At 36.5% G+C, this 53,531-nt stretch overlaps 1 protein-coding gene across 3 annotated transcripts; it reads left to right on the top strand.

Moving 5' to 3' along the window:
- Window positions 1-17,146: 17,146 nt before the first annotated feature.
- Window positions 17,147-50,467, top strand: LOC129078659 (desmocollin-2-like). Of its 3 annotated transcripts, XM_054583496.1 has the most exons (17): window positions 17,147-17,558; window positions 24,475-24,559; window positions 25,440-25,639; window positions 26,568-26,687; window positions 28,775-28,930; window positions 30,226-30,370; window positions 31,530-31,693; window positions 37,220-37,354; window positions 37,598-37,783; window positions 39,729-39,985; window positions 40,110-40,252; window positions 44,166-44,393; window positions 46,078-46,314; window positions 46,689-46,813; window positions 48,096-48,386; window positions 48,908-48,953; window positions 49,041-49,178. In XM_054583496.1, exons 1-17 carry the CDS (start codon window positions 17,490-17,492, stop codon window positions 49,055-49,057), a joined length of 2,604 nt encoding a protein of 867 aa, XP_054439471.1. In that variant the 5' UTR covers window positions 17,147-17,489; the 3' UTR covers window positions 49,058-49,178. The 3 variants fall into 3 exon arrangements, with proteins under 3 accessions (XP_054439471.1, XP_054439470.1, XP_054439469.1); XM_054583495.1 differs by lacking the exon at window positions 48,908-48,953 and having other exon boundaries at window positions 26,577-26,687; window positions 49,041-50,467; XM_054583494.1 differs by lacking the exon at window positions 48,908-48,953 and having other exon boundaries at window positions 49,041-50,467.
- The last annotated feature ends 3,064 nt before the right edge of the window (window positions 50,468-53,531 follow it).

The raw sequence follows: 53,531 nt of genomic DNA, 5'->3' as shown, positions 1-53,531 counted from the left end.
GTTAGTTATAAAAGTGTTGTACTAGCTGAAAATAATCAATTAGGCTATGTAATCAAACAAACAATGTATATTATTAGGTTTGCCCCAAAATTTGTTTTTCTGTAAGACGGCACTTGTAATGTTTAGATGTCTTTAACTTCATTTGAAATAATTTTGTTAAATTGTATTGTGAGAGCTGTCATATCAGCAGGCATTAAAAAAAGAACATGAAAATTCGATGGAAGAAAATAAGCAACATTATTAGCATATTATGCTTTATTATTTCAAGAAAGGTAAAAAATGCAACTGAAACACAAAAAAAGATTTGTACAGTGTCTAGAGAAGATGCTGTGACTGATAGAACATGTCAAAAGTGGTTTGTGAAGTTTTGTGCTGGAGATTTCTCACAGGACAATGCCAAATGGTCAGATGGACCAGTAGAAGTTGATAGTGATCAAATCGAGACATTGATTGAGAAAAATCAATGTATTACCACATTACATTGTTCTCAAAATATCCAAATCTATTAAGTTAATTGTGGACATGAAATATGTCTTTTATTTTACAGAAAAAAATAAGGGGACTTTTTGGCTAACCAAATACTTGATGTCTCTTGGTCTCATTTATCTGCATTTCTAATGTATCTAAAGAAACATTGCATTTGACCCAGACAGTGCATTTGTCTTCCTACTTATGTCAGGAAAAGAAAATTGAACTACAGCAGGAGAATTACCAAGAATAGATAGACTTTTGTACTCTATGTAAGGCCCAATAAATTAAGCAGAAATACTTTTTAAAACTTTTTTGAAAGAATAGTGTTGCATAAAAAAATAAAAACCACATGACCTCAAATTTGTATTAACAATAAGACAATAACCATTTTCAAATATATAGACTAATTTATGTATGTAAGAAGCATTATGAAAATAAATGTGTCAAGTAAATTCATAATACACATTTCACATGAAGTTATTAAAAAATCTCTATTTCTTAAAGTAAGTCTTCTGAGTAATAGGAATAAAATGCCCTTTGATAAAACCAATCTGCAGAGTTAGGTGATATTTATTTCATAGCTTTAGAGGAAAAAGAACAATTAAAAAGAAGTGTGACCTGAGAATATACAAGATTTCACACTTTTTAAAATTTAGCTGTCAGTGTTCAACAATTAATATCTATAATTACAGAGTGTTTTTATTTGCTCATGTTTAGGGACTCTTTAATACAATAACATGGAATTACTAATATTTAAAAAGAAACTTCAAGGTTTCTTTTGAGATACACAGGGTTTCACCTGGATTTCACACTAAAAAATTCACGTAGAATTATCATCTGCCAGGCATAGTTCAAGAAAAACTAAGAGGACCCCTCTATTCTAAAGTGGAAATAAAGAATTTCCTTGGTTTGGCTTTGCCTCTATTAAAATATGTGTATATATAGAAAGTTTAGGAATTAAAAGGGGAAGCTCATTTATATAAAACTTGAAGTCCAAATTCACAAAGATATTTTGTCCATAATAGGTATTCTATAAGAGGGATAGAAATTCCACTGTACCCTATCCCACACTATTTCTAACCTCTTTGAGATCCATACTAAAATTCTAATCTGAATTTCAGTGTTTCCTGAAGTGTGATTACTGGACCAGCAGCAGCAGCAGCAGCAGCACCTGGTAACTTGTTGGAAATGCTAGTTCTTGGGGTCTGACCCACCCCCCAGATCCACAAACTAGGAAACCCTGAGGATGAAGTTCTCCAGTTTCCAAGGTCCTATCGAGTTCACTTCAATACCACAAGCTCTTTGCTACTCAGTATTATTCATATCACCTGAGAGCTTATGAGGACAGTGAATTCAGGCCCCATCTCAGACTTACTGAATCAGAACCTACATTTCATCAAGATTGCACATGAAACTTTGATAAGCACTGTTTAGAGAGGATCCCTTGAGAGGAGCCTGCAAATCTGTGTTTGTCAACACAATTAGCCAATTAGAGTTATGACACAGGTAGCCTCAGGCAGCAGATCTATGACCACCGTATAGTAAGAAAATTTGTTCCAGTTCACCCGATGACCCAAATTCAAGACCACCTTGCCTCTCACCACCCACAAAACAGTCTGTTTTCTTATGTATATGGATATTGACTCTCTGAATTTTGTAGGTAACAGTGCCATATATTGGAGGGTATACAATGACACATAAGGTGACCAAGTTTAAGTAAATGTCATGTTCATTGCCACACAGTAAATTTGTTTTGCTAAACCATAATTACGAAAAAAAAAAGCACATGTTGGCATTAATTATTTTTGGTCAGGCCTATCCAACACATTTGTCAAATTATGTTTAAAAACCAATCTAAATAAAAACCCTTATAGTTTAAGCAACACACAGCATCCTGAGGTTTAGGTGTCTTGATGTATCCTTTCTTACTGAGGCAGTTTATCACCATGTACGTTTTTAAAGTTTTATTTTCCTGGGTAGCTACACTTTGAGTATCAGCTGTCACTTTAAGTGTCATAGGTGTGGCTAAGAACCTGTCAGAACCAGTTGGGTTATGTTCAGTAACCATATTCTTTTATGATTATTTCTTTTTGTTTCATATTGGAAAACCAGGTAGAAGAAAATTAAGACAAATTTTCAGGATTGTTTTAATTTAATATTAATTGATATTGAATATATATCAATGTAAGTATATAATATAAATAATTATTAACTATAGTATTAACTGTTAATATTATATGTTAATTTGATATTGATGCTTTAATATTAAATATATTTAAAGTTAACTATTAAGAGATCACTTACCACTGACAAAAACATGTCCCTTGGTGTTTGTGTAGGTTGTGTCAGAGACCACAACCAACTACTTCCAATGATCCCTAACCTAGTTTTTCTTAGAGGTGGAGCTCTGGTTTTACTCAGAGTGGCTGTGTGCCTAGCTAAAAGACCATTATTTCCCAACCACCTTGACCTAAGTGCAAGTTCTGGTTGGTGAGAAGCAAGTGAAGTGCTGTGGATAAGATCTATGAGAAGGTGTCTTAAAGAAGCTAATTCAGCTGACAGGTGTTTTTTTTTTTTTAATCTTGTTTTATTTGCTTCCCCTAATTAAATGTCTTGATATCTGGAACACAGATATGATGTCTGGCTCTCAAGCAACCATATAGAGATGCTTCAGAATAGAAGCCATGAGCCATTTGTTAAGAACGGTGGAACATAAAGATAGAAGGAGGCTGGATCCCTGATGACTTTGTGGAGCCTCCTGTACTCTGACTTCTGCCTCTAGAGTTGTTCACCTGAGTTAATAAAACTTTGTGTGCTAAAGCAATGAAATTTTAGGTGTTTTGTTAAATGTATTGAATTTATTCTGATATAAGGAGTGAAGAGATATTGGATAGAAATAATTGATTTATGTAAATCATGGATCAATAAACTTAATCTGCCTTAGGAACTCCTTTTCTTTTGGCTATGATTTCAAAAATGATTAGCCTTGAAGATATTTCAATGGTCTCAAAACAACCTTAAGGCAAAATGAAGTATTAATTATTTCATGAATATCAAAAATGGTACACCTTTTCTGGGTCATTTGAAAATACTCTCTTCTATTGTCTCCAAAGTCAGAAGCCTGGTCTAGGAGTAAAGAGACCTGTTAACCTATTGCACAATCTTTAAGAAGTCAGTGAATCTCATTTATTAATATTTCAATCCCTTTAACTATTCAAACAGTTTGATTTGCTGGTTTTATCAGCCTAATTATGATGTTTTTCAATGCAAGGATGATGTTCTATTTATCATTGCATTCTTTCTTATACCTATGCATGATGAGGTTTGTTTATTTGTTTATCTGCTTATTTGTTTCAGTATATATACATAGTGTTTAATATTTAATCAGTGCATTATATTAAAAATTTAAATAAAACCATCTTCCTTAATTTACTATACTACTTCCAGTACCTTGGTTCTCTGTTCCTATGAAATGTGTGAATAAAGAGTGTTCGCTAGCCTTGGCTGGTGTGGTTCAGTGGACTGTGTGCCCGTCTGAGAGTCAAAAGGTTGCTGGTTTTATTCCCAGTCAGGGCACATGCCTTGGGTTGCGGGCCAGGTTCCCTGGTTGGGTGCACAAGGCAACTGATCAATGTATCTCTCACACATTTATGTTTCTCTTCCTCTCTTTCTCCTTCTCTTCCCTTCTCTCTAAAAAGTAAATAAATAAAATCTTTAAAAATATATTGTGTTGCCTTAAGCCTGAAAGATTCCATATCTGGTTGCATTCTAATAACCTGAAGCATATTCTAACTTTTCAGTTAATTAATATATAAGGAAATAAAAATAAATAAAATCTGTTTTCCTATTAATCCGATAAATTTCTATTGTGATCTATAACTTTTCTTATGCCAATTCAAATAGACTTCAAAATGAGTAAAGGTGAGTTTAACAAACACAGGAAGTTGCAGAAGTTTCACTATAAGACAAAGAAAATTTAATGTTTTTTTTTCTGTATGACAAATGGTAACTACATGGACTGATAGACTAAGCTGGAATTCTGCTCTTCCACATTAGAGGCTCTATAAAAAGTTCTTTTAAAACATGATCTCAGTGACCTGTTAACAGAAATAAAGTGGCTTAAGCAACGCCTGAGTTTATTTCAACTAATATAAAACAATGTCAGAGTCTTGGTCTTGAGTGGAGGCTTCTAAATGTCACCCGTGTCCTAGGAGTCTTCACTTTTTTCTGCTCAACCTTCCTTTGTACACATATCTTCACAATCACAAGATGGCTAATGCAACTGCAGCCGTCACAAGAAAAATAAAAAGAGGAGAGGAGATTTTCTTCTTAGGAAGTTCTCTCCAACAACTGCTGCCTACATACCTGTGGGAGAACTTAGTCAAATGTCCATCACTATCTACAAGAGAGAGTGAAAAATGTGGTTTTTCAGCTGAACGAGGTCAGGGCACTATAACTAATGAAGATGTTTAATGATACCATGTGGTAATTGGAGGGCAAATAGGCAGGAGGAATACTCTTTCTTATTCTTAGCCAATGTTACCTTGCTCCTGGTCAAAATAATCATTACTGTTGTTTTCTGCGGGTAGATTTAGGGGAAGAAAAGAGACTTTTTTTGTACTCAGCTTTCTAAAAAGAAGAATAATTTTAAAAGTCTGCTCTTATTAACCAACCTGGCATTTATTTTCTGTGCCCTGCAGACACTGGAGTTGGTGGCTAATTGCACTGCATGAATTTTCCATTTAAAACCAATTATGTTGCCATTTAACATACAAAGTAACTTGTTTCCTCATTATGTTCATTATTGTTTTTTCTCCACTCCCCACATTGGAGTGTAAACTACACAAGAGCAAGAATCTTTGTGCTTAGAACGTGCCTGGCAATGGAGGGAACACAGTAAATGTTGAAGAAATTATTGAGCACCTATTATGTGCAGTCATTACAGAATGCTTTCACAAATGTTATCTCATTAAAAATAATAATAATAACATCCTTCCAAGCCTAGGTGCCATTACTCCCATTTACTAATAAGAAAACAGACTGAGAGAGCTTGGCTGAATTAAACAGGATCAGACTGCCAGGTTTTCATAGAGTCAGGATTTAAATGTAAGTCTGACCAATGATTACTCTCTGGACACTTCTCTTGAAATGGTCTTTCATAATACAATGGAACAAGATGTTTATAGCTTCTTAATCCTAAAAGAAAAATATGCTTTCTATTAAGTTGTGTTAAATATATTATACATATGTAAATGTAAACAATGTAAAATTTGATCTTCAGCTGGTAAATTTCTGTGGGAAAGAGGAAGACACAGCACAGTCTCACACCAAGCTCTTCTCATCAGAATCAGTGGGTTCAGTAGATGGATTGCTTCCATTTGAAGTTACCCTAACTATCCATACACTGATAATAAACAAGTTTGGATGTCCCTTTTGAACTCCACATTCATATTTACTAATTATTTCCAGCTTGATAGCTCCCAGAAATCTCAAATTCAGTACCTCCAAAAGCAAATTATTTAACTCCTTCACAAGCCAGCACTTTCTTCCTGCCTCTATTTTTGTTACTAATAGTGTTACCCACTATTTTTTCAAACATATTTCAAACCCAGACTTTTGCAATTATCTGAGTATGCAAAGAATAGAAAATTAATACATTCCAGAAGAGACAGATTTATGAATCAAATAGTGACAACATTTTGGGCAGATAACAAATAACAGAGGCACACATCGAAGTCTGCGTGCACACAGAAGACTTGAGGTGTTTTCCCTTCATGCGACCCTTAGGGAAGGCTCCCGGAGCACGTGGAAGGAGGCATTCTGGTTGAAATGGAAGTAAGGATTCTCAAAGTAAACAAAAACAAAACAAAACAAACAAAAAACAAGAACTAAGAGAGTTCCAAGAAACACAATTTGAAAACCATTGTTATGTAGGATGGGTTGGCGGGGTTGGAAAGCTGGAAGACCAATGAAGCTGGTCCTGATGAGAATTGAAGAATCAAACACAGCAGTGAGCCCGGAGACTGATGATGTGACATGAGGCAAAGAGAGGGTGTCTACGATGAGTAGGGGGATCGTGAAACCCATCTACGAGATAATGGCTTCAGTTCGGGACATTTTGAACTGAGGTACTTGTGGGAGCTCATTTAGGATAGGGACCCCTTTTTATTTAGCTTCCGATCTAAGTAACTGGTGGTATAAATAGTTTTTATTTCTGTATGAATATTTAAAGCATCATTTTTCCCCTCTAGTCAATGAGGACAGATTAGGCATTACCCCTATACCTCTTTCCTTCCGTCCCTTCCTATCTCCTTCACTCCTCACTTGTTATGAAAATCAAGTTAATCGGTGATATGCTAGTGAGGGTAACTTCTGAGAGAAATAAAATGAATATGAGAAAGAAAGATGTGAATTATATCTCAATTAGTTTTTTAAAAAATATGTGAAGAAAAGAATAGCTCAGAGAAATGAGGAAATGGTTTATTTTATGTGGTGACGGTTGCTGAGAAATAGAAAGTGAGAAGTAGGAAAAACATATGTTTAAATTTCCAGCAAGCAGCAGCAAATGGTTTGAAGGATATTAAGAAGGTTAGCCATGGGAAGAGAAGATTTTAAAGATGGTTGCTGTGTATTAAGAATATCCATTGAAAAGTTCAGAAAAGATTTGAAGTGCTTAGACAGAATTTTGTTTTACTGACAGTGTTTCCTAGAAAGCCCACTCTATATAGAGACTCAGTCTGCGGTTGGGGTAGGCTAGAAACACTAACACAGCAGCTGGCTGGGTAAACGGAGAATGATTGGACTTTTTTCAGTTTTATTGAGGTATAATTGACAAATGAAATTTATATATATATAAAGTATAAAATGTGATGATTAAGTATATGAATACTTTATGAAATGAGTACCCAAATCAGGTGAATTAACACATTCATCAAATTCATATAGCTGCCTTTGTGTGTGAGAATGTTACCTCTACTCTCTTGGTAAATTTCAAGTACACAGCACAGAATATTATTGAGTATAGTCATCATGCTGTACATTAGATTTCTAGAGCTTCTTTGTCTTAGAACTAAAGGTTTGTACACTTTGACTGGCATTTTCCCATCTCCCCCCACCACCCTAGTCTCTGGTAACCACATTTTAATATTCATCAGGATATGTCTCTGTATCTATAGCCCTACCGACTTCCCTACCGCCTCTTAGTTGGCTTCTTTAAAACGGAATTCATCCCTGCTATTGCTTTCTCTGGAGCAAGCTACATAGGATTGTCTACATAAAATGCAGCTTAATTGCAAGTCAGTGCTTGTAATTAAGAATTACAGGGTTTTTTATTTTCAAATTGAGCCTCATGTTTATGACCACTGTTTATTAATGATTTTCATGTGCTTTCTGTAACTAGAAATTACATTAAAAATCTCATGCTTCATTTTTAATTGTCCTGAAAGGTAGCAGTCTCTCTATGGGGTTCCTTCTCAGAGGACCTAGTGTGAATTTCTGTTTTGCTTATAGCCAATGTTTTACATATGAGTATCTCAAAGTCACCACCTAATTGGCTAATATTTAGTCTATGGATTCTATTCAGCAAATATTTACTGAGGGTCTACATTGTGACAGCCATGGTCATAAACACTAAAAGTAGAGAAAAGCATAAAACCTCATGAAAATTACATTTTAATAGAGAGACAGAATGAGGAAGGAAAATAGGTGAAATATGAGAGATGGAAAGAAGGTAGGATGGAGTAGCTTATGGTTGACCAATGCTCACACCAACTGAAAGACCTGGATAAAATACAGAATTTATCTTTTTTGGGCTATTATAAAATTGGGGAATCAATAAGAACTAGGGAGGCTAATAGTCCAGAAAAGTGAGCACCAGAGAAAAGCAAGTTTATCTTCTGTAAGAAAACTTCACACTTTTCCCAGGGAGCATTTGAAGACACGGGACACAGGCTGGCTGCTGAGAATCCAGGCTGAGCCAAAGCAGGAGGCCTCTTCTTGGGAAGAGAGAAAGCGATGGACCTTTTAGCATATGTGTAGAGCTGGAGAGACAAAATTAGAGACTTGAGGGATTTTACTTACTTCTGGTTGTCCCTTCAAGACATTTGTTGAATCTTAAACTTTCATGGGGCAAGAAGTAACAAAATCAAAACTCTGGGATAAATAGAAAGGCCTTTCCACCGCCTCCTGGTGCAGAAAACAAAGGCCTGTTAGGAAAAGAGCCAAGATAAACTCACTGGTGTCTAAGTTAAAAACCTTCTATAGAAAGTAAATCAGGTGACTGACATTTTAATTAGGGTGCTCAGGAAAGGCCTCACTGAAGAGACACAAGAGTCAAAACCTGAAGGCGGTGAGAGAGCACACTGTTCATCTGAAGAAAGAGCATCCCATGTAGAAGTGGAAGGTCTTGCGAGGAGCGTGGCCAGCGTGTTCAAGGAAGACCAAAGGGCGCACTGTGGCTGTGCAGAGTGTGTGAGGGGCGGAGAGTAAGAGTGAGGATCAGAGAGACGCAGGGGGAGTGTGTGAGGCTCTGGGGACCAGGGGAAGTACTTTGGATTTGATCTAAATGAGATGTGAAGCATCTGAAGGAGTAGTTTAAAATATACTTTTGGAATAATTCTGGAGGAGTTTGGGTAGACAAATGCCATGCTCCAAGTTATTTATTACCAGGGACAATATGGCTTCTGGGTTGAAAACAGACTAAAGTAAGCAGTGTTTGCAGCAGGAAGAGATTAGGAGGCTTTTTTTTTTTTTTTTTTTTTTTTTTTTTTGGTAACTCAGTGAGAGATGACAGTGGGTTGAACTGAATGAAGATGGGGTGAAAAGGAAGTGGATTCCAGGTATCTTTTAAAGGAGAAGTTTACAGGATCCACTGACAGATGGGATTTAAAGCATAAAAGAAAAAGAAGAGCCAGCGAAGTCTCAAGATATTTTCGCCTAAACAATTGGAAGGATGAAGTTGCCCTTAATTGAAAGGGAAAGGACTGTGGGGTAGGTTTTTTAAAGGAGCCGATCAGGAGCTCACAACTGGAAAGACTAATTTTGCAATGCCTGCTAGACACATAAGCTAAGATTCCATAAAGACAGTTGGAGCCTGGAGTTCAAAAGAGATACCTGGGATAGAGCTTTAGATTTGCCAGTCATGAGCATGGAAATAGTGCATAAAGTCAGAAAGCTGGAAGAGATCAACAAGGGAGTGAGGGGAAGATAGGACCAGAAGTAAGATCCAACAACTGAATCCTGGGGCAGTATACTAGTTAGAGGTAATGGAGAAGAAGAGGAATTGATTGATGAGGCTTAGGAGGAAAAAAATGAGATCAATTGAAGAATGTGTTTCAAGGATAGTGTACCAACTCTCTGCAATTAAGACAGTAAGATGGAGAGAAATAGCCCTTAGATTTAGCAATATGAACATCTCTGCAACCTTTCTAAGAATACTTTTGATGAAGTGGTAAGAGAGAAAACCTTACTAGAAGGCATGCGGGAGCTAATGAGGAAAGAAACTGAAGACAGTACATATAGAATAGCTTTTCCCAGAATTTTTTTCTGCAAAGGAGAGCAGAGAAACTGGGTGTCATATTTGGAGAGAGAAATAGGATATAAGGAGGTAGCAATTTCTGGTGGGTTTTTTTTTTTTTTAAGTTTAGTTTAGTTTATATACTGTTGGGAAAGAGAGATATGGATGAAATCATGATACAGGAAAGAAGGAGCAGAATGCTGGAACATTGCCCTTGAGTAGGAGATGAGAATGAATGCCCAAGTGGAGCAATTGACCTTGGCCATAAATAGAGGCAGTTCTTCCGTAGTAGCAAAGAAAAGACCATAAACATGGTAAGGATGAAGGCAGATGGGTCGATGTGGGGAAGCTTGTAAAAGTTTTCCGTGATAATTTCTATTTTCTCCTTAATATGGAAAGCCAAGTCAGTAATGGAAGGTGAGGATAGAGCAGGATGAACAGGAAGTTTGAGCAGATATAAGGAAGTATGAAAATATTGCCAAGGAGAATGGAGGTGTGAATGGACTTGGCAAATGGAGTGTGACTACAAGGCAGTACCAAAATCTGTTGAAGATGTTGATCATGATCTTAAAGTGAAACTTCTGATCTTGGACATGAGTGTATCTCTAGGCACATTCAACTGTAAGTGTGTAGCAGCTGGGAAGGTGGTGAGTTAGATTTAATCAAGGAATAACTGACAAGGAGAAACGGCTTCCTAATTTTGTCAGTCTAACAAGTGTAAAGGGATATTTTATGATTTTAGTATACACATCTGTGATTCCTTAAAACGTACTATTTGGGCTTTGAGATTCCTCTGTTGTGCAATGCCTGCTCATACTCTTTACGCAATTTTTTTTTTCTGTTGAGTTTCCTGTCATGTTCTTACTGATATATAGGAGTTTATTATTGTTATAGATATTATTCCCTTGGCAGTTTAGTAATATCTGAACTATTCTTCCAATCTTTCATCTGTCTACTAGCTTTATTCATTTTGTCCTTTGTTGATTAGAAAGCCTGAATTCTATGTAACCAAATGTATCTTTTTATTCCTTTATGGCTTATGCTTTTGGGGTTTTATTTAAAAAAATTTCTGTCTACCCCTGGAGCACATAGATGATATTCTATATTGTCTTTATATCTTTGTCATCACACGAAAGCTTAACCCATCTGCACTTTGGATACGGTATTAAGTAGGAGTCCAGTTTTATTTTTATTTTTTTAATAATAAGTCAGTTTTCCCAATGCCACTGCTAAATAATTTCTTCTTTTCTCAGTGGTGCCATCAATTTTATTAGGTGTCAAGTTTCCATTTATTCAATGGTTTCTCTCTGGGTTTTAAATGAAAATCCATTAGCTTATTTTTCCATTCTTGTGCAAAATCCACACTTGAAATTCTGGGTAGTCCCATCTCATATTTTAACAGATATACAAATACATGCCCATCATATTTGAGATCACATTGGAACTTCAACCTTGTCAAATTTGACCTAAGACCTCATTATATTAGTCATTAAGAATAACATTAAAAATAGAAGAAGAAAAGCAAAGAATTACTTGCCCCCACAGTGTTCAGGAGTCATTTATTCATTTATTCATTTGCTCACTCATTCAACAAATACTTATTAGATGTTTACACTGTGCCAGGATGCATGATGAGTAGTTCTTGGGAGACAAGAGCGGATGAAAAAGAATGAGTCACTGGGGTCATGAAAAGGTACAGTCCTTGGTGAGAAACAAATACTAATCAAATAATTACTTAAACAAATTTAACATTATAATTGTGACAAGTGCTCTAATGGAGAGGAAGCTTTTTAATGAAGAGTTGACCTTATTAGAGAGGATCTGACCTGGTAGAGAGAAAATAAAAGTTGACATTTCTAGGATGGGAGAGAGTTAATCAGAACAGAGGGACGGAAGAAAACTCCAGGCAGAGGAAAGGGCAGGTACCTAAAGCAACTATGACAGGAGCCTGGAGAGTGCAAAGGTCTGAAAAAAATACAGACATGTTTTTGTGGAGCAACATTTAGAAGTCGGCTAGCAAGAATGCCTAGACACAACCAGCAAGGGAAGAAGAAAACAAGAGGTATTGCTGTCAAAGGAGCCAAGAACAAACACATTCTAGATGAGGTTATCTCACAAAAAAGTGGGTTTCTTGCCTCCAGGTCCATTTAAGGAGGTAACATTTCATGATCTATGAAAATGTAGTAACACATGTTGTTTATATTGGTAGTCGTTTTTCATCCTTTACAGAATGCTGCTTGTATTTCATTTTGTACTTAACTTCAGATTAATCTTTTCTTTTCTTTTAGAAAGGAGTCAGTATTATGTAAATCTCAAATAGAGAGTACTTGTCCTTCTGAATTTTTCAATACTTCCTTAGGTGATACCCTTGAGCTACCCTCTCTTGTTCACCACATATTCCCAATGCCGCGAACAATGCCTAAGACATAATAGGTGCTCATACATGCTTGTTGAGTTAGTTAATTAGTAAAGAAAACAAGAGAAATATTTGTAGTTTTAAGGATATATTCATTCATAGCATTCCTGAGAGACTTACATGAACAACATCTATCAAAGTTAGACCTGACCTTGTGAACCATCTCTGGTCATGTTCTGCACAATTGCCTAAGAATTCATTCACTGGCTTGCTTTTTTTTTGAGGGTCTAAGTAAAAAGTACTATAATAAAAATTGATTTATAGTTTATTTCCCATACTATTCCTTATGAATTTCAAATATGTACTTTGAAAGTAATGGGAATTGATTTAGTATACTATGTTTTATTGAGGTCAACTTTGAAAAGAGAACTTCAAAGAAACGACAGCATTAAAAATAAATATTTTATGTATTCATCAAGGCAGAAGTTAAATGTTTTCTCTCATTATAAAAGGATTCTTTTTTTTAAAAAAAAGTCCAAGTTTTCAGAAAGCACACAACTAACACCAACTGTGGCATCTCATCTTAGTGTTATATAGTTGATCTGTTCGCCAGACAAGGCCTGAGGGTTGTGTTCAGGGGAAGGGGATTGAAGGATTTGAATGTGGTCAGTGAATTAAACTGGAGTTGAGCCCTAGACCAGGATCTGAAGAGAGGTACTAGAAGATCAAGACTATGGAGCTGTAATAGAGAGGAGGTGGAGTGGGGAACACGAGTGGGTTATAGAGACATGGGGGATGGCGGAAGAATGTTTGTTATCCATTTGACCACTTAGGGAGCACTTAGAACACGCCAGGCTTTATTCTGTATGTCTTTTCATACGTCATGTCATTTAACCTTGAAACAACTCTGGTAAGTAAATAATGTAATTGTGCTAATTTTATTGTGGTTATCAGGTATTTCCTGTCTGCTCTCATCTAAAAGTGACTAGATAATGTGCTTTTATCTTGCTTTTCCCCCATGCCCGTGTTTCCTTTGCTTTGGGTTCCATTCTTTGTCACATACCCTGCCAAGAAAAACTCACCCTAAACAGAAAGTGTCTATGTGGGTCCCTGCCCCAGGCTCCGGCAGTGGTTGCTCAGCCAGAGCTGTCTCTATGTGCGTATCAGTGACTAAATAGGATTTTTTTGTTGCCATTAATATGTTTAGTTTCTAGGTTCCAAAATTAAAAAATCGTGATACTAGGCTGCAGAGATATGACTCACAGGCCTTCAGTTGCTGTTTATTCATTTTTTAGGGATAACTTGTTCTGACTTTATATCAGAAATGAATACCCATTTCCGGCCAACCTTCTCATAAACTCAGTCACAAGAAGTCTAACTAGTTTAATTTTAGACATAGAAGTGACCGTAGATGGCACCTAGTATTACTTTGAATATCTTACTTAACAAATGGGTATGCTGAGGCCTGAAAGGTTGCTCAAGTAGCCCAAAGGAAATTGCTTCTGACTTTCGGTCTAGTGCACCCTCTGTCAGAGCATAGCCATTTCATATCAGAGCGGGAAACCATTTCAAGTCAGCAAAATCACCTTCACAGCCAAAAGACATTCTTTAAAAAAATGCATCCTCTACCCCACATTTCATTGTTTCTTCAAATTTGTACCTTTTGTTTCCAAATTGTATTGCAGAGAAATTCATTTTCCTGACCATACAGTCTAATATAAATACATTAAACAAATTGGGTGACTTGTTCAGAGTAAATAGTGTATATTTCACATCTTTGTTTAAAAAAGCTTCATGATGAAACAATTAAAAAAATCACAATTTTAATAACCTCAATCATTTATCTAGTGTGAAAGGTGAAAATAAATATCTAAGATGAATTCTTTTCTAATTGTTCTTCCATTCTTTTTTTTTTTTTAATTAATTTATTTACTTTTTAAATACATTTGTCTCTGCCTTCCCCCCCCTCTTTCCCTTGCCCCCTCCCACCTTCCCTCCCTCAGCTCTTCCCCTTTGGTTTTGTCCATGAGTCCTTGCTATATGTTCCTTGACTTTCCCCTTCCCTTCCCTTTCCCTGCCCCCCTCTTCCCTCTTGTCTCTGTTGATTTCTTTTCCTTTCAGTGTTGCTGGTCATATTTGCCTTACTTCTTTGCATTGTTGGTTAGGTTCCGCTTATAGGTGAGATCATATGGTATTTGTCTTTCGCCCCCTGGCTTATTTCGCTTAGCATGATGCTCTCCAGTTCCATCCATGCTGTTGCGAAGTTTAGTACTTCTTTTTTCTTTCTGCTGCGTAGTATTCCATTGTGTATATGTACCATAATTTTTTGATCCAATCATCTACTGATGGGCATTTAGGTTGCTTCCAACACTTGGCTATTGTAAATTGTGCTGCTATGAACATTGGGGTGCATAGGTTCTTTTGTATTGGCGTTTTGGTGTTCTCAGGGTATAGTCCCAGCAGGGGAATCCCTGGATCAAAAGGCAGTTCCATTTTCAGCTTTCTGAGGAAATTCCACACTGCTTTCCATAGTGGCTGCACCAGTCTGCATTCCCACCAACAGTGGACTAGAGTTCCCTTTTCTCCACAGCCTCGCCAGCACCTGTTGTTTGTGGATCTGTTTATGATGGCCATTCTGACCGATGTGAGGTGGTACCTCATGGTGGTTTTGATCTGCATTTCTCTAATGGCTAGTGATGCAGAGCATCCTTTCAAATGCCTCTGGGCCCTCTGTATCTCCTCCTTAGAAAAGCATCTGCCCAGGTCCTTTGCCCATTTTTTGATTGGATCGTTTGTCTTCTTGGAGTCAAGTCGAGTGAGTTCTTTGTATATCTTGGAGATCAAACCTCTATCTGATGTATCATTAGCAAATATATTTTCCCAAATGGTTGGCTCCCTTTTCATTTTGCTGATGTTTTCTTTAGCCGTGCAGAAGCTTCTTATTTTGATGAGGTCCCACTTGTTTATTCTTTCCTTTATGTCCCTTGCTTTAGGAGACATATCAGTGAAAAAATTGCTGCGTGGGATATGTTCTTCCATTCTTTATGCGAATGAGAAAAACACGAGCCACCCTTGAAGGCATTAGAAGTTAAAGGGGAGGCGAGAATTTGGAACCGTCCTATTGTCAAAGACTATGGTGATAGCCTGAGCAAATTTCTAGACCCTGAGAAAACTGGCTTGCTTCTTTATCCTTTGAGAAACCTTCATCGCTAGAGAGCTTATTGTCATCATTAATGGGATGATGTGTGTTTATGAAATCATTGCTGGAAAAACATGGGGGTTAAAAATTGCAGAAACAGAAGGATGTCAACTATAGTCTCATTTTGGTGACCCAGGCTTATTTTATTAGGAAAGATTCAATGATATATTTTTATGGGTATGAAGACAACAAGACAGTCCATTATGTGGTTATTCACTGGTAAGACAGAGCATGGGACTAATATATAGAATGTAAGGATTGTATTGTTTGACATTACTTACAAATTTAAGTATATGCTCAACACGATAATAATTTTGGCTTTGTGTGTAGTGATATTGGGAAAGTACATTTCCATGACATGGTGTGAGTGTCATGGTTGGCTCTTCAAACAGGTTTCTCCAAACACCCTTGAAAAGACAAACTAAATGAAATGGAACAGAGAAGTTTCTCCTTTGTGGTCAGAGTTTCCTGGTTTAAGTTAGTAACTGAAAACAATTGCCGAAGATGAGTCAGAATGCCCTGTCATTGCTTTCTGAAAAGCTGAAAGCATACTGTTTTTATGGTTTAATCTTCCAAGGCAAGTGCTGCAATCATTCATCTGGTTTAAGTATACTTCCCAAGTCAAAATGCGAATTTTACCCCATTATTTTTTTTTCCCTATGAATTCTGGTTTTGGTGATAGGAAGGAAGGGAGAAATTTCCACTATATGTCCAGGAGTTCTTACTTAAGAAATAAGATATAAGAAGGCCAGTGGATGCATTTAATTGTGACAAGAGAGGATTTTGGAGAAAATCAGTAGTAACTGACATTTAGCCAGCATCTAAGACATCAAGCAATGAATTTTCCATACTAACTTACCCTTGATTTTGTTATTTTCTTGTAGCCTGGAGATATTTATGTTTTCTTTAATTTATCGTCATTTTCTTGTATCACTGCCATATTGGACATGAAATTCCACCCTCCCTCCTTCATTCTCTTCCAGAGAGAGGGACAGGAAGGAGAAAGAGAAGGAAAGAAACATAGACGTGTGAAACATCTACCGGTTGCCTCTTGTATGACCCCAACTGGGGATCTGGCCCGGCACTCAGGCTTGCGCCGTGACTGGGAATGGAACCAGTGACCTCTAGGTTCATAGGCCCACGCTCAGTCCACTGAGCCACACCAGCCAGGGCAAGGCCATGCAATTTCTAATAAAAAAACCCCAAGACCCTCAAAGAAAGATGTATGTTACAGATGAAAACCCTGTCTGAACTACACATGGATGTCTGGGGTAAATTTACTTCAGCAAAGAGTTTGTAAAAATATCTACTTGGAGTCAGCCCTCTAACCGGCAAGCAGCTGTGAAATAAAACCACAAGTCTGCAGCTAGCTGGTCTTTGGACAAAGTGCAGGAGACCTTTGAGGGTTCATAGCAGACCCCTGGACAGGACCAGCTGCAGTTGGAGAGGCGGAGCCTGGGCCGGGAATGCGCTCCAACCCGCGCCCTTTCCTCTGCCGGCCCGCTCCGAGGGTGAGTCTTTGTATTGTTCAGGCTTCTGCGGGGCAGGGCTACCTGCTAATCCTGCAGGCGGACACCCGGGCGGGGGGCAGAAGGGCATATAGGTGGCGTCCGCTGATGAGAAACACCTAGCACTGGTAAAAGAGTGGCGGCGACAGGGAGTTCCCACCTGTTTCGCTCTCAGAGAAATAAAGGCTTAAGAAAATCTCAAGGAGGGGCCGATCGGAGTGTTTCGGACGCGTCTGGAGCCCCACCCTCGGCTAGAGGAAAAGCCCCTTGAGTAAGAAGCAGAGGCTTCAGAAACCGGGAAGAAAAGCGTCTCTCCCCGCGCACCACCTCTCCTGCTGCGCGGCGGGCCCAGCCCGTGCCCCGGCAGCGGCCTTTGGCCCCGCGGATCCTCCCACTCCGATCCTCGGGTGTCTCGGTCCGCGACCTGCCCCGGGTCTCCCCATGGCGGCCGCCCCAGCCACGCGCTCCCAGAGCGCAGCCCTCTGCAGGCAGCTCTTGCTGACCCTCACGGTGAGTGGCTGCCCGGGCCACCTGCTCCCTAGACGGGGTTCCAATTGTTTGGGGATCAAGGGGGACATTTTGGGAGCAGGGGTGGTGGGCAAAGCGGAGTTCGTGGGCTTTGGGCTCGCTAAAAAGTGGAGTTGGTTGTTGCGGGGGAGGGCAGAAAGATAGGGGAAGGTGCCGGGGTGCCGCGATCCCGAAAGGGAAGGAAAAAGTGTATCGCGTAGATACAATCAGGGCAGGCAAGTAGAGACGGAGGCTGGAGCTGCAAACGCCCATCCGAAAGTGTGGCCTCTGGGCACAAGCGGCAAGCGCGGCGCGCTTGCGCGGCGCCTCTGCGCCTCGGGCGCTTCCCTGGGAAGGTTCAGTAGCTCGTGCCGCGGTGCGGGTTCACGACCACTGAAGGGGGACCCTCTGCGCGGGTTCGACGAAAAACGCGGTCTTTGGGTGAAAGAAAACTACGCGTTTTTAGGGGGATCGTGTGTGTGAAGGCTCTAGGTGGGCGTTTGTAGTTTACTTTTTTATTTTTGTCACTGTGGGAGGTTACCTTCCCCTTAATTTTGGAGAAAATAATCATCCATATCTGTTGTACCCTGAGGCATCCGGATTCTTCTTCCACCTGCCCTCTAGCTTCCTTCCCGCTTTAAAAAATAACAGAGAAGACCCTTCCCACCTAGAGCTGGGAGCTGAAGGTGGTGGCCTTATTTGAGACGGGACAGCCCTCCCGCACTCTCCCTTACCAGGGAAAACAGGAATCTCCCGTGGGGACCGAAGGCTCAGAAATCCGGTGCTAGGGAGCAGCCCCGGGGAGAGTTCGGGGTCAGAGGTGCCTCGACGGGATTTCCTGGGCTTCCTGAAAGGGGAACCGTAAAGTAGACAGGACGCGAGAAAGTGCTCTCGATGGTGTCTTTTGACTTTGAGACACCAGTCAAACCTGAAGGACAAAGGAATAGCCCGGCAAACAGACAGTGGGAAGATTCCTTCTGGGAGTGGTGAAACTGGGGGGCTGAAATATTCGGATTATTTGCCTCTCTCTAGCGCTCTCGTTTGACAGCAAATTCCTTAAATTTTTAAATAATGAAATTGTAGTTGTTACTGTTATTAGAAGGTCTTTAGAACTTCATGGACTCCAAACACTTAACTAAATTCCTGGGGCACATTAATAACAGAAAAGGCCACATGCACAGCAGTTAACACTTTGTAGTTGAGGAAACCAACAATGAAATGAGTAACAGTCACAAAATATGTGGCTGGTAACAAAGGAATAATTTTGGTTAGATTCCTAATAAAGTTGCCAAACCTCTGTTTACACCAGGAAAAGGGGTGATTAGTCACGGGTAACAAATAGCATTGCTTTGTATATACTTAACAGAAATTTCTGCATTCATCTCAGATCCTCTTTAGAAGAAAGTTCTAAGTGAATAAATACATTGCAAAGTCCCCATTTTGTGGCCTTTCTTTGCTTCAAAACAGCATAGCTAAGCGGGGTGGAGGCAAAAGGGGCACAGGCTCTGGTTGCACCCTTTATTCTGCTACATTCAAACTGGCAGGAAGGCCTAGTGTCCTGTTGCTTTTGGATATATGTCTGCACAGCCCTGCCAGCCCCAGCTGTTTGGTGTGGTTGTGAGTCTCAAGTGGGATAGATGCATAAAGACTATTTGAGGAGAAGATGGTATTAGATAAGCATGATTTGGGGGGGATGCCATTTAAATTTTATGCTCTCGATATACCCAAGGAATCCTTCGCCATTCCACAAATCAGCTTTTTCCCCGCTTCTTAATATTGCCTCACCTCACATGTGTCTTAACCACTTGAACTTTAAGCTTCTGTCTAAATACCTAATGAAGATTTTTCTCTTTCAGATAATCACACATCTTTATCATGCTTTATACACCCCCACCTAGTAGATTGTGACTTTATTCTTGAAATTTACTCTGCTTTCCTTTTGATATTCCTGATCACTCAAAGTCCTACTCATTCTAGTCTTGTCTCTAAAATGTCATACAGGTGCCTGCATGTACTAAATTTATTTTGAACAATAGGCCTTTATCTCTCTACCTATTATGATATGTGATACAACATTTATCTTTCCAACAGGGTTACTTTTCTTCTAGTGTCCTGTATTTCAATAAATGACACTGATACACCTTGTTCCTCAAGTAAAAAATCTGGAAGCTGTTTGTTTTTCCTTCCTCATTGTTCCCCTCCCTTAATCCATCATTCAGTTCCATTAAATCTACATTCAGAAATATCTCATGGATGTCTTTATTGCTATCCATCACCTCTGCTATTACTCTCTGCTATTACAAATAATGTCACAATAATTAAGCCTGTAAATATGTTATTTCATATATGAGCAGTTGTGTCAATAGAACAGATTATCACAAATGGGATTGCCAGATAAAAGTTTAAATGACTCCATAAATTTGATAGCTATCATAAGTTTTTTTTTCTCGCCACAAAGGTTGTATATGACTAGATAGAAAGCTATTTTATAATGGATGTCATATCATGTTATGGAGGAGGCATGCATACGTATGTAATACTATACTATGTATAATACTTGATCTAGGCAGTCATTTGGCAGAAGGTAAAGTTAAATCCATACCTTATGGAGAACACCATAGAAAATTCCAAACGGGTGAAAGATTTAAATATATGCTACCATATTGATAACAGAAGAAAAAAATGATAAATTTCTATTTAAATTTAGAGTCAAGAAGGCCTATTTATGGCTTAGATTTCAAAAGCCACTTCTTAAAATTGAGAAAATCAATTATATTAAAACACACACAAACATTTATCCCTGGCCAAAAACTATACCAAACAAAACAAAAACATCATAGACAAAGTTAAAGGTAACTGACAAAATGGAAAAATATTTTTGGATCATGTTTTAAAAGGTTAATCTAATATATGAAGTGCTCTTCTAAATCAAGAATTCTACCATGAACATGACATGAAAAATTCCCATAAATTAATAAAAATGGGCCATAAAAATATTCCAGCCTCTTTCATAATAAGAAAAGATGACTTTAAAACTACATTGAATTGTCATTTCTTATTTGACAAACATCCGAAAGTTTGACAGCATGCTGGGTAGCCAAGAATGTGAAGAAATAGAAACTCGTAGATAATTAGTGAATGTAACAAAAATTTGCTACCTTTATGGTCTGTATAGAGTTATAACAAATGAAAAATAGAAACTTTTACTTCTTCCTTTCCAATTTGTATGCATCTAATATCTTTCAGTTTTTCATGTATTAATATTACATTATTTTTATTATTAAGACTTTCTAGGATCTTTTAATATGTGCTAGGGCTAATATCCTTTTATTGCTTTCCTTTTTTGTGATTTTCTTGTTTATTCTTAATTATTGATATTTTGTTATGACCTTTTATATCAACTTGTCTACTTTCAGAAAAAATAGTATTGGGGTTTTTATTAGGACCATAGAATTTATAACAGTAAAAATTAATGTATTTATGCTGTTTACCTTTTCAAAATAAAAATATATCTTTATACAAGTCTACTTTTGCGTTCTTCAGAAATATTTTCAGATTTTTCTCAAATAGGTTTTACAGATTTCTAGTTTCTTTACTTCTTGACATTCTATTTTATTGCTTTTGAAAATGATTTCTTCTCTTCCATTACATTATTTAACTTTTTGTATGTGTATGAATACTAATGATTTCTATATTTTAATTGTTTTTGCTGCTCCTTTACTGAAATTCTCTTATTGTTTTATAATAATTTATTGATTTGCTGGGGTTTTCCAAGTAAATAGCCATATTATGTGCAAATAAAGATTTTTTTACCTCTTTCCAATTCATATGCTGTCTAACATCTTCCTCTTGCCTGGTATGCATCAACATAATGTTAACTAAATATTGATCTTGGAAAGTCTTGTTTCTGAGTTTATTGTGGCTACTGCTTGTGCTTTCCCATTGATGTTGTGTTTATAATATAATATAAAAATCATATTGAGGAAGTACTTATCGATTCCTATATTGGGGCCTTTTTTAAAAAAAATCTAAGAGGGATTGTTGAATTTGGTCAAATGTCTTTCAGCATCTAGAGTTTCGCTGAAACACATGCTGGGATTTTATGTTAATTAATGGCATGGGGTTCCTAGACCAAGCAAGTGATATGAATGTTGATCACAAATCCATGCAAGGCCCAGTTTACTTCCAGCTCACCCCTACAATGAAGGCTTTGCATGTGGGTCCCAGGTTAATATGGGCATCTCTTGTCTCGAATCTTAAGCAGGCCCCATGCTTTGATTTCACTCTTTTCTGTGGAATCCAAAAAACTGGAGTCACGTTTTTTCAGATCAGAAGTCATTTCTAGTTACCATTCTGCATCCCTGCTTTATCCTCAGTTTTTGTTCAGCAATTCCTTACAAAAAAATGTATCCATCCTTCTCAGTATGGGTGTGAGGTTTGAATGACCTGGCTGCCATTATTGGAAAGGAAAATTTTTCCCTGATTCATTCTCCACTCTGGTCATGTTTACCTTATTCAAACTGAAAGCTTCTCATGTAGTTTATCTGCTTAAAACAAATCTTGGTCTTACTCTGTGTAGGAAATAAGATCCATATACTTTGGTAAAGGTATTTAGACTCTGTCCACACCTACTTCTCTGAAAACATTTTAAACTTCTGTTCCTCCCATGCTATATGCATCAGCTATTCCAGATTTTCACGTTCAGGTCTGTGCCACCTCTGGGCTTTTGCGCAAGTTATCCCTCTCTTCGGAACATACAAACTCTGCCTCTTCCTGACGTGGGTAACTTGGAGACACTCCTCAGTTGACGTCATGTGGCTCTTACAGGAACCTAGTTTTCCCTCCTCTCTCACAACACTCTGTACTTCACTATCACTTATTCCACTTGACTGAAATTACAAACATACCTTCCCCTTGAGCTGTTTTGTGAAGATCATGTTTACTTCTCTGTGTCTGACGTGTAGTAGAGATTCATTAAATATTTGTTGAATGCGTGAATGAATGGATATATAGGGCACTTATCCAAAGTACTGTCTTAACCCAGCCTTTCTTGCCTTCTCCTCTGTTTTTACCTTAGTCCACGTAGCCATCCTCCCTCTCTTGGATTCCTCCTATAGCTTCCAAAATGGTCTCCTTGCTTCCACTCTAACTTCTGCACAATCTATTGTCACGTAGGCACCAGAATGATTCTACATAAATGTTTGCCAGATTATGCCTCTTTGCTGCTAAACCTGATGCTGCTTAACTTTGCATCCAGAACAAAGTCTGTAGTCCTTAGCATGGCCTTTTAGAGCCTACGTGATATGCCTCTCATTGTCTATTTAATATCATCTCCTATCACTTTTCCCTCGCTGTGCTCTACTGTGCCGACCTCCATTTTGTTCCTCCAAGACATAGGTGAAGTCCCCTTCCAGGGCCTTTGTTTTAGTTTTGCTCCACCTGGAAGACTCTTCTGTTGGTGAACTGATTTGCTTCCTCCTTTCACTCAAGCTTCTGGTCTTCCTTTTGTTACCCTCTCTCCCTGTTTTATTTTTCTCATAATATTTATCTCTTTTCATTACGTGACCTTTCTGCATCTGTGTAATAATTATTTGGTCTCTGATTATAATGTCATCTCAGTTAAGTCAAGGACTTTGCTTTGTTCATAACTGTAGCCTTGAAGCACTCCCTAGCATCCAGTCAGCAACCCATAAATATTGGCTGAGTGAGTAAGTGGATGTATGCTTTCAACCACCTTGAATCCCCAGCAATCTGACTCTCTCTACCCCTGCTCTCTCTCGACTATGCAGCTAGTGACAGTTCCTCTCATCTTTTAATTTCCAGTTCAAATACACTCTCTTCATTGTGTCCCTCTTAAATTTCCAAGTGAATATAATTCTGCTTTACCTGATTCTTCATGTGTAATTAAAATTAGATAATTAAAGGCTGTTCAATTATTATTGGAAATAAAAATTTTTATCCAAATTTTGCTGATTTTAATTTATGATTATGGACTTTTCAATTAATTATGTAAATACTAGTTTTACCTATCTTGCATTTGGTCAAACTATGGAAGAAAAGTTGTAAATCTTTCAGAAACATCCATTGTAAAATTTCAGAGAGAGCCCTGGCTGGTGTGGCTCAGTGGATTGAGTGCCGGCCTGCGAACCAAAGGGTCACTGGTTGGATTCCCAGTCAGGGCACATGCCTGGGTTGCAGGCCAGATCCCCAGAGAGGGCACACGAGAGGCAACCACACATTGATGTTTCTCTCCCTCTCTTTCTCCCTCCCTTTCCCTCTAAAATAAATAAATAAAATCTTTAAAAAAATATTTCAGAGAGAATGGAATTAAATTCCAGTGTATTTGAATATATATTGTATTGGAATTGATTCACTATAAATCACTAACTCATTTAAAATTTTTAAGTGAAATATTTTCTAAAATGAACTTAACTCTTATTTATGAGAAGGTGCACCTTCAAAATAAGTTTGTATTTTAAAGTTATGTGCTTGAACTTTTAAAGTTATGTGGGGTATTAAATAAACACTTTCTAGATCAATCCACAGCAATGAATTAATGCTACTCTTTAAAAGCATTGAGCGCTCTTGCATAGATTGTCATTGGTTCCTCAATGTACCTACTAAGGTTGTGAAATTACTATTAACTTTATTTTACAGAGTAGAAGACAAAGCCCAATAAGGTAAGAAATTCTCTGAGTTTATATGCTCAGCAAAGGAGTGAGCCGTGACTCTGAATTTATTATTTTATTCTCCCCTCAATACAATTTTTTTCTGAATTTTTTCACTCCAGTGTACATTTTTTATGTTATTTGGTTACTTATAGAAACTGATGTACAACTATGTAAATTTATAGTTTATATAAACTATAGATACATTAAAAGTACCTTTTTTAATGCATACTATTAAATTGATTTTTTAGATCTTAATCTCTGCCTGTGATGCCTGCAAAAAAGTGACACTGCCTGTTCCCTCCAAACTGGATGCTGAGAGACTTGTGGGTAGAGGTAAGAAACAGCCAAAATAGGTGAAGTCCTCATTTGTAGGATCTCGAAAAATAGTGTAACCTTTAGAAGGGTAACTGCATTGGAACTAAGAGTTAGAACTTGTATAGTACATTATCATTCATAATGCATGTGGTACCACCCCGATGAAAAGGATATTTTTTAATTGAAATGAAGTAGATAAAAAGGTTTAGCTTAATTAATAAAAAATTATTAATATTTATATTAATGGATGGATGTCATGTATGTTTTAACATGCTTCTATGAAATTGAGAAATGGTATTGAAATTATTTCTTAGGTTTAATGGTTTTGTTTTTGGATTTTTGTCCTAAAACATTTTGACATCTATTGACATTGACTTTCATGTATTATTTTTTTCAGTAATTAACTTTTTTACATAACTCAACTAACTGTATTAGAAAAGATCAGACCAATGAGAACACAGACTATCATGACTATTTAATAATAGACATAAAGAGTCCAATAATATTTTAATTCAATAACTGCTCATTTTTATCCTCTAGATTCTGTATAACTTACTTAAAATGTACTTAAGTTACTCTCTAGCTAACTTCAGTTAATAAAGAAAAACTTTTTGGTGTTAGCTTAAATATTTAAACAATGGAGTTTACATGCCTTTATTTCAAAATAAATGTCCCTTCTTTAAAAGGATATAGTGTATATTATTAGAAGTGATATGAGTTATTTGTGTTTAGCACAACTTAATTAGTCATAGGGTTTCATATGTTCTTTAAAAACGAAAAATTTACAAGTGTCAGTGTAGTTAATTTTAAGTTTTTGCCCCCCATGCATATATTGCTGTTAAAACTATATATTGGTATGTTTTACCTTTGAAATGATTGCTGTGTATGTTTTTTACAGTTAACCTGAAGAAATGCTTTAAGTCTGCAAATCTAATTCATTCAAGTGATCCTGATTTCCAAATTTTAGAAGATGGATCAGTCTATACAACAAATGCTATTCTTTTGTCCTCAGAGAAGAGAAATTTTACCATATCACTTTCGAACACTGAGACCCAAGAAGAAAAGAAAATACTTGTCCTTTTAGAGCATCAGACAAAGGTATACTAAACTACAAAATGAAGTATAATGAGGTATTTTCTTCAAGTATGACTAACATTACCAGGGAAGATGTGAAATCAGAAAGGATATGGGATAATTTAGCTTGAAGATGAATGAAAGCCATGACTCATTTAACAGTGTTCAAAGGGGAAAGGATTCTGCAACATAGATTAATTAGCGTTTGTAATTCCTTTTTGGCAGGGGGCATAAGAAGAGAAGTTGAGATATGCTACAGCATGAGAGCTTGAGATTAGACACAAAGGAGCATTTGTTGATATTTACCATAGAATAGATTTTTAAAAACAAGCTTTGAAACTATCTCTGGAAGCCTCGTGTTGCCTTAGCATAATGTGTAGTCTTAGAGAGTAGATGACTATTTTAGGCTGAGATTTGGACCTCACCCATGCTTAATACTCATGACCCCAAAGTCAAGAAGACTTTGGTTCACCACTGCCCATTGCTCGCTGTAGCAGTTTGAGAGGTGTCACCACGCTTATCTCCTTGTTCGGACATGGATCTCTCTGTGGGTTCTCTGGCTCTTCATAATTGTTGGTGAGTGGAGGATGCATATGCTATATTTAGAAGGGCACATAGCCTACTTATTTTCCTTGCACATCTCTCCTTCCATGTTTTGCATGGCAATGTGGTGAGAGTAATTTTTTTTTTCAGTTTTGCTTCTAGGCTTTTAGTTTCATGTTTCTTCCATATGCCCATGAAGTTATTGTCTCAAGAGGATTGTTGTGATAACAGGGCAGTTATCTCTTCATTATCTTTTTGCAGTGTTGATGTTTAGTTTTATTTTCAAGCACTGCTCTGGTTGTACACCTCCCCAGCTCATCCTCATGAGAGGAAAAGGATGATCAGCATTCTAATGGTTGAGAATGAAATGGTTGTTGACTTTATTATTTTTTCTTTTTTCTAAATTGAGGTACTAAAGCAAAGTGATTCTAAAGAAACAGTTCTAAGACGGGCCAAGAGAAGATGGGCTCCAATTCCTTGTTCAATGATGGAGAATCACTTGGGTCCTTTCCCACTTTTTCTTGAACAGGTACAATTTACTTTTTTCCACTGTGAAGCTCTACAGTTTCCATCTTTTATTTTTTTTAATTTAGACAATGAATATTTAAAAGAGTGGTGTATGAACATGTGAATGAATGTGGATGAATGAATATCATATGCTTCAATATATAAGTGTATATCTTTATACCTGCCTATATTATTTGCAGTTTTAGTCATGCAAAGGTCAATACCAAAACTGTAAAACCCATCTAACAACCTCAAAAACAGGGTTCCTTAATGAATTTTCATATTAACAACGGTATCACAGAGCCTGCGTATAGAAAACTCCTGAACACCATCTGTAAAAAAATACAAAAATTGCTGATAAGAGACCAAACGCTATGAAGGGGAAGATACATACAAGGTCTGTCCAGAAGGTATCCAGCCATGTAATATGAAAAATAGAGACACTTGTTGAAGGAAATATGAGATGTAAGAAACATTGTACATGGGACAGTGACACCTCAGTCCCTTTCAAAGTAGGCATCTTGGGACCTCACACAGTTCTCACAATTGCCAACAACTGCCCCATCATATTTTCCTGAATCTCATCAGTGGCCTGAAATCTCTTCTCTTTCAACTATGCTTTCGGTTATGGGAGAAGCCAGAAGTCACAGGGCACCGAATCTGGGCTGTAGGAGGGCTGAGTCATCTGGGTGATTGGATGTTTCACTAAGAACCTCTGCACGAGGCATAATGCATGAGTGGGCGTGTTGTCATGATGAAGCTGCCCATCACCAGTTGCCCATAGCTGTGGCCTTCTGAATCATTTGAATAGTCTCTGGAGGAATGTTCAAGCTAAATGCAAAATTTGATGCAGGTTCAGTCATTTTGAATGTGACGGCCACACAATACACATGCTGACTCAGTGGTGTCTACCACCCCCACTGACTAGTGCAGTGAAGTCATCATTGTTCACACATGCACAATCCATCCATTCACCTTGGCTGTCAGGTTACATCAATGTCACACAAGCCATTCTCACTATATTAACAATGGCTGGACTTTTTCTGGACAGACCTCGTACAACTTTCTATTGCTTATCCCCAAGTCCACTGCTTAAATTATACTGGATCCACATTTTCTCTCTCTCTGTTTCTTAACATTTAGTGGAAACTTTAACATATCTTTTTGCCTTCTTCCACTATCAGTAGCCACTACCATTCAATCTATGACTTGGGTTTCTTTTCCCTGAGTGCTTCAAATGGTGAGAGAGAATCCTCCTTTACATTCCATTCAAAAATATAAGGCAGCTAAGAGAATAGGAGATTAAAGTTGAGAAAGAAATTGTTAGAAAATAATTGTGTTAATCATTCTGGTGTATAGTCAAGATCTTACTAAGAGGTTGAAAGCAACTTGGAAAAAACTTGCTTTTGAATCAAGTACCAGAATATTACACTTACAAGGATATTATGCCATTTATAGTCTCATTATTCCCTATCCCTCCTCATCCCAACCCACATAAACTCATCTCCTCAAAAAAGAAGATGCTTTACAAATAACAAAAACTAAGATTTTTCAAGTTTTTTCCATGAGAACACTTTAATGCAGTATCTCAAATACTATATCATACAGGATTGGCAAAAGTAGGTTTACAGTTCTGAGTACATGAAACTGTTTATTCTTGTATAATTATTTATTAATTACTGTATTCTTCATTTGTTTTACAACTGTAAATCTACTTTTGCCCACCCCTGTATAAAATAAAAATTCAAATTTTGTTATTTTTGTTTGTTTGTTTTTTAATGGCAACGAGGTAATTTTTCATGCTCAGAATACCTTGTTTTCTAAAGCAGGAAAAGATGTTCGGTCCATATAGGTATCATTTAGCCTTTAAAGTGTTCCTTAGTTTTTCTGGGAAACTAAGATGCTACTATATTATTTTCTTCATGCCTTGCTCTTGACATGCCTCAATTATAGGTGTCCTTATTCTCTTGTTGCTTTTTATTCATACATAATAATAAATAAAGAGAGCAGTTAGATATTTCAATAGAAATAGCAATATGATTGTATAAATATATAGATGAAAATTTTGTTGAAATAAAAATTTATTTCATGTCATTATCTACCTTCCAGATTGAATCTGATACAGCACAAAACTACACTATATACTATTCTATAAGAGGACCTGGAGTTGACGAAGAACCCCTGAATTTATTTTCTGTAGACAGGGATACTGGAAAACTGTATTGTAATCGTTCTGTAGATCGTGAGCAGTATGAATCTTTTGAGGTAAAGTCTAAAGTTTATAGATTATATTAGCAATTAATCAACTTGACTTTTTTCCTCATTTTCAATTCATTTACCCTTTTCTGTTTTCTGAATTTGTCATCTGTGCTTCTGGTAGTACAGCCTTGGCTTAAGACAAAAAGAATTTCATAGATTCTATTAGAAATTTCCTGGTATTATAGTTTTACTATTTTTTTCCAAAGAAAAAAGAGTGCCAGTTCAAAAACAGTTATTTAGTTGACAGGAAAGATCTGTGAATCTCTTTACGGTAGAGAGAGAGATTGGGGGGTAAGTGAAGTTTAACATTACCTCTCCCTTTGCCATGGGAGAAAATTCACTTGTGGTGAGCAAGTAAGGCCTACAGACCACAGACAGTGCTTAACTAAGAAAGATCATTCAGTCTTTTCTTCATCTGGGTAGCTCCCCATGGTGAAGTAAGAGTTAACAATGTAAGAATTTAACCTAATGTATTGATTTTTCCAACAAATCTTGGTCATTTAGTTTAGTTCAGTTTTAATTATTTTCTATATATTTTAGATTAATTAATGATTCACCAGTAGACCAAATTAATTGAATAGGCATGCAAACTTTGAATTAAATATCCAGGGTTAGAATTGCTACAACACGAGCCTCTAACTACCTGTGTTGCTCTGTTCTTTCTATAATAGCTGTTATGAGAAAAACTGGAAATTTATATTTTAAAATCAATGAAGTGAATTGTATTTCACACAACGTACAGACATTCATTGGTTCTATTTCTGATTTCCCTTTTTTAATTCAAAAGTATGTATGAAGACAGTTATCTAAATATAACCATCAATATGCTTAAAGTCATAATTAATATTTGAAAGTAAGACAATATCTCAGATAACTGCACATGGGTAATTTGGAATCTGAAGAATCCAAAGCTAAAAAAAATCCAAAGTTAAAAAAAGAAAATTGTATTTAAAACTCATGTACCTGAAACTTTCAAACAAAACAATACATAATAATCCTTAAGACTGTTTTTGGAAAAAGAAAATAGAAAAAAACCCCATTATACTCTTGAACAACAATATAGCAATGGTGAGGAAAACAAAATTATCTATTATAGTAAACAAATTTAAACATAAAATGCTATACTACAACCATGAAATTAACCTCCTTTTGTAGCATTACGGTATGTCCACATCCAAATACAATAAAAAATGGTAAACTTCATATTGCAGTGCTAAAAAGTCTACAACTTAAAGCCAACGCTAGTTTGAAACATATTTTGATGGATTATTTTTGCTCTTCTTATTTTACCCTCTTCACAGTTAATTGCCTTGGCAACAACTCCAGATGGATATAGTCTAGAACGTCCACTTAACCTAATAATCAAAGTTGAGGATGAAAATGATAATTTCCCAATTTTTACAGAAACAACTTACATTTTCACAATTGCTGAACATAGCAGAGTTGGTGAGTACCCACTTTAACAGTGTATGGCACCTTGGTGTTTCACTTTAATAATTCAGTTTTCCTTTGAAATTGGGAGGCAGAATACTTGCTGGTGAGGGAAAGGGACTTTGACATCAGGCTGCTGGAGAAGGGAGGATTTTTCTCTCCCTTTCACTAGCTAGCTGTGTATTGTGGCTTTGGGCAGTTTTTTAAATTTTGACAATCACAATCTGTAACATGAGGAATCAGTATGGAAGTTTGTCATGAAAATTAAATGAACCATAGTACACATGGAATGCCAAGTACAGTGCCTGAAAAATAGGAGTTGTTCAGTAACTGTTACTTTGCCTTCCTGTTTGAGATAAAATAAAATACTTTTAGGAGAACATACTCCAAAAAAGAATAAGCCTTTGAGCAACTGAAGTCTTAGCCTTTAAGAGATCTATTGATGTTCTGTAGTGAATAAATGATTGACTATATTCTGGGCATAATCAACCATAAATGTCATTGAGAATACTGCAAATGTTTTCTCATCTTGTGAGAATGGATCATTTTAGCTGGAAGACAGAATGCTGTTTTTTAATTCCCCTCCAGAGATGTCTAACTAAACCAAAAATTTTCAGAGAAAACATACCCATATGGTCAATTTAAGTACAATCTTGCAAATAGAAAAAGGTTAAAAAATAATTAAAACTCTTTAGTCTAGAAATAAGAAGACCATGAAGGGATGTTATCAACATTTATAAAATTATACATTAAACACAGAAAATATGGATATGGTCATCAAATTCCAAAAGGTTAAGCTGCTGGTAAATGGTGATGAATGGAGACTTGACTTGGGGTGGTGAACACACAATACAGTATACAGATGATGTGTTTTAAAGAATTGTGTACCTGAAACCTGTATAATTTTGTTAACCACTGTCACCCCCCAAAATTTAATAAAAAGGGAAAAATATATCAAAAATGTTAGGCTGCTCGGATATTTAAAAAGAAGGGATACTTTATATAGGAATCCACAAACTATTGTCATACTATTGTATAATTATTATAAAAACTATCATTACTCTGGTATATAATTGTTCCAAAACATTTCCAAAATAGATGGAAAGGAGTGATATGAAGGGAAAGTCAAAAGTGTAAAAGTTTTGGAAATTAAAGAGGATTTTTCAATACATAGGTTCTACCGTGGGGCAGGTGTATGCAACTGACAAAGATGAACCCGGCACGCTTCACACGCTCCTGAAGTACTCCATCCTCGAGCAGTTGCCAGCATCACCTACCGTATTTTTTATGCATTCATCTACAGGGGTGATTACCACATCATCACAGCTAGACAGAGAGGTAACATCAATATTAACAAAAAATTTGTTTGCCACATTGTTAATAGTACTTGTATATGTCTGTATATCACCTATAAATGTGTTTTTGAAAAGTATGTTGTGAATCTAATTTTAGAAAAATCATCATTTTAAGTATGTTAACGAGGGGGGGGCGTCATGTCATTACCTTTGCTGTGCACTAGTTTTGAAACTCTTAATTGATTCTCTCCTGAGTTGTGTTTTATAAAATTGAGCTTCCTAATATAAAGATTTGTAGTGTTAAAAACAAGTATCAAATATAAAAAGTGAGACTTTTGGAAATGTGTAGAAATTTGTTATCCACAGGTAACAGTGCTTCTTTTCTGTCTGCATCGTGTCTTCCCCCATAGATTTTTTTGCACTCTTCCCCTTGCATAGATTAAAACGAGTACTATCTCTCTAATCTGGTTTATCATTTTCAGTTGACTGTTAGAAATATTTATTTGGATGTTTCAAATGTACCTAAAATGCAGTACATCTAAAATTGAACTTTTCTGTCCTAAACATTTTCTGTTTCCCATCTTTTCTAGAAAAATGGCATGAATATATTCTTTTCCTGTTCATAATTTTTCTATTATGTCCTTGAATTCATGTTCTCCAAATTATATTTGACATCCCCTCGTACCCCCTAGATCAAATCATTTCCCAAAGCATGCTGATATTACCTTCAAGATTATTTCACTTTTATATTCTGTCCATTTCCACTGCAACTGTCATATTTTAGTAATTTATTCACTGGTTATTCAACTGTTACCTCCTTCACCAAGCGTATATTCAGCTGAATTCTTAGAGCAATTTATCTGGTCTACTTACTACATTTATAATTCTTAATTTTAAAACATAGTAGTATATGTTTCCTTGATTCCTACAACTTCATATCAGGTTCATTTCCTCTTATTCTCTTTATACCTCATGAAATAGAGCAGTGGTCTTCCAATTTTGTGATCTCAAAATCCCTTTTCAATCTGAAGTATTTTTGAAGATTCCAAAGACATTTTGTTTATGTGGGTTATATTGATCAGTATTTACCCATTAGTATTTAAAACTGATAAAAATTTAAAATATGTATGTAATTATCCAATTAAAATAATAATGGGTAAATTACATGTTAACATAAAAAATTTATAGAAAAAATTGCATTTTCCAAAATAATAAACAAACAATTTAGTGAGAATAGTGATATTATTATGCAGTTTTTCAAATCTCTTTAATACCTGGTTTTATGTAAGACAGATGATTTCCTACACCTCCTGCAATGACTCTGTTGTAAAAGGCAGCATTAATGAATGTACATTAAAAAACAAAAACAAAAAGCAACAGATACAAAGCTAAAAAAGAATAGAGTATTAAATATTTTAATAGTAATTTCAGATCTTTGTGGATATTCATCTTTGAAATTACACCAAAATTTGACAAATGGTAGTTTCATAAATGTTTTTTGAAAAGTGCACTCTGAAGCCTTATCAATGAACTTTCATCCATTGTTCATTAAAATCCATTGGTCTATCTGTACTGTGTGGAGAGTTCACCCATGTGTGGTTTTGTAACATCATACATTCGTCATATTGATTCACTAAGTTATGCAGAATACATTTCATTAAACAATGTTAAAAACCATCTCTTCACGTCCATTAATATCACAGTGATTGATAAAAATTTTCTAGAATCTCATTTTTGTTTAAACACTCCAATTTATTATTATTAATAAGTAGTTCTTCCCCTTAAAGTATTGTTTATGTTATATTTGACAAAATGTGATTTTTCACATGTACCAATCTGAATAACCAGATGTCTTTCATGTGAAGATGGTATTTTATTAAAAAAACAAACAACAGCTAGTTCAGCTCATAAATCAATCACAGAAGTGCTTCTCTGTAAGACAAAGACCAGACTACGTTACTCACCAGAAGTGCTCTGTGCACACCTCCCATTGCTTCACATGGACTATGGGTTGAAATTTAATAGAATTAATCATTTTTTACTGCATCCACAAAGAAATTTCTAAGTGAAATTGGCACTTATTTGCCATATTATTTATAAATTCAGTTACTTTTTATAGTATGTGCCAGTGAAGAATACAATATCATTTGCTGGATAAATGAATAAGTTAGTGTTAGAGCTCTACATATTATGCAGGTTCTTCATGGAATTTATGTGTGCAGGTAAAGCAGATTATAAACCAATTTTTTTTCTTCCACTTTTTTTTCTGAACTAAAAATCATTCTTTTTTTTTTTTTTTTTTGTTCAAATACATTTGTCTCCACCTTCCAGCCACCACTTCCTCCTGGCCCCTCTCCCACCTCCCTCCCTCCCTCAGTTATTTCCCACTTTGGCTTTGTCCATGGGTCCTTTATACGTGTCCCTTGACTTGACCTTTCCCTTCCCTTTCCCTGCCCCCCCTTCTCTCTTGACTCTGTTGGTTTCTTTTTTCTTTCAATGTTGCTCGTTATATTTTCCTTGCTTGTTTGTTTTGTTGGTTAGGTTCCACTTGTAGGTGAGATCATATGGTATTTGTCTTTTGTCCCCTGGATTATTTCACTTAGCGTAATGCTCTCCATCCATGCTGTTGTAAAGGGTAGTAGCTCTTTCTTTCTTTCTGCTGCATAGTATTCCATTCTGTAAATGTACCATAGTTTTTTGATCCACTCATTCACTGATGAGCACTTAGGTTGCTTCCAGCACTTGGCTATTGTAAATTGTGCTGCTATGAACATTGGGGTGCATAGGTTCTTTTGAATTGGCGTTTTGGGATTCTTAGGGTATAATCCCAGCAGTGGAATCACTAGGTCAAAAGGCAGTTTCATTTCTAGCTTTTAGAAGAAATTCCAAACTGTTTTCCCTAGTGGCTGCACCAGTCTGCATTCCCACCAATTGTGTACTAGAGTTCCCTTTTCTTCACAGCCTCGCCAGCACCCGTTGTTTGTTGATCTGTTTATGATGGCCATTCTGACCAGTGTGGAGTGGTATCTCACTGTGGTTTTAATTTGCATTTCTCTGATGGCTAGTGATGTCGAGCATCCTTTCATATGTCTTTGGGCCCTCTGTACCTCTTCCTTGGAGAAGTGTCTGCCCAGGTCCTCTGCCCATTTTTTAATAGAATTGTTTGTCTTCTTGGAGTGGAGTTGTGTGAATTCTTTATATATTTTAGAGCTCAAACCTCTACCTGATGTATCACTGGCACATATATTTTCCCATATGGTTGGCTCCCTTTTCATTTTGCTGATGTTTTCTTTACCCGTGCAGAAGCTTCTTATTTTGATGAGGTCCCACTTGTTTATTCTTTCCTTTATGTCCCTTGTTTTAGGGGACATATCAGTGAAAATATTACTGCGTGGGATACCTGAGACTTTCCTGTCTATGTTCCCCTCTAGGACTTTTATGGTGTCGTGACTTATATTTAAGTCTTTTATCCATCTTGAGTTTATTTTTGTGTATGGTGTCAGTTGGTGATCAAATTTCAATTTTTTGCATGTAGCTGTCCAGCTCTCCCAACAGCATTTGTTGAAGAGGCTATTATTACTCTACTTTATGCTTCTGCCCCCTTTGTCAAATATTAATTGACCATAGAGACATGGGTTTATTTCTGAGCTTTCTATTCTGTTCCACTGATCTATGTGTCTGTTCTTTTGCCAGTACCAGACTGTTTTAATTACAGTGGCCTTGTAATATAGTTTGATGTCTGGTATTGTGATCCCTCCTGGTATTGTTTTTCTTTCTCAAAATTGCTGTGGCTATTCGGGGTCATTTATGGTTTCATATAAATTTTTGAAATGTCTGTTTTATTTCTGTGAAATACATAATTGCTATTTTAATAGAGATTGTGTTGAATCTATAAATTGCTTTGGGTAGTATGGACATTATGATGATGTTAATTCTTCCAATCCGTGAACACGATATATGCTTCCATTTATTTGTGTCTTCCTTAATTTCTATCTTCAGTGTTGTATAGTTTTCTGCATACAGGTCTTCTACCTCCTTGGTTAAATTTATTCCTAGGTACTTTATTTTTCCTGTTGCTATAGCAAATGGTGTCTTTTTTTTCTGATTTCTGCTTCTGCTATTTCGTTGTTGGTGTACAAACATGCCTTCGATTTCTGAATATTGACTTTGTATCCTGCTGTTTTGCCGAACTCATTTATTAGGTCGAGTAGTTTTTTTGTGGAGTCTATAGAATTTTCTATGAACACTATCATGTCATCTGCAGACAATGACAGTTTTACTTCCTCCTTTCCAATTTGAATGCCTAAACGAATTCCTTCAGCATTGTCTTGAATGGACAATTCTGACAGAATCAGCTAAAATCTAACAAAGGGGCCTGGGAGTACTTTTCCCCAGGAGTGCACCAGAACTACTTTTGGACTACAGGATCCCAGTTTTCCTGTGTCATCTTCAATCTTTCAAGCCCTTTAAACATCAGAATTTTTCTTCCATTGGAGGATATCACAAGTTAATATTTAGGCCCACAAAACTTAATTTCTTTGTTTTATTAACCAGTTGTTTGTTTCCAATGTGCTAATTCACTACAAGCAAAATATGTATTTCCTCCTGAAAGTATACAAGCATGAGGTTTTCAGAATTTTTAAATGCAATAAAGCTGTTACTTTTCAAGTCAACATATGTAATTGGTTATGAGAGAAAAGTAAATCAGAAAATTTTATGTATAAAAAGCATAGGGATGAGAGAAATTTTAGAGTTTAGGAATGAGATAAATTTTAGTGTTTAGGAAATGTATGAAGACAAGAATGTTTAAGAGGTGGTGGAATTAAGGGAAGAAGGTGGCTATATAAGAGAATGAACATAGGATAGTTTTCACATATTATTTTGTTTTACAAAATATTATGTAGGAAATATATTATTATCATCATTTTATTGAAGAATAAACCTATGTAAAGAGAATTTTCCAACTGCCTGAGATTATATTTATTATTTTGGGAATTAGAAAAGAACCCAAGTCTCTTCATGTTCATCTAGAGGCATTATTATCAGTATTTATAGTCATTCTACATCTCAATTACTTATAATAAATAAAACCATTATGAGGAGAAACACATTTTTTTTAAAGCTGGTGATCAGCCTTCTGCAGTCTCTGATGAATGTAAAGTCTCAAAAGCCAGATTGTATTTCCACTGGGGACAAAAATGACATTAACCAAGACTCTTGTTTTCATGCTAATTTGTGATCTTTTTATCAATGTAAAGTAAATATTTAAAATCCATCTTTTTTACAGAATGATATTCATCTTATTGCTTCTTTGCAACACTGGTATATAAGTCACTGTTATGTATTTTTGAACATAAGATTGTGTTTTGCATAGGAGATGAAGATTTTGATTGGCTACTAGGCAATTTTAAATGTACGTGTGAGGAAATTATTCTTCTGCCAGCACACGGAAGCTATGAAATTTAATAGCGTACCTCTTAAATTTTTAATGCAAGGAAAATTGTGGAGTAAAAAATTTCATTTACAATGTTGCTTTCACTCAGTAATTAAATTCCTACTTTCTTTGTAGGTAATTGATAAATACCAATTGAAAATAAAGGTACAAGACATGAATGGTCAACATTTCGGGTTGTTCACGACTGCAACTTGCATCATTCAAATTGAAGATGTGAATGACCACTTGCCAACCTTTACTCGTACTTCCGTAAGTACATGATATTAATAAAAAGAAAAATGTGCAATCCCGCATGAATTGCTAAATATGCGCATCTCCATCCCTGTCACATGATTTCTAATGAAGCATCCCCTGGACAGCAGTTGAGAGTTGGGGTTTAAAATCATGTAAACATAATACTTTGGAAATTAGAAAAAGCGGGCTTACTACACACATGGTGTTCTGTTTTTGTGAGAGTTACTAATTAAATTTGTTTCGTTTTTATTGTTTTAGTATGAGACATCAGTAGAAGAAAATCAAGTTGATGTGGAAATCTTACGTGTTAGCGTTGAGGATAAGGATTTATTTAATACTTCCAACTGGAGAGCTAATTATACCATTTTAAAAGGCAATGAAAATGGAAACTTTAAAATTGTAACGGACCCCAAAACCAATGAAGGAGTTCTATATGTGGTTAAGGTAAGAATATATTAGTAAATTAGTTGTTTGTATTTTATAATATTGTATATTAGTATACTACAGTTAATAAAAAGAAAGGAATTTTGGTAAATGTAGGAATAAAATATATATATAGATAAATGTAAATGCTATGTTATTCATGTATAATAGGATGAATATACATTTTAGGAAACTTTTTGTTTAAATTAAGATATAATTGACATAACATTATATTAATTTATATTAATTTCAGGTGTACAACATAATTTGACACTTACATATATTGCAAAATAATCACCAGGATGTAGTCTAGTTAATATCTGTCCCCATACATACTTACAAAAATTTTTTTTCTTATGATAAGAACTTTCAAGATCCATTCTTCTAGCTACTTTCAAACATGCAATATAGTATTATTAACTACTATCACCATGCTGTATTACATTTCCATGATATATTTATTTTATAACTCAAAATTTGTACTTTTTGGCCAATTGATTCGATAGTCCATAAGTAGCACTTTAATTTCAGAAACAATTCTATCTTCATAAATTAATTAAAAATTACTAGTGTGGGGAATTTTACATAAAAGTGTGATTTAAAAAATATTATAGATATATATACATATGTTCATATAATCTGATAATAGTACTTACTTTGTAACCAGTCTCTTAACAATCCAGAAACCAGTACGGCTGCGAGGCCCACGGGTCAGTGCCGGACTCTCCCAGCCTGTGTTTCTGTAGCTGGGTCCAGGAGCCTCCACTTCCTCCTTTCGCAGATGCTGAGTTACTATGGATCAAACCGAGAGGGAGGCTGTGGGTAGACCTTGTCCTCTGTATTTGGTGTACATTGCATCCTTAGTTTCCCGGTTCAGCATGAAAAGCCTCTGCAGTTCAAACTTGTAAATACTTGTAAAACTTCTTTATCATTCTACTCTACTGCATCTCAGAAGAACTCGCTGCTAATGCAGCAGCTACTGTTACCCATAAAGCAATCTGAGCTGCCTCAGCTTCAGACAGAATCCTAGACTTTCATCTGCCGCATCTTTAACTAGAACATGATTCGGTCCTGGGTCCATGGAGTTTCCCTTTTGTACATATTCACAGGGAGCATGGACCAAAAATGATAAGTGTGTTTTTCTTACAATGATGAAGATTAGCTGCAATGTGGGTTTCCTTTGTTTAAAACAGCAAAGAAATGCCTTTTCAATCCTGTTTCTTTCTTCGCCCACCCTCTGCCCTAATCCTTGGTATTCTAAGAAGAAAATTCATTTCTCTGAATTCTAAGACCTGACACAATTCTGTCTACTAGGAAATGGTTTCACCCCTTCTCATTACAAGTACATATCAGGCAAAAAAAACCCCAACAAACAACTTCCATTAAACTTGGTACTACCAGTTTCATGGAAAGTAACTAGGATAGGAAAGAGAAAAAAGTGTAATGTCCATTAGCTCTCTACTCTCTTGTCTCTTCTTTCTTTAAAATGTTTTATAAAATTCAACCCACATATCCTACCTTAAACCAGGTACAAATAACTTTATTCATCTCAGGAGGGTAGGATAAGCTGCCTCGACATTAATGAGGAAGTAAATAACAGGTGGTTAGGGTATGGAACTCCTATAGTAACATCTCAAGTGTTAACTTTGAAGCACTTTTATTAAATACTTCCTGAAACTGTTATCAGGACCTGTGTTACTTATGTTAAACTTGCAATTGGGGAACAGGTTCTTTGCTTGTTTTTGTTTTGTTCTGTTTTCTTTTGCTGGCTTTCCCAAATACTGAGTCAGTTGAAGGATTGACTTCCTCCCACTGCCACCTCGTTCCTGGGTAAATGCTTAGTATTCTCGTGACTGTTCACAACATAGCACTCACGTATTCCCAGATTTAAGTAGTTATAGACACTAGTTTGCATTGCTAAATATGAAATGTCTTGAACTGATTTTCAGCACACTTGCTTTTGTAGCCGCTGAATTATGAAGAAAGACGACAGCTGACCCTGCAAATTGGTGTTGTTAATGAAGCGCCGTATTTCAGAGATATTACTTCAAGATCAGCCATGAGCACGGCTACAGTTATTGTTAATGTAAAAGATCAGGATGAGGGCCCTGAGTGTACCCCTCCAGTGCAAATTGTTCGAATTCAAGAAAGTGCACCAGTGGGAACAAAGAGCAGTGGATATAAAGCGTATGACCCAGAAACAAAAAGTAGCAGTGGCATAAGGTACTAATAATTCAATTTAATTGGCTCCAAATTTAGCATGTTTTTAAAATTTGTATTTTATTTTGACACCAGGATCATAATTTGGCTTCTGATACATCTTCTTATTTTAATTCTTTATTAACAGGTATAAGAAATTAAATGATCCAAAAGGGTGGATCACTGTTGATGAATACACAGGATCAATCACAACTTTCAGAAGCTTGGATAGAGAGGCAGAGTCCATCACCAATGGTATATATAATGTTACGATCCTTGCATCAGACATAGGTAAGAACTTTGTTTTTAAACCAGCTGCACACATCCTCAACTACATGCACCCTCACCTGTTAAACCAGCAACGCACATTTTTTACTTAGCTGTATACATTCTCAAAATGTATTTCTCCCCAGATGACATATAAAGTAATTGAGGGGTTTGCTGTAATTTATTACCTCATGTCTGCTTTCCAGTAGCACCTTAGATGTAATTATAAAATAACTTAGTCATAGAAATACTTGCAACTAATAATAAAACTTAAACATTGAAAATTGAGAAAATCAGTAAAATTAGCTTCCATTCATCTACTTATAGCTCTTAAAATATTTGCTTTAGCAGAAAATTTTATTATAGAGAAAATACTTATTGCCCCACAGTGCACTCCTAGAAAACAGTTCTGTCTCCTTACAGGAAACTCACAGTATACTTGGGGGTTAAAATTCTGAGTAAGGACATTATATAAAAATAAGTCATAGTCATGATTAATAGTATATTGTAAAATTGGAAAGCCAAGTCATACAAATCCATATAATCTATTATAAAGTGTAAAATAATGTTTTGCAAGTCCTACAAAATTGAGAGAAATATGAACACAATGATCATATATGAGATTCATTTAGTGCATAAAATATAATTTTGCTATTACATGACATTTGAACTTTTTGTGCCTTTTTAAAATAAATATGCTAGCTATGATAATATAAATTATTACACTGTAGCTTGCAAAATTAGAATTTCAAAGTGAAATTGGAAAATGCTTTATTTTACTTTTTTTTAGAATTTATTTATTTATTTATTTTTTAAAATTTATTTACTTTTCAAATACATTTGTCTCTGCCTTCCCCCCACCACTTTCCCTCCCCCCCTCAACCCTTCCCCTTTGGTTTTGTCCATGAGTCCTTGCTATATGTTCCTTGACTTTCCCCTTCCCTTCCCTTTCCCGGCCCCCCCCTTCCTTCTTGTCTCTGTTGATTTCTTTTCCTTTCAGTGTTGCTGGTCATATTTTCCTTGCATTTTTGCATTGTTGGTTAGGTTCCGCTTATAGGTGAGATCATATGGTATTTGTCTTTCGCCCCCTGGCTTATTTCGCTTAGCATGATGCTCTCCAGTTCCATCCATGCTGTCGCGAAGTTTACTAGTTCTTTTTTTCTTTCTGCTGAGTAGTATGGAAAATGCTTTAGATATTTCAGTTGCTTCTAAATTAATGAGAAATGCCTCATAATTTGTTGATTAAATTGATAAAGATGTAATCATTATTAATTAACTTCAACCAGTTAAAGACTGTTGAAGCCTCAGCTTCTCATGTGTCTTTGGTAAGACATATTTTTTGGTCAAATGCAAATATAAAAAAGAAAAATAATATGAAACTCAAATCCAGTATTTTTATATTTTGATAGCACTTGGCAAATGGTTTATTGATAGATGAGATAAAAATTACTGTCTGAAAGAAGAGATTTTTTCATTTATTTTATTTTATTTTTATTTTTGATTTTGGAGAGAAGGGAAGGGTAAGAGAAGGAGAGGGAGAGAAACATCGATGTGAGAGGAGAACATTGAATGGCTTCCCTCTTATGTACTCTCGCTGGAGACTGAACCTGCAACCCAGGCATGTGCCCTGTTCAGGAAATGAACCCACAACCTTTCAGTTTGCGGGAAGACTCCTAACGGACTGAACCACACTGGCCAGGGCTGGAATTAGAGATTTTGAATATAATTTTTTTCTATGTTCTTTACTGTTGTGGAAGAGTTAAAATAATTGAGGGATCAAATATTGTTTTTGAACTTAGTTGAGAGGCCCTATTAATCATCATTGTGGTATAAAATAAATGTGTAATAAAGCCTTTCCCATTTGCTTTAAGAAGGTAGGGGGATAGGTAATTACACATGTTTTTATTTTATTAACTGAGATAATATTAAATATACTTTTTTGTTTCTTCCCGTTTTTTTACCTTTTCCTAAAATCTATGCTGGCTAATTTCATTTGGGCCAGTCACAGGTATGCACAGATAACCAGGTGATCGTGAACAAAGAATTGGACGAATCACACAAACCAAGTAAAGCAAAGCAAGCAAGCTTTATGAAGGCTGGTACAGTCCGCAGTATATGGGAACAAGCTGATCCCCTGAATGGAGAAAGGCACCCTGTTGTTTGAGGGGCTAAATTTTATAAGGCTTTTTACTTCCCTATTCTTAATATACTTTATACTGCACTTATGTTAGGTGTTATGTAATTTTTCTGCTATGGTGCATAGCAGATTACCCATAGTTCTCCCTGATTGCCTAGTGGCTGTGGTTTTAAGTATTACTATGCTATTACAAGTCTATTTTCAGAATTCAGGGTATTGCTAAAGTGTCAGTGTCAGCCACTTACTCTATGCCAGCCTCCCAGGACTTCCTCATTTTTATTTTATCTATTGTCTCCAAGTCTCCTGCTGCAAGCCCAGTTACTTGTGGGGAGTGAGGTAATTATGTCAGGATCTCAGGCTGTCTGGCCCAAGTTGTCTGGCTCGCTTTCTTTAGCCTATTTTACATTTGCTGCAGGTACCTTTGGAACTTCCTCATTTCTAGCTCTTTGCCTGCCTCAGGGCCTTCTTGCTAATTCCCAATGGAAGACGTTCTCTCTTGGGAGCACTGACCTCTGGGCCACGCTCACTTCCCACCCTCCTACTACTCCAAAGCACCTGTTTCTTCTTTTTAAAACTCTCTCTCAAGGCTTCTATGTCTTTACTTTTCAACACATTCCCCTTTCCTATATGCTTTCTGCTTTTGCTAGCTTCTCCTCTCCTAAAGAGAGCTAGTTCAATTTGATTTCAATTTTGCTTTTTTTCTCAGTTGCTTCTCAGCCTACATTTTTGGCGATTTCACCCAGGTATCTTCTCTAGTATTGCTGAGTTTTAGGTTTCTATATTTGTTGTGTATTCCAAATATGGAGAGGAATGTATTTTCAGTTCTTTAAAATATTTAACAGGAAAGTTTCATGCACACAAATCACGGGACGATGGGGAATTCCTTTGACATGACTACATTTGGAATTAGTACTTACCCATATAGAATTACATTAATATTAATATTAGAAGGTGAGCATTGCATGCCTACACTCCAAAGAATAAGAGAGTATTATTTATTTCACTAACAGATGAAAAATGGCTGTGAAACACTGAGTTAGATACCTAAAATCTTTGATTTAAATGTTCTGTAACAATACTAATTATAATGTGCAAAAAGACTATAGTTTAATTTGCAACTCTAAATAGTTCATGGAAGGGAAATTGAAGCATTAGCACAGAAGTAGAAGAGCAAATACCGTAGGAACAGTACAATCAATCAGACTTGAATGGTAAGATTTGTGCTTTCAAATTTGTGTGTGAGCCCAGTGGAAAGAGATGTTCAAGACATCCAGCAGTCCCAGTTCTCAGAGAGAATGAGAAAGGACCACATAGCATGAGAGCAAGACAGGTTAAGAGGTGAGATTATTGTGTCCTGATAGAAAGTTTGCCACACAGATGAGATACCTACCTCTCTGCTTTCCCTTCATTGTGTCTAGACTATGGTTGTGCATCCTGTGTTTTTTAATTTTTAAATTTCCTTGTGCTTTTAAATATACCAGAAATGTCCTTGTTTGTACTTTCCTTCCTTTCCCTTTTTAAAAGGTAGTCAAAACTCATATCTGTAACAGTTTCCATGTGAAGTATGGCTATTTAGTGAATGAATGACAAATCTCAATAGCAGTTATTGTTTGTAAAACTCATTTGAAAGTGATAATATTTTACTTTTAACATTTCTAAAGACATAACCTATTACCACTTGTCACTGTCATTTATATGTTATAGGTGCTTAATAAGTATATTTTTAAAAATCTTTAATGTGCAATTTTCTAGTCATAACATAAAACATTAAAAAACTGCATTTATATATTAATTTTCTAGGTGGGAGAACATGTACTGGGACACTGGGAATCATACTTGAAGATGTGAATGATAATGGCCCGTTAATACCGAAACAGACAGTGGTGATCTGCAAAACCGTCATGTCCTCTGCGGTACTTGTTGCTTTCGATCCCGATGACCCTATAAATGGCCCACCCTTTAGCTTCAGTTTGGAGGGTGATTCTGACTCAAATATACACACAATGTGGAGACTGACAGCAATCAATGGTATGTATATCTAACCATTACATCATCCTTTTCAACATCAGGACGTCTAAAATCCTTTTTCTTTTTAAATTTTTTAAATTAAATTTCGTGGTGTAACATTATATAAATTTCAGGTGTACAATCAAGGTGTGATTTCCTCCCATCATAATATATTTGATCCTCTTTAACCCTGTTCATCTTCCCCCAACCCTAACATACTTCTTTCTTGATGAGATAGAAGAATAATTCATTAGGTGGGAACCGCTAGTGAAAAAAGGCAGATTTCTCAGTTTTAGGGTGGTGGGACTTGGGTCCCTCTGGTGCTAAGGATTCCCTTAAGAGTCATGTGAATTCTTATTTTCATTCTTGCTCCACATACACACACCCTTAGACTAGGTCTAATATAATCACTTCCTGACTTGGGTAACTCCCACTTCATGGATTCTTGCCATGCTAATTAATGGTTCTATAATGAGTCCCCCAGGAAGCAGCTCTGAGACAATGTTTGTCAGGCAGAATATTTAGTAAAGAGTTTGCTTGGCATCACTGGCTGGGACAGGAAGTGAAGCAGGACGGGGCAAAGAGATCAAACTGCAGCTCCAGCCAAGGAACAGTCTCAGCTGACCCCATGGGAGTCTATTATGATGGGAGACTGAGCTAACTGGCTCTTCAAGGTGTCTCCAACTTGAGTCTCTTTACTTTCTCCTTGCTCGTTCAGTGGGCTGGGCTACTGTGAAAGACGTGACAGGAGAGCACAATCTCTAAAGCTGCTGCTGTCTCCCAAGCAGCTAGGATAGTAAGTCCCTGATTGCAAGGGGATCTGGATGTGTGTCACAGTGTCCACCATACTTTCCTCTCTCTGCTGCAGTGGCTTCTGACCATTTCTTCTCTATCATTTTCTACTTGGGATTCTCCCCTAACTCGGCTCCTCGTCTATATTTCTGCCTTTAAGCACAATGATAGCTATGGTGACAAGAATGGCGAAAGTAAAGGGGACCTCTGTCCGTAACACCACTGCATTGCTCTCTGCATCAGCTCTTAACTCCATTCTCCATCTCCTGACTGGACTGCCCGTGGGCCCGATGTCCTGGTCTCCCTGTGCTCCAGCTTTCGTAACTCACAGTCCATTAAGCTGAATGGGGTTTGTGTTTAAAATGCTATGGAATAATTTCCAACCCCAGGCTTTCAATGGATAGTCTTCAGTTTCCCATTATGGCAAATTAGAAAAAAAAAAGTTTTTGAATAAAGGTAAAGAAAAGAGGATGGAGGAAGAAAAAGAAAGCCATATAGAAGTTAAGGCACTGTGTCTAGAATTTCAGACTATTATGAAATAATAATCTGATGCATCATGTAAAAGAAAATATACACTGAATGATTACATTAAAGTTTTTAAAGCTATGATAAAAACCAATCTCTTAACAAGTTTATTAGGAATGGAAGAATTTATGAACAGATAAATGTATTATTATAAAAACCAAAAGACCTTTTTTTAAGAGGCATCAGAGACAAACTTTTATACACAGCATGTTTGCAACAGCTATAGATTAGAACAACTCAGTCCACTCACATTTACAGTCTGGTAGCACTTGAGCTACAAGTGGAAATACCCATTTGTAGAGAAATTCAGTGGTTATCTTACCACTATTTATTTATGCTCAGGAGAATTCAATGGCATTCTGTAATGCTTGCTTTTATTTTCTTTCAGATACAGCAGCACGTCTTTTGTATCAAAATGATCCTCCATTTGGACCATATATTGTACCAGTCAGAGTTACAGACAAACATGGCTTGTCACACGTCACATCATTAGATGTTATAATTTGTGACTGTGTTACTGAAAATGACTGCACGCTTCGCGTGGTTCCAGCGGCTGGTAAAGCGGAAATGAAACTTGGACCATGGGCCATCCTTGCAATACTTTTGGGCATAGCCTTGTTATGTTGTGAGTCCCTTTGTGAATTCAAATAATAACCTCTAAAATAACTTTCAAGACACATTCTTAGATAAACACTGTTATCTATAACCGTGTGTATAGAGCAGTATTCTTATATAACATACACATTTAATTTATATATTGAAAGTGCATTTATTTATAGTTCTGTTACCGCAGCATAAACAAAATTTAACATAGAATTACAACATTTAGCATGCCCTTGTGGCCTCTGTGGTTAAGGCAGATTTTTCTATTGTATATGCTAATTTTACACAAGCCGTCGTGTATGCACTTTCTGGAAAGCTGTCTTTGTATTAGGCGTCATACATTAATTGCTTCACACTGTTTTATGGTAAACTCAAGTTATTTCTCTCATCATCTAGGTATCCTATTTACCTTAGTCTGTACGACTTCCGGGGCAGCCAAAAAGCAAAAAGAACTTCCTGAGGATTTGGCTCAGCAGAACCTCATTATTTCAAACACGGAAGCTCCTGGAGATGACAAAGTGGTAAGTAGTTTGTCTTTTAAAAATAAATACGAAGGATGAATTGGCCTAACCACCTACTGTTATATTTTCAGAACAAAGTTCTTTTGCAAGTTCAGGTAACTTGCTATAAATAAAAATGCCATCAGTTCCATGGAACATATAAAATGATGTCAATTGCCATGGTAATAGATGGCATCTCAATTTAACCATATAGTGTTACTTAATGATAAAATTCCTTTAGCATGTCAATGTTATTTTCTACTTCAAATGTTTCATGATTTAAACTTTAGATCCAGTCTTTTTAATAAATTGAAACTATTGTTTGTGTTGTAAAAGTGTTTCATTTAACTATTATCACAGATCACTAACATAATTGTGTTAATTTTTTTTTATGTCAACAGCAATAAAATGACTATAAGCTTTGATCAGTGTGAGAAGAATTTTAATGGAGTCTTTCGGACTCTAATGTGGGTTAGAAAGGAGACTTAGGTCAAATATATGAAACAGCAATGCCAGCCATTTACTACATTGACTCAACTTTGATTTCTAGCCTAGTGTGTTGATGAGGAACAAGGAATTCTCAACAAAAAGCATAATTGATGATTAGAGCAGGAACAATTTACAAAACAAAAGGATGTTGGCATCTAGGGAGGTAATGGAAAAAAAAAAACTTGGGGGCCAAACACAACAGAAAATTAGTGGCCAAAACTCTTGTATTCTTACTTTCCCCGCTGATGTATTTTTATTATTTTTATTTATTTAGCTCACAAAGACTTATTATTGCAGTTTAGATTTTTATGGAACTTTATTTCTATTATTTTTGTTTTAGTTGCAGGGGAACTAGATTTGGTACTGAATAAAAAGACTGATCATTATTTCTGGGTTTTTCCTAGTCAGGCGAAGGGGGATGCTTTTAAACTAAGCAGCGTAAATACACGTGAGACAATAGTACTGGCAACCTGACTTTGAGGTGTGAGACACTGGAAGGTTTTAGGAACTGAGGTTGTACAGTATTCTAAGGAGTTTTTAAAGACATGTATATTAAGCTTTTCTTTTTGTCTCAAGGTGTAAGCCACTTGACATCTGCAATTTGCTTCTTATATTGACCACCACATGAATACTAGCATTACAATAGTTAGGTACTCAGTATTGCCAAGGCAGACATAGTGCCTGCCCTCAGAGAGCTTACCTTCTAGCTTAAAAATTCAGGGCATTATCTGCAAGGTTTGTTCTTTTTCTTCTCTCTCTCTCTCTCTTTTTTTTTGATCTTCTCCTTTCTCTAATGCAAAGTGTTTTGTTTCAGTGTTATGCAAATGGCTTCACAACAAATGCTGTGTGCAGTTCCAATCAGGGTGTTTGTGGCACCATGGGATCAGGAGTGAAAAATGGAGGGCAGGAGATCATTGAAATGGTGAAAGAAGGACACCAGACCTTGGAATCATGCCAGGGGGCTGGACATCATCACACACTGGAGTCCTGTAAGGGAGGTGGACAGCGCCCCCTGGATCCCTGCAGGGGAGGATACGTGGAGACAGACAGCTACAGACACGCATACTCCGAGTGGCGTAATTTCACTCAGCCCCGCCTTGGTGAAGTGAGTTTCCCTAAGTGTCCTACAAATCTATTTTGATTTCTTTTCAGCTTTCTAAATGATTATAATTTAATGGCCTGACCTTTATTTTTAATTATTAGTCTACTAATTGGAAAATTGTTTTCCTTGATTGTGATCTTAGTTATATTCAGATGTGAAGTATACATTTCCCTCACATGATATTTGGCTTTTGGTTCTTTTTGAAATAATGTGAGATATTTTTCTCATGATTTTTTGTTAAGATTTGCCACCTGACAAGTCAAATCTTAGAAATCAAAAGTGTGATGCCAGGCGATTCCAGCCTGTATAGCTACTATGCAAACCTGGAAAGATCTGAACCTGCACAGTTTAGGATCAGTTTAAGGATGCATTTCACTTTAGCCATAATTTTAAGAGGGAAAGCAGTGACTCAAAGTGACACTTGTCTGCTTGAGTCACATATGTGGCTTTTAGAAACATGCTATGTAGTGAATTTATAGTGTGATTTATGATACAGACCAATTATATGCATTTTTTATATGTAGGAATCCATTAGAGGACACACTCTGATTAAAAATTTAACAATCAAAGGTAAATCAAAGCTATTATTTTTATGTTAGTAAGTTTTGGTGTTTTAAATCATCATAATAAAATATATTGTGTTTTCCCCCTTGGCAGAAGGTGCAGTTGTGTAATCAGGGCGACAATCATAAACATGCTGAAGACTACATCCTTAAGTACAACTATGAAGGAAAAGGATCCATGGCTGGTTCTGTAGGCTGTTGCAGTGAACGGCAAGAAGAAGATGGGCTTGAATTTTTGGATCATTTGGAACCCAAATTTAGGACACTAGCAGAAGTGTGTGTAAAGAGATGAGCGCATCGTAATAAGTCTACAAAAGCCAGTGGCCTTATCACCTTTTCCCTTTTTTAAAAAAATTAAATGTCATTAAAAAAAAAAAGAAGACACTGTGCTTTGGACTACCCCCTTGTTTTGATGGGATATCTTTAAGGAAATGCACATTTACTGAGAAATGCTATCAATAAGTGCACAGATTTCCCAATTCTTAATGTACTTTTCAATTACTTGTATTCCACCCAAGGAGACCTACAGAAACAGAAATGTTAAGGAAGTCTGCATTATTGTTTACATTTGGGTTTGATGACAACAACCCATCTGTAGTGCAATCAAATATAACAAGTCTGTATCATAGACTACTTAAAGTATAACCTAATAGAAAATTATCTTGCTTTAATGTGATCTCCAACTCCTTAGTGAATTAATTAATTGTTTGTGAGGTGCTTGAAGTCTGTTCTCTAAGTGTTCTTGGTACTGTTTTATTCTTATAACATGACCTTTCTTCATAATGCAAAGGGAGATTCCCAGCCAGGCACTGTTAGAACAATTCCATTTTGGTGGAGTTGCATTTCTAGGTTGTGCTCTATATAAAACCTTGCACTGAATCTACATTTCCTCTGTTACCCACCTTGTCAGAAAAATTTAAGCTCAAAAAAATGCTTTAAGAATGTATTTTTAATCCTGCAAAGATTTAGTCTCTTTCTTTCTCCCTTCCTCACTCCCTCCCTTCCTTCCTCCTTCCTCCTCCCTTTCTTTCTCTCCGTTTCCCACTCTCCTGTTCATTTCTCCCCCCGGCATTCTCTCCCCTTTGTTTTTGAGTATGTTTACTGGGGTTGGAAAATCTAAATTTTTTTAAAGCCATCTTTTTTATTCTTCTCTTATAAAGTGATTTATTCTGTTTCTGTTTTATGTGAAGGCATATATTCTTGGTTTCCCTTAAAAATCAATGTAATGTTGACTTCATTGTTTCAAATATCTTGGTGTTTGCTCCATTACCTATTTAACAAAGAACCTTTAATGTTGCCTTTGAAATTGTGGAAATGTGTGATTTTTTTAAATTAAATGCAACTTTCTATGTTAACAAAAGGAATAGTGAAATTAAAATTGGGATGTGGCTATTTTGTATATAATAGAATATTTATAGTTCATATCTTTAATGCAAGGATATAGTTTATAAATGCAACATAGTGATGATTTTTAAAATAAATTTCGAAAGACAGGGATTGTGAAAGCTCTCTAAAACAGCTATTTTATAACTTTTTAAATGACATGGCTAGTCATATGTTTGTGTGTGTAAAGTTATTTTTTAATAATTTAAGATTACAGTTTTTAACAATGTAGAGCAAACTATTTAAATTTTGAGACAATTTAAGACAAAATTAAACTTAATAGCCAACCAAATTCCAGGCCAATTTTCATGGCCGATTTCAGTTAATGAATTTTCTATGTATGTTAACTATATGGACATTTTAAATGTATTTCTAATATTTATGATTATTAGTAATATGCCTATCCTACACTCACAAGGTTGGCTTATAACACTTTTTTTGAGGATTAACATTAGGTAATTATTTAATAATCAACTTGTCTTTTCAATAGTTGCATTACTGCTCAGTCAAATACGTTATTTTTCAGTTATTTTTAATAAATCATGTACAAAATTCTTGTATATTACTGATTATGAAAAAGTAAATCAAGTAGTTTTTAAAAATTAGTTTGAGATTATTAGTCATGGGTGTGGTAGGAGCTTATGGGATTTTATTTTGTTACTTAGAGAACTGAGTCTTTTCTTTGGAATCCTTTTTTATATTTTTTAAAATTTTAAAGTTGGATTTGATCCATTGTTATAATTTTTCTGTTCTAAAGATTGTGATGCTATGGGATATTGGTTAAGTTGCATAATTTCTCTTGTGTCTGGTTTTATTTAATCATAAAATGGGGAATAATAATAGAACTCTTTTCCTAAGATGACTGTAAGACATTCGAATAAAAAATGGGTTTTAAGCATAAAAGTCACCCAGCGTGATCTGCCTAAAAGGCACTCCAAATAATACTAAATGATTTTAAATAAGTCACACGTGCAACCTATGTCATATCAAGAAAATAAGATAATGGGAAGGGGTTATTTTGACTTTAGAATATTTGTCAATTGGGTATGTATCTCATAATGTTCCCTTGACTGGGTATGTGTTTGATGGTTCAGGACATACATTACAAAGATTGCTAGGGCACCAGCAAAGGATTGCCTAGTTTGAAATACTGTAGACTAATTAGATATAAAGAAGCATCTCCACTTCTTAAAATGGGTGCTAATTCTAGAGCCCTATAACAATGTACATGCATAAGATTCCTCCTGTCAAGCTCTTCCTGAGCAGTTCTCCTAGCTTTGCTGCTAGAGGGATGGTTTACCACAGAGGCAAGCAATTACTTGCCTGGGAGTTGAAGTCTCTTTGGCAGTTTCCATTGAAACACTAAGTGCCAAGACGCTGGAGAGAATGCCTTGATGCTAACTCCACCCTTACTAGCTGTGGAACTTCAGAAGTCACACTTTAAGTCTAATGTCTTTACTTGTATGACCTGCTTGAGGGAGTTGGAGGAGTCTACTTCATAGTTTTGTTGTCAGAGAGTTAATCCATGAAAAAAGTTGGCACAGAGTTAGCAGTCAATATACGAGGGGGCCCCAAAACAGCAGGACTGACTGACTTGGCCTAACTTCCTTTCCTTCCTTCCTTCCTTCCTTCCTTCCTTCCTTCCTTCCTTCCTTCCTTCCTTCCTTCCATCCTTTTTATTCTTTCTCTCTCATTCTTTCGTGTTAAAGAATAGTTTTCTTTCTTTTTTTTTTTTAGCCTTGGTATGAAATAATTTTTATTGGTGTCATGGATAGTTCATTGTCAGTCTCTGGGGCAGTGCTTGAAAAATTGGCAATTCTTTTAGCTCTCTGCCACCCATGAGTGAACCCATCAGCTATTTAATGGGGTCAACATTTAGCTTAGCCCAGCTAGGTTCTACATCTTCCCCTGAAAGCAGGAAGTTCCAAGCCCCTACTTTTGACAAAGAGTATGAATGTTGCTGTCAAGAAGGCAGAGGTGGATCCAGAAGCTTATAGAATTTTGAGGGCCTTCTTTAAGAAAAAAGAATACATCTCCCCTCCTCCCCCGAAAAAAAAAATATTACAGAAAACAGTTGACCGTGGGAACACTTTGCTAGGTCTTTTTTGTCAGGGGCTGGTGCAAACAAGAAGCTGTGACACACAAACTTTGTTAGCTTCATTGTAAATGGCTTTTTCAGAAAGTGGGTAGAACATACCAGAATTCTTAAATCTAACTATCTCAGAAAAGTCGAATGTTTTCTGATGGTCCATGGTTGGCCAACATGATTCCATAAATATGTTTCATAGTTAGGCATTTACTTATTCACTAATTAGTCTGAATTATTATGCAAATTCCCCATATGCAGTTACAACTGTGCTCTTTGGAAATGCTCAGCAAAAGCCTGTACAAAAGCAATGTGACCTGTGGATTTTGCTTTTTATTTTCTTATTCCATTTGCCATATTTACCAGTTAGTTCTCAAGTGCGCTGTTGATACCAAAAGATGCCTGTCTGGACGAGGACAGGAAAAGGTGGGGCCACTGGAGAGATGGAGCTGGGAGCTGCTTCTGCAGCAAGCCACGCTCCTTGGGTCTCAGTGGGGCACAGACAATACCTTCGTGAACAGCCTGGGGCCATGACAAGGACATTGTGTTTCGCAGCCCTTCCAGGCACTGTGAAGCCATGGTGTTCCTTACTTCTGGAGGTTCTTGGATTCCCAGTCAGGGCACATGCCCATGGGGTGTGGAGATCCTCATGCTCAGATACTCCCCCTACCTCACCCCTCCCTGCCCTGCTAGGGCAATCTGGGTGTTGCCTAAGATGCTGTCCTTGGCACTGCCTGAGGAACCATACTAGGGGCTGCCTGAGAGGCTGGGTGAAGTTTTCAGGGTCCTCTTACTATGTCAGTGGGCCCTGAGTATGAACAACAAGCTGCTTGTGGGAACTAGGACTTGGGTGGGATAACGTGGAGTTAACCAAGCACTACAGGCATCTCCCCTGCCCCTGAGCAAGAATAGTTTTCTTTAAAAAAAAAAAAAGTTTATTTTTATAGAGGGGGAAAGGAGGGGAAAAGAGAGGGAGAGAAACATCAATGTGGGTTTGCCTCTTGTGCGCTCCTGACTGGGGACCTGGCCAACAATCCAGGCATGTGCTCTACTGGGAATCAAACCAGTGGCTCTTTGGTTTGCAGGCCGGCACTCACTCCACTGAGCCACACCAGC

This window comes from Pteronotus mesoamericanus, unplaced genomic scaffold (assembly GCF_021234165.1).
Source record: "Pteronotus mesoamericanus isolate MK-2021 breed Mesoamerican mustached bat unplaced genomic scaffold, CSHL_Meso_final contig_74, whole genome shotgun sequence".
NCBI lineage: Eukaryota > Metazoa > Chordata > Mammalia > Chiroptera > Mormoopidae > Pteronotus > Pteronotus mesoamericanus.
Note: the sequence above shows the minus strand (reverse complement) of the source record. Positions and strands in the feature narration are given on the sequence as shown.

Excerpts from the sequence above, each read along its gene's own strand:
- LOC129078659 (XM_054583494.1), top strand. The coding sequence starts at position 17,490 with ATGGCGGCCGCCCCAGCCACGCGCTCCCAGAGCGCAGCCCTCTGCAGG. Across the intron at positions 17,559-24,474 it reads AGCTCTTGCTGACCCTCACG|ATCTTAATCTCTGCCTGTGA; the intron begins GTGAGTGGCTGC and ends TTGATTTTTTAG. Across the intron at positions 44,394-46,077 it reads GAGACTGACAGCAATCAATG|ATACAGCAGCACGTCTTTTG; the intron begins GTATGTATATCT and ends ATTTTCTTTCAG.